This window comes from Lathyrus oleraceus, chromosome 7 (assembly GCF_024323335.1).
Source record: "Lathyrus oleraceus cultivar Zhongwan6 chromosome 7, CAAS_Psat_ZW6_1.0, whole genome shotgun sequence".
NCBI lineage: Eukaryota > Viridiplantae > Streptophyta > Magnoliopsida > Fabales > Fabaceae > Lathyrus > Lathyrus oleraceus.
In genome coordinates this window covers 275,692,257-275,764,345 of record NC_066585.1, presented here as the reverse complement: position 1 = coordinate 275,764,345, position 72,089 = coordinate 275,692,257, and the positions used below count along the sequence as shown (strand labels likewise).

The following is a 72,089-nucleotide window of genomic DNA, read 5'->3' as shown; positions in this document are numbered from 1 at the left end:
GTTTAAGTTTGCTTTTGATGCAAGTCTTGCTGTTGACTCCTATGAGCTTCTGTTTGCTATACCTTGACCTAATTTGTTCATGAAATGATGATAATGATTGATATGAATGTGAACCCAATTGGTTTTGTTTCTTGATTGTTTGAGCATGATTTTGGATACTTGCCCTTTGCTGTTTTGACTTTTTCATTCTCTTGTGACCCTAGGCTTGCCCTAGTGGTCCTGTTACTCACTTTTGAGCTTGTGTTTTCAGGTTGACCAACAAATGACCAATGAGACCATTTCTTTTTTGATTGAGCTTGCTTGATTATCATTGACTAACTTGTCTGTTTTGTAGGTGGCTTGGCTCACATGCCTTGAGCCTTGTGCCTTGCACATTCACTTGCTTGTGCTGACTGGTTGATATCTGTTTCATTTGATTTAACTTTGACTTGTATACTAACTGTGTTTGACTGGTTTCAGGTACTTTAGTTGCTTTTAGTTCCTTGTGAACTTTTGCTTTGCTTTGCTTTAAATAGCAACTTGCTTGAGGTATAATTCCTTTACTTCATGTAGTCTGGAAGACCTGGCCTGTTACTTGGCCAGGCAACTGTCTGAAGTCCTCCTTAAGAGGCAATGTTTGTGTATGTTTAATTTGTCCTTGTACATAGTCAAAGACCTCCTAAGTGAAGAGGCAATTGGCAGAACCAAGGGATAAGCAACCTATCCCCTGCTATTCTGTGTGTCATCTGCTTTGCTCACACCACTGTGTTGATGCATTGCAGATACAAACCCAAGATCTTGTACAATCGTACAGTTGAGTCAGTTTCAAATGTGTAGAAGGGTTCCCCCTTTCTGAACCCACACATTCTTGTCTTAAGCTCTCCCAGGCCAGGGATAAGAGCTGTGAAGTCTTATCTTCACTCACCTTTCATCTGCTTCACCTTAGCCCCTCAATGGCAAGGTTAAGAGCACATTCACCCAGTTCTAGAGGTTTGTTTGTTGAGGTTGATATGACCCCTCAACTAAAACCTAACCCTTGTTTGAGCCACTTGCTTGTGTATAGTGTGTGCTATCTGTGCTTGTATGTTTGTTTGACTTGCTTCCTGTGCAAGTTAGGGTTAGTTTAGACTTGCTCCCTGTGCAAGTTAGGTTTTGCTTGGCTTGCTTCCTGTGCAAGTTAAGTGTGTGTGTGGCTTGCTTCCTGTGCAAGTCATGTTTTGCTTGGCTTGCTTCCTGTGCAAGTTAAGTGTGTGTGTGGCTTGCTTCCTGTGCAAGTCATGATTAGGATAGGCTGGCTCCCTGTGCCAGTTAGCTAGAAACCTTAACTTAGGGATGATTTTGCATGATAACATCTAGGCTCGAGTCGTAGTCTCCCTAGTTGTGTCTCCCTCTGTTATCTGGTTAGGCTAGTCCTTTATCCCTCTGTAGGGGAACTACGTCGCCCTGATCCTCATACCAGATGAGGTACGTAGGCAGGAGATGAGCAGATCTCTCCGGGCGCCTGTGTCTTTGTTTTGTCTTGTTGTGTGCTTGGAAGCTGATGTAAGTCCATCAAGTGGCATTCGGGTTCCAGTGTGGGTGTGTTTTGGTTCGGATGCTGATGTAAGTCCAGTGATTGGCATTCAGGCTCCACGTTTGCCTTTGCCTGTGTTTGTTTGTGTGCGTGTCAGCCGAGCTACGAATGCTCTGATTCTTCTCTCGTCCGAGAAGATACGTATGCATAGGATGCGACATCCTAGCGAGCATGTGTCGTTTCCCCAGTCCGAACTACTTCGACTCTGATGTCTATGCCTGATAGACTAAGTAGGCCCAGGATACGATGTCCTGCCGAGTCAGTTTCAGTCAGTTTCTTTTGTCTCTTTCAGCCAGTGTGTGTGTGTTTGAGCAGTGTTTAGCAACCAATATTCCTTCCTTTTGTGCGTGGATCCCGTAGAGTACTACGGATGCGTAGGGGTGCTAATACCTTCCCTTCGCATAGCCGACTCCCGAACCCATTCTCTTTGGTCGCGAGACCATGTTCTTTCCTAGGTTTACTTCGAGCGTTTCCTTTCCCTCTTTTGGGATAAATAACGCACGGTGGCGGCTCTGTTGTTCTTGTTTTCCCGCCGGTTTTTCGCGTGATGCGACACTTCATAATGAATCTGAAGAAATAGTTGACACTAAAGGATCAACTAAAAGTAAGATGTTAGGTCTACCAAATCACAAGATAAAGCTAAAAGTTAGAACACACATTATGCTAATTCAAAATTTGGATCAGACATGAGGGTTATGCAATGGAACAAGATTAATAGTGACAAGATTGGCAAATCATGCGCTATAGGCTAAAATTATGTCCGGCAAGAAATTTGGAAACATAATTTATATTCCACGAATGTCTATGTCACCTTTTAAATCATCATGGCCATTCAAGTTTATTAGGAGACAATTGTTGATCAGTGTCTCATACGCAATGACAATAAATAAATTCCAAGGTTAATGCCTTGATAGTGTATGATTGTATTTGTCTACTCCTATTTGTAGTCATGGACAATTGTATGTAGCAATTTCAAGAGTGAAGAGCAATAATGGTTTGAAGATCCTAATACATGACAAAGAGAATGCACCGTGTCTGAATACTACCATTGTTGTGTTCAAGAAGGTCTTTCAATCACTATCTTAGATGGTAAACCATTATTATATTTCTTTTTTATGCTATAACTTTATTTGATTTTTTTTTGTTTTTTTCTACTATAACTCTAACTTTAGAAATTGAGTTCTAACTTATTTATTTATTCATGTTGTAGAACGAATAAATGACTTATCATTTTATGGATGTTCAGTTGAACTCGCAATTATCTTGATTGATGAGAGTATTTTGAGATGTTGACCAACACTTTCTTTTAGCTTTTATTATATAGTAATCCAAAGTTTAAAACATCATTAAACTTTAATTATTATTTTTTTATATATGCAAAATATTATAAAACTCTTTTTGACCATTTTACATAAATCATTTAAATATATTGTTTTGTTCAATACATAAATTGACTGGAAAATTTAAATTAAAGGTATTTTAACGAATTTGAGGAATGAATCAAATCTTTAAAAATAATAGTGATGAACATGTAATATAAATACAGACACGCTCGGATAAGTTACTAACTCACTATCTTATATAACTATCTTATTTAATATAGTGATTCTATCTTGCCAAATACAACCCAGTGTTTGAATGTTTCTTATTAAGTAAGTTGTTGGGGTTTAATTAGTTGACGAACTTCATTTAAAGACAAATAGATCGAGGGAATTATATTCAAATCTTTGCTAAATAATCTCTTAGCCATCAAAAGGTTAAATAAAAAACAAACAAAAAAACTAATTACTCATAATAACATGCAAAAATGGAGAAAAAATTATAATGTATTTCATTTTTGAAATAGAACAATTCTCAAGCACTGGCAATAGTTGGGCCATCCTGACTCAAACCGAGCGTAGAAAGCCCATTATCAACACTGGGCTGGGCTTGATTATTATTCACTTCAAACATCTTAACAAGCTCAGAATCAACATTCTCCACAGGCTCCCAAGTGGGCTCTTCCAAATCAACCCATTTAACCAAACACTCATACTTCCCATCATCCCCAAGTCTCCGACCAACCACCGCTTCCGCCACCGCATACTCAAGACCAGCCTCATAATCCTTCACCAAATCCTCCGCCACATACTTCGCTTTCACCCACTCGTTAGCACTTTCATCTTTCCAACGAACCAAATACTCCAAATTCTCACCCTTCCCTCTCTTTTCCATAATCTCCTCTACCTCAGAATACTCAAACACCGCTCCTTCCAAAACCTTAACCACACCTTCCAACCCCATTCTCCGCCCGAATTGCATCGGATTCCCCTTCGGCGTCGCTTTCAACAACTCTCTTGCTAGTTCCAACGCAGTTCTTCCGCGATCGTCGCTGATTTCAGGATCCGCATCGAGGTCCAGAAGCAGCTTCGCGACTCCAGGTCTTACGTATCCGGCTGCCATGTGAAGCGCGGATAAGCCGCCGCTGTTGTCTTGATGGTCGAGATTCGCGCCGGCTTCTGCTAGAAGCTTAACGCAAGGCTCCGAGCCGAGTCCCGCCACGAAGAGAAGCGCGGTTCTTCCGTCGGTGTCCACGGCGTTCACGTCACGGCCGTCGTCTGCCTCGAGAATTTTTTTGATTTCGGCTTCGTTGGCTTTTCTGGCTGCGTTCCACCAGGGAGTTTCGTATTCGGAGAGAACGTCTTTTGCTATGAAGTCGGCGGGAACCCAGGAGGGTTCATGTCCGTCTTTCCATTCGATGAGATACTCCATGCCGGTGGAGTCTTGGAGTGCTTTGCTTCCGATGATTTTTTTGACTTCGCCGTAGGATTCATCTTCGATGTTCTTGGGAGTTGTTTCCTGTTGTTGCTGGTTTTGAATTGCGGCGGTGACGGTGGGGAAGTAGGTAGGTTTGTGGCGGAAAGGGAGAGATTGGTGGTGGGAGAGAAATGGGTTTTTGGGAGGTAGAGAGTGTTTGGGTTTCAAGTGAGAAATTGGTTTGGTAACGAAGATAGCTTCCATAATTGTGTATTGTTCAACATGTGGCGTGAAAGAGAGAAAAGGGAGATGAGGTATTGACTAGATAAGAAATCATATCACATCCACTTCGTGTTTCAATTGGATAGGACGAAAAGGATAAACTGGATTTATTTTTGTTATTAATTTTCTCTTGTGGCGCGGATAAAGAAACACTAACCACGACTTGTAGGACTTTTTTCTCCAACAACTAGAGAAAGTTTTTGTCATTTAACTAGATGAAGAATTCTATTTCAATTTTGCATAATTTTTGGTCAAATGTTTTGTTAGGTTAATTTTAATAATTACATGAGTTTTATTTATTATAATATATTATCTATGTTCACAAGTATTGAAATATTTTGAGTTTTGTTTTTGTACATTTTAAAAATATATTGATAATGGTGGAACTAGGATCTTTGATGTGGTTGAACATATGAAATATTTTCGTAGACAACTCTTGATATAAAATTTCTGAGTGAAGGAATGTGAATTTGTAAACACTATAATGATCAAATCATCAAATATTATGAGTATGAAGTTTAGGATTAAAAATCATGTGTACCTAAGCTTAATCACAAATTAGACTATAATAAATGGATTAGGGTAATGTGATATACTCCCTTCTTTATTATAAGTCATTTTTTATTTTTTATATGTATTAAGAAATATAATAATTGTGGTATGAATAATTGTGGTATGAAATAGAGAAATTACAGACACGTCATTCATTAATGGTATTAGAAAGACAAATTAATGTAACATAATTGAAATGAGAGAGAATAATAAATATTTAAGGGTATAATAGGAAAAATAATATTAATGATTTATTGATATTATAAAATGACTTATATTGTGATATAAAATATTTTTTTAAAATGATTTATAATAAAAAATAGAGATAGGAGTTTTCAATGAGATATTTGACTCTTTAGAAAAGTGTGATTGCAAAGTATGACGATCAACATAGGCTATTAGACTATTATCCAATGTTGAATTTGGTGGGGGTCATACTAACTAGATGTTATAGTCGAGAATTTGAGATGTACGGTATAGTGTAAATATATGTTATATGATGTATGTTATTATAAGGGGTGTGGATTGTCTCCAGTGAAGTTTTCACCGGAGGAAGTGCAGTGACAATCTCACCAATTCAATTATTTAATTAATGACTTAATTAATAGACCAACACAAGAAACCAGTGACTTAGATTTCACTGAACTATTTTTTTATGGGAGAGGATCTATTCCCTATTATAAGAGTAAAATGTATTGGGTTTATGTTGAACCCTCTAATTATTTATAGGTGTTATATGGTTCGCTCTCATGCATGTAATAATTAAATATGACTAGTGATGTTTCCCTCATGGTGAATGAGAGCATGAAAGTGTGTTACCATTGGCTGAGCCTACGAGTCATGATGTAGATGTGAAGTTAGGTTCAAGAACTTTGATTTTTATACGACTCCACAGTCCCCGAAGCATGGGGCCCGAGAACTATGAAATGTTGAAGAGCATTATTCAGAGTTGGCTTGAGATGTGAGAAATGCGGCAGAGTTATTTCTAAATTCATGACTTGTGGGTGTTGCAACCTAAAAATTTGAGGGTTGTTCAAAATTGTTGAGAATGTAATTTATGGTGTCGAAACATGTTGATGTTGAAACACCTACGTGTCGAAGTATAGAAGTGTCGAAGTGTTGAGGAGTTAGCCTTAACATGAATTTTTACTTAGGTCCAATTTTGTAGTGTTAGCAGAATTAGGTAGTTTGGACTTTTCTTGAGGAGCAAACAAATCCAACTCTATAAATAGGGAGTAACCCTTATTAATTGTAATACGACACAACATAAGTGCAGTTGTACAATTGAATAAAATCTCAGCTTGAGAGTTGAAAGTTATTTTGCAGAATTTCTTCTTCATCTTCTTCCTTATTCGGAAAACCTTAATCTCTCTTTCTTCCCCAATTCAATTTTGTTTCTTTTCATTACCATTGTGAACCGAAATCTTGCAATCGAGGTTGGTTTATTCACTCGACTGAAGAGGGAAGAACAAGAAGAGTAATCAATCAGAAAGATTGATTCTTGTTCATCAAGATTCAGTTAGAAATTCTCCATAGGTTTTGGTGAATTTCTTAAAGGGAAATTGGTGAATTTTCAACATCTGGTATCTAAAGCACTGATTGAGCGATTCGTGGGAAGCAAAACAAGATGAGGATGAATCATCCGAACGGGCATTTTTCGACGAGTTTCCCAATTAAGAAGAATCAAAATTATGAGAATTGGTGCAAGCAGATAAAGGTTTTCTTTTTCTATCAAGATCTGTGGGATCTTGTGAAGGAGGGAGTGACGCCGCTTGCAGCAAACACGACGAATGAAGAAAAGGCTGCACACAAAGAATTGAAGAAGAAAGATTATAAAGCTCTATTTATAATTCATCAATGTGTTGATGCATACAATTTTGAAAATGCTAGTGATATTGAATCGACGAAAGAAGCATGGGAAATTCTAGAAAAATCGTTTGCAGGGGCAGAAAAGATGAAAGAAGTTAGGTTACAAACTCACAAAAGAACGTATAAATTATTTCAGATGGAAGACAATGAAAGTATAACTAATTTTTTCATTAGAGTTACAAAACTGATGAATCAAATCAAGGTATGTGGAGAAGTGTTGACATAAAGATCAGTTGTTTCAAAGACCTTAAGGTCATTGGCTCCAAAGTTTGACCACATGGTAGTGTCATACCCCAAAATTTGTCATTCTTTTTTCATTCTTCATCCAACCTTGGAATTAAGATTTATCTGTACTCATTCATGCCTCATTCCTGTTAATACTTTCTAACAAGCATCACAGATTCAAAGCTTGTGGTTAATTCAAACTAGGGTTTTGTTTGAGGATTAGAGAATTGCTCATCATATGGAATGCAAACCCTAATTTCATGCTCTCTTGGATCTTGATTCATGGAGTTCACATCATGACATTCATTTATGTATTCAAAGCCTAATTCTTGAGTTTGTTATTCATTGACCTCACGAGTTTTGATTTGATCACCATAACCTTAGTTCTTAACTTTGGGTATTCATTTTGCTTTGAGTAGTTATGAAACCCTAACTTCATGATCAGTTGTCTTGATCGGTTTGAAGAGCATTATTGTTTGGATCATGTGGCTTGCAATCCTAGTTTTCTTGGTTCATATCTTTGGTGATCCTTGGTTGTTTGTCTGATCAACCTTATCCATATAGTTTGGTTTGTGGCTTGGCCTAAGGTCATTTTTAAAGGTGTTGGCCTTTGGTAATCATGTTGATCTTGTGCTTAACCTTAATTCATGCATTAGCCCTTATGGTTTGATTCATCACTTGATTTTGGTTCATTTGGTACCTGGAATTGTTGCATTCATGTACTCATGTCATTCATGGTTCCATTTGATCTATAACCTTTCAATTTCCATTAGCACGCTTTAGTTAATTTGTTCATAGTACACATATTGAATTTCAATTTGGTTTTGGTGGGTAAAATGTTATTTGAAATTCAAAGTATTCTTTTCATTTGAAATAAAAAGAACCATTAATACAAATGTTCATTCAATTCTACGGTAGTCAATTTGCATCATTCACTCAATAACATGTTCATTTGCATTTGCATTGTATAGTCAATTGTGTTTTTGTCTAAGTTGATTTTTGGTCAATTGTTGACTTTTTGGATAATCAGTTGACCAAAGTCAACAAACCAAAATTTGATGTTTCTAAGTTTAGTCTATAGTCTACCACATTAATTCATGCCATTTTCTATATCATTCATGATCATTTGTCATTTGGACGCTATGTGCATTTTATATAACTTGCATTCATAACATTTGCATACAAGATTTGAAATGAAAAGAAAAACCAAATTTGATTAGGATGGGTACAAAGTTTTCATTACATTTGAACATTCCTACAAAGTCCATACAAAAATCCTACATCACTACATGATACATTAACATTGCTTTAAGATTGAAAAGAGATTATTCTTGTTGTCTTGAGCTTGTAACCACTCCTACTCAACTCAAATGCACCTTTTGAGACTTCACTTTCACCTGAAAATATCATCGCCATCAACCAATTGCAGTATGAGAATTAACATTGTTCAATTTTTGCTAACTGTCATGAATTTAAACACTTAACTTCTAACTGTAACACATACACATCCAATTCGAACTGTAACTTAGCATATCATGCCTTAACATTTTTAACAATCACCAACACCTTTGATAGCATAATCAATTAACTCCATATAACCAACTGAACTTAATCTCTTCCTCATTAAGTTTTTCTATAACTCACTTAAAATTAATTAACACAATCAACACTAACTATTAACTATTAACTAGTTCAGCTTGGATAACGGTTCCATTCGAATGCACATGCATAATAAATTAAACCATTCCAAAACAGGACAAGTGCACAAAAACTAAGAATCAAAAGACTTCAAATTGCAATGTAACTACCTTGTTGAATCAAGCTTGTTGTCCTTGCCTTCTATTGCTGCATCTTTCCACCTGATGTACATCCTTGAACTTCATCATTTAGTGAAAATTCGGGTCTGCTAGCGGGGCAGCTTCAGAAGTGTGCATCCTTGTGAAGTGGTGCACCTTATTAATTCGATTTCGGGTGGATCATTACTATGCCAAGGATTAGCTATTAATGGTAAACAATAATGTATATGTGCCAGGCATGAATCCCTAGCTTCATGACCTACAGTCAAAAATCAAACAGAGAAACCAATTCAGCATGTTTATTACCACCATGAATGGTGTTGAAGACGCGACGTTCTGTTGAAACGAGATGCCATTTTTCGAAGAAACGTGTTGCTGACGTTGAAGCTTCTCCCAAGCGTTCTTCGGTCTTCTTTCAGCTTTGTTGCTTGTTTTGTTAGGCCTTAGACCAAGATTAGGCCTAAGGCCCAAACGACTTTCCAGGCTCTTTTCTATTTCACCTCATCATCAAGCTCACACCCCCGTCTGGCATGATGAGCTTTGGGCCTTGCAATAGGGCCTACGACCCAATTGCTCAAACAGACCCTTTATGCTTGTTGTACCCCCTTCATTACTATTAATTATAGTTTAATTAGTTAAATCACAATTAATTGTTATTAATCAATTTCTGGATTATTGCTTAATATATTTAATCATGATTATTAGATTAATAGATTAATTATAATTTAGGCTAATCATGTTTTAATTAGTTAATTGTAAGGTTTAATTAATTAATCATGATTAGTAGAAATAATTGTGATCTTTCGAGTATTTGTAATCTTTAGAAATTCTAGGTTTAAGTAAGTAAACTTAGCTTATTTCTTTCATTTTGTATTCATGCATTGATTAACTGATTTTAATTAATTAATTTTAATTAGTCTTGATTATTAATTTCATTTGATTGATTTGTGTATATTGACCATTTTGTCCTCAGGTTTTAGGAATCCGGATTTTTGCATGATCCCTTAGCTTAGGGTTTGTATGGAGGTAATTGATTTAATTAACTTATTAATTCATTAGGTTGTACATAATTCAATTGATTTCCTTAAATCCCACTGATTAGTGTTGATCAAAGGTCACCTTGATCAACCAAATCCTTTGCATCGTGCTTAAATCCCTAAGTCTATTCAAGTGATCAAAAGACCTTTGATCACTTAATAGGGCAAGCCTAGTGTGCTCAAGATGTACTGGATCTCAGGATCTCAAGATTCAAGACCAAGATCAAGACTTCAAAGTCAATACCAATCAAGCATAGCTGACAAAGTGGACTACTTCTCAAAGCACGTCAAAGGTATCAACACTTGTCAATCTTGATTCAGGTTATGTGCCATGAATCTTAAGAAATAGAGAAGGAGAAAGAGTGAAGAATTCCTTAACTCATTATGAATATCTTTGGGTACAAGACAAATTATCCAATTGCTCATCGTATTCACTTATATTCATAGACTTTAGCACAATTCAAATAAAATGATTGTCAAGTCTTCTTCCATAACAAGTAATAATGTATTATAAGGATCAACAATCAGAATCTCCTATCGGCAACTTGTCAATCACGATTCAAGTTGTATGCCATGAGCCTTAAGTAACGAAGAATGATAAGAGCGGAGCATTCCTATCCTTGTCTAGAATATCTTTGGGTACAGGACGAATGAACTAGTTGCTCAAGATATTCACCTTTGTTCATAGACTTTAATGCAATTAAAATCAAGTAATTAACAAGGTCTTCTTCAAGTACATCAATCATTCTCTCCTCTTTGGATCACTAATCATACTCTCCTTGATATTCATATATCCTTTGGATTAATTCCCTTGTGGTCAAGTCTTTGAATCCTAATCAATCAACCAAATCATTGTTTGCCTTATCAATCTTCTTGTGCTTTGGCAAACCATATTATATCATTGTGAGCCTTATCAGACCTCTTGTTCTTGGGCCCACTCTAATCAATCATGGTTTGCCTTATCAGTCCTCTTGTGCTTTGGCAAACCCCTAATCATTGTTAGTCTTATAAGACCTCACGTGCTTAGGCGAATACTTGTTGCCTTGTAAACCCTCTCGTGTGTAGGCCAATCATCTGCTCTTTTGTCATTTTGGGCTAAATACCACTCGTTGGTTAATGCCACACTCTTTCTTTTTAAGCAGTTTTCTTTGCCTCTTGGCAATATACTAAAACATCATTTCTTTGTTTCCATGGTTCCACGAACTACAGAGCTCTGACTTTCTCATTACACAATAAGAATACGTTGGCACAAGGCTTCGAACCCTTGGAGAACATAATTTTTTCTTCTTCTTCCTTATGGCACCACTCATATCTTTCATGACCCGTCATCTACCTTCAATTATAATCTCTCACCCCAGTGACATATTGCCCTTTCTTTGAAACCAAATACAGTTTTCTTTGGAATTCCTTACATTCCCTTTTATGACGTTTAATCAGATTCCACCTTTGTATCGAGAGATGTTTTGCCTTGATGCCAGACACTTAATTCTTCTTATTTTTAGCTATACCTTGCAGTGGTTAATGCTTCGTCCATACCATAAATTAGTTAATGCTACCTTTACTTTATGGTATAAATTTCATTCCCTTTATGGATTCCAATATACCCATACCTTGGGGTTACACCCTTCATCCACTTTTACCAAATCTTTTAGTTTCTTTCTACAATAAGTATTTCACTTATCCTTCCATTCATTTCCATGATCCCCTATTCATTACATACATTCATACCTACTACCTTCATTCACTTCATGTGATATACCTCTTTCTTTAAGCCAAATATAATATTTATTTGAGCTTCATCCAATGTCTACTTTTGGACCGAGAGTTGTTTGTCTTGAGACCAAACACTTAATTCCTTTATTTTAGATCGTACCATATAATGGTTAATGCTTCAGGCTATACCACATATTGGTTAATGCCAGTTTTCCTCTTGGGTTCGGATTTCATCCCTTTTTGGAGTCAAACCATACAATCCTTTGGTTCAGACCATACTTGTTATCACTCTTCTCTCACCTCCCACCATTAGTTCTATGAACTACGGAGCTCTGAATTTCTTATTTCACTACAAGGATACATAGGCATGAGGGCCCTAATTCTCTCTGAAAACTCTATCTATTATTTTCCTTTTCCCTTATTCTTTTGCGAGTACAAGTAAAGAACAATCAAAACGGTTCCCATTGAGTACAACACATGTTAGGGGTGTTAATACCTTCCCCTTGCATGGCCTACTTCCTTACCTATTTTCTCTTTCCCCCGGGTTTTATCGATATTTCCCTTTCCTTCGAGAATAAATAAAGTTTGATGGCGACTTTGTTATATGTTCGAACGTGCAATATGTTCGGGTATATTTCCGCTAGCTTCAGGTAGTAGCCATAGAAGAGTCAAAATATTTATCAACATTTAAAAAGGAAGAGCTTCAAGGGACACTTGAATCTCATGAACAAAGAATGACTGAAAAGAGCTGCAGGTAAGTCGAATAGTGATGTGGCTTTGCAGGCATAATCATCAAGAAAAAATAAAGGTAAAGTGAAGTGGTTCGACAACAAAGATACATGAGGCTACAATAATTTGACTAGTCGAAATCAACAAGAAAGAGGCTGGTCAAATCAGAGAAATTCCTCATACCAAAGCACCCAAAGAGGTGGTGTTGCAGGTAGAGGAAGAGGTGGCGATCGAAAACTTGACAAAAGTCACATTCAGCGTTTTAATTGTCAGAAGTATGGTCACTACTCTAGTGATTGTCCTGGGAAAAAAAGAATCAAGATAATGATGCAAAGTTTGCAAAGTATGAAGAAGAAGAGACGTTGTTGATGGTCACAACAAGAGATGAAGAAAGATTTCAGGACCAATGCTACTTGGACTCAGGATGCTTATCACACATGACTGGTAGGAAATATTGGTTTGTCAACATGAAACCCTCAATGAAGAACATGGTAAAATTTTCAAATGACAATACTTTAGCAGCTGAAGGTATTTGTGATGTTCTGATTATGAGGAATTATGGCAAGAGGTCGAAAAGAACTGCAAAGTGTCGATTAAAGACAAGAAGATGAGAGTTCTCGACTCAGGTGGAAGGTTAATCTTGAAGACGCATATGTCTCAGAATAGAAATTCATGATTGAACTTAATATGATGGAGCACAAGTGCCTTGAAACTGCAGCTAGCATGGATGAATGAATATGACACTATGGACTTGGCCATCTCAACTTCAAAGATATCAGAGATCTGAAGAGAAGAAATATGGTTTCAGGGTTACTAGAAATTAACATTCCAAATGAAGTATGTGAGGAATGTGTGCAGGCGAAGTAGCACAAGAACAACTTCAGCAAGGATGCATGAAGCAAGTCGAAGGAAATCCTTGAAGTCATATACTCTAATGTATGTGGTCCTATCCAGGTGGATTCGATTGGAGGTAACATATACTTTGTCACACTCATAGATGATTTCAGTAGAAAATTATGGACTTACCTGATCAAGAAGAAAATTCAAGTGATTGAGGTATTTGCCAAGTTTAAATATATGGTCGAAAGAAAAAGTGGTAGAAAGCTCGAGATTCTAAGGACGGATGGTGGTGGAGAATATGTGTCAAAATATTTTGACATGTTATGTGAGAAAGAAGGGATTGTGCATGAGGTGGTTCCACCCTACACTCCACAGGAGAATGGAACTGCATAAAGAAAGAATATAACCATCATGAATATGGTGAGAAGTATGTTGAAAGGCAAGCATCTACCCAAAGAATTATGGGGAGAAGTTGTGTTGACTGCAACATGCATATTGAACAGATATTTGACGAAGAGGCTAGATAGAATCACGCCAGAAGAATGTTGGTCTGGTGTCAAGCCTAACTTGAGTCATCTGAAAGTATTTGGGTTTATAGCATATAGACATATGCTAAATCAGTTGAGAAGAAAACTTGATGATAAATCGAGTCAGATGATCCTAATAGGATATCATTCAACTGGAGATTACAAGTTGTTCGACCCTGTGAACAAGCAAGTAGTGATCAACAGGGACATGATCATAAATGAGCTTAAGGAATGGGATTAGACTAAAAATGTCAAGAAGGATTCAGTGAGAATCTTATGTGAAGAACCAACAAGTGAAGTTAGAAGAGAAGTTCGATACGAAGAAGTCATAGGTCATGCAAGCACAAGAAGACCTCAAAGGGCAAGATACATGCCTACAAGGTTGCAAGAATTTTTGATTACATCAGATGATATGGTCGATGATGGTGAGATGGTACATTATGCTTTCTATGCAGATGTCAAACCAGTTAATACAGTTAAAACATTGAAGGGTTCAAAATGGGTGAAAGAAATGAATGAGGAATTAGAGTTCATCAAAGTTAACAACACTTGGTCACTTATCGAATTGCCTCAGGGAAAGAAGGAAATCAATGTGAAGTGGGTATAAAAGGTGAAGTTGAATCCCAAGGGAGAAGTAACTCGACACAAGGATAAGGCTTGTGGCGAAAGGATTTCTTCAGAAGGAAGGAATCAACTTCGATTAAGTTTTTGCACCTGTTGTAATGATCGAAACAATCAGGTTGATTGTTGGTCTAGCAAACATGAACAACTAGGACATATGTCAGATGGATGTAAAATTTGAATTCCTAAATGGCCCCTTAGATGAAGAAGTGTATGTTGCAAAACCAGCTGGGTTTGTGAAACATGGCGAAGAAAGTAAGGTATACATGATGCATAAAGCCCTATATGGACTTAAGTAAGCTCCAAGATCCTGGAATAAGAAGATAGACAGTTTCCTAAGGGAGAAGGAATTTATGAAGTGCACAACTGAGCACAAATTATATGTAAGAAGAAGCAATAGTGAGTTGCTTATACTATGTCTCTATGTCGATGACCTGTTGATAACAGGAAATTGCAAGAAGGAGATCAAAGTTTTCAAACATGACCTAAGTGAGGAGTTTCAAATGTCAAACTTGGGAAATTTCTCATATTTCCTTGGCATCAAATTCTACAAGAGTAGTAGAGGCGTGATGATGCATCAAAGAAGACATGCATGCAAAATATTCAAGAGATTTGAGATGCAAGATTGTAACCTAACTTTGACTCCAGCTGAGCCTAGATTGAAACTACCGAAATACATAGATGAAGATGATGTCAATCCAATCCAGTACAGAAAACTCACTGGATCACTTTGATAAATTTGTCACACAAGTCTTGATCTAGCATACCGTGTAGGCATGGTGAGTACATTCATGTAGAAGCCAAACGTATCACACCTAGCAGCGACGGAGATGATACTAGGGTATATGAAAGGAACTATCGACTATGGCATTTTGTTTCCTGCCGTTGATGAAGGAAAAAAATGCAAGATAATGGGATACACCGACTAAAGTTGGTGTAGTGATACTGAGGATAGAAGATCCACAACTGGTTATGTGCTTATGATAGGTGGTTGTCATACCCCAAAATTTGCCCGTTGATATTACAAAGCATTTTCCAAGACCCTCTGACTTGATCTGCAAGGCACTGATATTAAATGGACAAAAGCCCAGCTCACAACAGGCCTAATCCAAAGTGGCCCAAAATAGCTTGCTCGCTAGGCGAGCAATTCCTTCGCCTAGCGAATATCTCAGCATGCCACTCGCCCAGCGAAGCATCAGGTCCAGAAAAAGCCCAGACCTAGCTTGCTCGCTAGGCGAGCAATTCCTTCGCCTAGCGAAGCTTGCGAAAATTTGAAGTTTTGGACCTCATTTTAAGCCCATTAGGTCACCACCACTACTACTATAAATACCAGCTCCTCTGCCACGAAAAAGGGCAGACACAGACGGACGAAGACGGACGGAAAAGGACGGAAACCCTAGCCCCGAAACCCTGCTGATCCAAAGAGTTCGGAAGGCGGAAACCCTGAAGGCCGCTCACCCGCTCCGAAGCTACCGCCGCCCAACTCAATCCGGATCGCCAATTCAAGGTTGCAATTCGATTGCAAACAGGTTTGCATCACTATTATCGCTTTATTTTCTTAATTTGCATGTGATATCGCTTTATGTTCTTATTTTGCATGTGGTACCTCTTTAGGTTCTTAATCTGCATGTGATATCGCTTTGTGTTCTCATTTGGCATGTGGTACCGCTTCATGTTCTTAACTTGTGGATGATATTATAAGTGAATTCATAAACATATTTGAAGTTTTGCATGTGAATTTAAGTGTGCCTGAATATTGTGAATGCTGAACCATGTAATTATGTGTTGGATGCCATAAGCCATGCCGCAGGTTGAGGTCATACTGTTCTCAAATTCCAAACCCGTGGTCGCTCGCTAGCTCATCGCTAGGCGAGCCTGCAGCGAGCCTTCGCTGAGCCTTCGCTAGGCGAAGCAGAGGCGAACGGGACAGTGGCTGTTTTGTCTCTTTGTTGTCCATTTTATGTTCATCTAATCATGATTCTGCATTATTTGGCTTAAATTTCTGACTGTTATATTTATTTTATGGGGCAATTTCCAATTGTATTTTGCCTCAATGCTCTAATCCGTGTGTTGCATGATGTAAAGGCTAGCATACTTCCAAAGAAATAACCGGCTAGGCATGCCGCTTTAGGTGTGGAAATTCTTGAGGAGATGGCTTTTGGATGACCTAAGTTTAATATGGAGATTCATCTTGAATCACCAAGCTTGATTTTTAATGTATTGATTTCATTGATTTCCTGTGGACCTAATTACCTAACCGATTACGGCTATTTAATTAATTGTTAAAATCCGGACTTTAAATAAATGATATCGGACCTCTCTTTATTACCCCACGATTACGTAATACGGTCATGTCCCGCGAATATGGGGATATCCTTAGCAAAGACCCTTCGGTTAAATCATCATAGTCCCTCGGATGTTGCCTTCGAAAATACGATTTTGTCCCTCGATGACCCTTCGGTGTAGCCTACGGTTAAATGATGATCGTCCCTCCGAATGCTAAGGTATCCTCACTACTGTTGCCTTCAATGACCTATCAATGACCCTACGATGACCCTTCTACATCCCAAGGATAAAACTACTTACTTCTCAATAGTCAGGACAGTTTTACCCTCATAAGGATAGGAAATGCCCGGAAAGACCTCGGACAGGTATAACCTTAATTGCTCATTCATAACAAAAAAATACTTTTCACACCTCACACCTTTCAAACATCTTTTGGAAAATCATCACTTAGCATACATCCGTACTAGGATCATTGCCGAGTTATATTTTTCTAAACTACTTTCAAAAACTATACGAGATAACCACTTTGTATACATTCATGCAAGAATCATTACAAAGTTAAATTCTCATTTTTCAAAACATTTTTCACACATTTCTCAACCACCTTTTTCAAACTAGAAAACATAAATGATTGAGCAATTAAGAGCCCATGGATAACCATGGATACAAAGGGTGCTAATACCTTCCCTTTGTATAAAGTACCTCCCGAACCTAAGAATTTAAAATTAAGGTCTTTCCTGTTCTTTTCCACCTTTCCTTATGGGATAAAAGAAAAGTCGGTGGCGACTCTTGCTAACCGCGACATTGCGATTAAAAATCCAATAAAGTCCAGTTCACCGTATGACAGAACTGGCGACTCTGCTGGGGATAAAGAGAGAGGTCCATCTTAAAAAAAAAAAAATCATTTATGTTTTAAATTGTTCCTTCGTTTAAGGGATTGTCTGAGTGAAAGATCCTACACCCGGATCTAGTGTACCTTAGGTAAGTAGCAATAGATCATCGCGACTATCCGGCGTATACTGGAATGGTTAAAATGATGGCTACGGTTAATGTGACACTTTGGTTGTCCTGATGTTCCTCATGTTACTTGAGGAAAAATTTGGCTTCCGCGTGGTGTCATCAAAGCATTAACCAGACCTTTAGAACCCTAATTGACTCATCCTAGCCATTAGAAAGTAGTGAGATAACTGGCTTCGGTTCCGACTGAGGTTGGTTGATACTCGATACTACACTCTTTGAGATTGGACTTTAGGGAAGCTTCGGTCAACCACTTGGCGTTGCACTGAAGTGGACTTAAAGAAAGGTCGATGATCTGAGATCCTTCTAGAACCCGGTTACTATTCTAGGACAGGTTACACCAACCAAACTTCAGTGGAGAGGGTATTCACCTATGGAACTCATGCAAGCCTTAAAACCTAGGAATAATTGTTGTGTGACATGCTTGCGCTTACATAACATCATAACATCATGACATCATACTAACCATTTCAAGGACTTAGGAATTTAGCTTTGCACAGGTGAGCAGGTTATGGCTTCCAGGAAGACTATCCGGATCAATCTTGTAGCAATCTCTCCTCAACTCAAGGATTTGGTGTCAGAACTCCCCGATCATGCTCAGTTCAACAAGAAACATGGTCATCTTCTCAACTTAGCTACCACTGGTTTCAAAGAAGATATGATGAGAGTCTTATTCCAGTTCTTCGATCCTAAACATCATTGCTTCACTTTCCCAGACTATCAGTTGGTACCCACATTAGAAGAATTCTCCCAGCTGCTTGGGATACCTATCCTTGATCAAATACCTTTCAGTGGTTTAGAAAAGGTTCCGAAGTCTAAAGAAGTTGCCGCAGCTTTACACATGACGAAGTCCGACATTGAAGCTAATTGGGTAACAGGGAGTGGAGTTAAGGGTTTACTTGCCAAATTCCTGACAAATAAGGCCCGAGAATTCTTAAAAGTTATGAATGTTCGTGCTTTCAAAGACATCCTGGCATTGCTAATCTATGGCTTGGTGTTATTCCCTAATCCAGACCAATTCATAGACATGAATGCTATTAAGATATTTCTCACTCATAACCCTGTACCTACCTTGCTGGGAGACATTTTGCATTCCCTCCACACTCGTACCATGAAGAGGCAAGGGACTCTCATGTGCTGCATACCTCTATTGTCTAGGTGGTTTATTTCGCACCTTCCTCAATCAGTTTTAAAGAATGATCAAAATCTGAAGTGGTCTCAAAGGATAATGGCACTCTCCCATTCAGACATCCGTTGGTGTTCTAACCTCAGAGAAAATGTTATCATCATCGACCGTTGTGGAGAATTCCCTAATGTACCACTCCTGGGGATAAGGGGAGGTATTACTTATAATCCTGCCTTAGCCCTACGTCAGTTCGGGCATGCTCGAAGAGATGGGCCACATGAAATGATCATCGAAGGCATTGTGTTCGACTATGACAACGATTCTCAAGGTCTCCGTCAAAGGTTTGTACGAGCTTGGGGCATGGTGAAAAGAAGCACTTTAGGACAGAAAAACTCTATTCCTATGGAACCTTATCTCAGATGGGTACGCGCCAGAGCTCGTGAACTTGTCATGCCATATCTTGCAATCGGACCTCAGATTGTCGAACCTGAAGCTGAAGGAGGTGCTCCTCAGATCATTCCTTATCCAGATATGCCTACCAACGTTGAGGAACTAAAGAGATCCTGGATCCAGTTGAGAGAAGAAAGGGATACTTTCGAGACTTAGTTCGTCGCAGAAAGGAAGAAAGTGTTAGAACTTACCAGTCAGCTCAATGAGGAACGAAGACTCAATGCATATCTTCGCCCAAAAAGAAGTCGCCCCTGGGAGACTTGAGCTTTCATTGTATTTTTATTATTTTTCTTTTTGTAATGAATATTGGTCAAAAAAAAATTAGCAATAAACATTTCTCCCTTGTTGGTGATTTACGCAAAGTTAAATTCCAAAAGTCCTTGAAAACATTTCATACATTGCATCGCATAGCATAACATTGCATAACAGGTGTTCTAAAGGACCATATTCTCACGGTCTGCCTCTTAAACAGAAAAATGGATCTCGAACAAACTGTCAAAGATCTCCAGACTCAGAATGCTCAGTTCAAGGAGATGATGCTAAGCTTATCCAAGGGGCAGGAGGAACTGAAGGCTCTTTTGGTTGAAAAGAAGAAAGACAAGAAAGCTGTGAGCTTCATTAACCCGGGCAGAAGGCGTAAAGGACAGGCTACGGGAATCAAATTTGGAATCCCGAATGGTCCAGAAGAGGGGGCGGAGAATGATTCAGAGGGGGAGAATGCTGATTTCTCTAACCCTGAGGATGATGATGAAGAGTATGAGAATGAGCAATACTCTCCAAGAGATGATAAGTATAAATTGCTAGAGGAACGCATGCTAGCCATGGAGGGTCAGAAGACACCTGGTCTGGATTTCGAAAGCTTGGGTCTGGTCTCCGATGTGACCATTCCTCGCAAATTCAAAATCCCCACTTTCACTAAGTACGACGGTGCGTCTTGTCCTCAGATGCATCTAAGGGCTTATGTGAGAAAGATCCAGCCGCATACCACTGATAAGAAACTGTGGATCCATTTTTTCCAAGAAAGTCTGTCTGGCACTCAGTTGGAATGGTATTATCAGCTCGAGAGCTCTGACATCCGCACCTGGACTGATTTAGCAACGGCTTTCTATAAGCAGTACCAGTACAATTCTGAATTAGCACCTACTCGGCTACAGTTGCAGAATATGGCTATGGGATCTAAAGAAAGCTTCAAAGAGTATGCTCAGAAATGGAGAGATTTGGCTGGCAGGGTCAAACCCCCTATGACTGACCGAGAATTAGTAGACATGTTCATGGGTACCCTGACTGACCCATTCTACAGCCACCTACTGGGGAGTTCTTCATCAGGTTTCACTGAACTTATACTGACAGGTGAACGGGTGGAGAGCGGCATCCGAAGTGGAAAGTTACCGGCAGCTACTTCTACAAGCAGTAAGAAGTCCTATCATGGGAAGAATGAATCGAACGCTGTGTATGGTCAAAAGAATCATAATAAGAAAAATGGTGACCATGCCATTGGAGCAGTGACGATCGCAGTCCCGCCAGCTCAAAACTTCCAACAAAGACAAGACAGACCAAGAAGGCAGTTTACCAAGCTCAATATGACTTTAGCACAAGCACTGCAAAGCATGCTGAAGGTAAATTTGATCACTCTCAGAGGTCCTCCTGCAAATGTCAACACTGCTTCGCCTCGTTACAATCCCAATGCCAGGTGTGCATATCACTCCGATAGCCCCGGGCATGATACAAACGATTGTTGGCTGTTAAAGAATAAAATTCAGGACATGATCGACGCTGGGGAAATTGAGTTCGAGCCTCCGGAGACTCCTAATGTCATCACTGCTCCTATGCCTAATCATGACAAGGCTGTTAATGCTCTCGATGACGATTCTCTCATTACTACTGTAGCGGACTTGACATCTCCTCTCCCGATCATAAAGAAGAATTTATTGCAAGCTGGTTTATTTCCAGGTTGTACTGAAGATTGCAACCTCTGCATACTCTGGCCCGAGGACTGTTTGAAATTGAAGAATGGTATTCAACGGCTGATGGACGATCGTACAATTCTCTTTGAAAGGGTTTCTAAGACGGAAAACCCTGTTGAAGAAATATCTGTGATTGGAAGGTCCAAAGTTCCAGTGAAGATTACTGCTATCAGAGTACCTGTGAAGATTATCGCCGAGCCCAGAGTAGCTCCCCTGATCATTACTGCACCTGGCCCGATCCCGTATTCCTCAAGCAAAGCTATTCCGTGGAATTATGGCGGTGATGTTTACATCCATGGCGTAAAGCAAGTTGGTGATTCTGCTAATCCTAATGACATTGTTGGGACTAGTAAAGTTACTCGAAGCGGAAGGATCTTCTCTCCAGAGATCTCACCTCCAGTTCCCGAAAACCGAGGAAAGGAACCGGTCAACCCTTCTCGGTCAGAGACACCGACCGAAGCTACCACTGAAGACGTTGCCAAACGAGAAATGGAAGAAGTGCTGAAGATCATTCGCAAGAGTGATTTTGATGTTGTAGAACAGTTGGGGCATACCCCTTCCAAAATCTCGATGTTATCCTTGTTGCTATCTTCTGAATCTCATGCCAATGCCTTGATAAAATTCCTGAAGACTGCCCATGTACCTCAGGAGATCTCCGTCGATCAGTTCGAAAACTATGTTGCTAACCTGACTGTTGACAACGGCCTAGGTTTTTCCAATGCTGACCTGACACCAGCAGGAAAGAACCACAACAAGGCTCTGCATATCTCCATTGAATGTAAGGGGATCACCTTGTCTCATGTGTTGATCGATAATGGCTCTTCGTTGAATGTGTTACCGAAAGCCGTGCTCGATAAACTTGACTACAAGAGCGTTGAATTGAAGCCTAGTGACATTGTGGTGCGTGCTTACGATGGTGCAAAGAGTGTTGTCCACGGTGAAGTTGTTCTCCCTATCAAGATAGGACCTCAAGTCTTCAACACTACCTTTCATGTAATGAACATTCGCCCCGCCTATTCCTGCTTGCTGGGACGCCCTTGGATTCATGGGGCAGGTGATGTAGCTTCGTCTCTCCATCAAAAGCTGAGATATCCAATAGAGGGAAAGATTGTCATTGTGTGTGGGGAAGAAGAATACATTGTCAGTAGTGTGCATACCTTCAGATATGTCGAGATGGATGGTGAATTCTTCGAGACTCCGTCTCAGTCGTTTGAAGTGGTTCCTCCGCCTAGTCCTGTCCGTAAGCCAACTCCCCTTGTTATTCGAGCTCCTTCTGCCATGGTTTCCCTGAAGGACGCTCAAGCTGTGGTTGAAGATGGTGGCTGTACTGGCTGGGGTCAACTGATCAGCATACCCTACAAGTCTGATAAATCTGGTCTGGGATTTAGCTCTGAGAAGGTGGTCAAAGATCAAATCAATGCTGTAGAAGATGCTGACAGTGATTGCGACCTGGATAGCTGGATCTTCCCAACAATTGGCGACGGACTCAATAATTGGAAGGCTGAAGACACTATCCCGATCTCCTTTAGTCAGGAGTAATTGTTATTGTCCATTTAGTATTGCAAATTTTAATTTTTCAATTGAACTTCTTAAAGCATTGTGTCTATGCCCGGGGCACAATAGCTAATTTGTTAAGGGTTTTGTCATTTCATAAGCATATTCATATTCAATAAATCAGTGGACCTTTTCGCATTCAAATATTGCGCTCTTTATTTTTCCTGTCGTCTTTCAAACAAGCTATGCTTTCTTACACACACTCACGTAACGAATTGCAGATCCGTATCCACTCTGGATCCTATTGATAATAATTCCGCTACTGTTCATTATGACTTTGAAAATCCAATCTACCAAGCCGAAGATGGAAGTGAGGAAGATTGTAAAGTCCCGGGAGAGCTTGCCAGACTATTACTGCAAGAGGAAAGGACTATACAGCCGCATGAAGAGTCACTCGAAGTCGTAAATCTAGGTACTGAAGTGGAAAGAAAAGAAGTCAGAATAGGAGCAGGATTGGAAAACAGTATCAAAGAAAGATTGATTCAGATGTTACGTGACTACGTAGATATTTTTGCTTGGTCCTATGAAGACATGCCCGGGCTGGATACTGACATAGTAGTGCATCGTCTGCCAATGAAGGAAGACTGTCGTCCTGTCAAGCAAAAGGTTCGCCGCATGCGTCCTGAAATGTCTGAGAAAATCAAAGCCGAGGTTATGAAACAATTCAATGCCGATTTTCTAGCCGTTACTTCTTATCCTCAATGGGTTGCTAATGTGGTGCCAGTGCCAAAGAAGGATGGTAAGGTGCGAATGTGCGTAGATTACCGAGACCTGAATAAAGCAAGTCCCAAAGACGACTTTCCCCTCCCACACATCGATGTTCTGGTAGACAATACCGCTCAACACAAAGTATTCTCCTTCAGGGATGGTTTCTCGGGTTATAACCAGATTAAGATGGCACCTGAGGACATGGAGAAAACTACGTTTGTGACGCAATGGGGCACCTTCTGTTACAAAGTAATGCCATTCGGTCTAAAGAACGCCGGGGCAACGTACCAGCGTGCTATGGTGGTTTTGTTCCATGATATGATTCATCATGAGATAGAAGTATATGTGGATGACATGATAGCTAGGTCTCATACTGAAGAAGAACATCTCGATCATTTATACAAACTGTTCGAGAGGTTGAAGAAGTACAAGTTGAGATTGAATCCAAACAAATGCACTTTTGGAGTAAGATCCGGTAAACTCTTGGGCTTTATTGTCAGCGGTAAAGGAATTGAGGTTGACCCGGCTAAAGTGAGAGCTATTCAAGAAATGCCAGTTCCCCGTACGGAGAAAGAAGTCAGAGGTTTCTTGGGACGCTTGAACTACATTGCTCGATTTATCTCCCACTTGACCGCTACTTGCAAACCCATCTTCAAGCTACTGAGGAAAAATCAAGAGATGATATGGAATGAGGAATGTCAAGAAGCTTTTGACAAAATCAAGAAATATCTCCAAGAACCTCCAATTCTGGTACCGCCCGTTGAAGGAAGACCTCTAATCATGTATTTAACCGTGTTAGAAAATTCAATGGGGTGTGTGTTGGGGCAACATGACGAGTCTGGTCGAAAAGAGCATGCCATATACTACCTGAGCAAAAAGTTCACCGACTGTGAAACAAGATACTCACTGCTCGAGAGAACTTGCTGTGCTTTGGCCTGGGCTGCTCGCCGACTAAGACAGTATATGTTGAATCATACCACTTTGTTGATTTCTAGGATGGATCCCATCAAATACATGTTCGAGAAGCCTGCCCTCTCCGGAAGAATAGCGAGATGGCAGATGATCTTAACAGAGTACGACATCCAGTATACTACCCAGAAAGCCATCAAAGGAAGTGTGCTCGCTGATCATTTGGCTTATCAAGCGGTGGATGATTATCAACCTATGAATTTTGAGTTCCCAGATGAGGATGTCATGCTTGTTACTGATGATGAAAAAACTGAACCGGATGAAGGACCCGGACTGGGATCCCGATGGACTATGGTCTTTGATGGATCTTCTAATGCATTGGGCCATGGTGTTGGGGTTGTACTTATTTCTCCCGGAGGTTACCATACACCTATCACTGCTAGACTATGTTTTCATTGTACCAATAATATGGCTGAGTATGAAGCATGTATTTTTGGACTCAAAGCTGCTATAGATTGGCGAATCAAGTTTTTGAGTGTGTACGGAGATTCGGCCTTGGTAATCAGTCAGATCAACGGAGAATGGGAGACTAAACATCCAAATCTCATCCCTTATCGAGAGCGGGTGATGACATTAATCCCATACTTTGAAGAGATTACATTTGAACATATTCCACGAGAGGAGAATCAATTGGCAGACGCATTAGCTACCATGTCATCTATGTTCAGAGTCAGATGGGACGGTGAAGCTCCCAGGATTACTATTGAACGATTAGATGAACCAGCACACTGTTATGAACTTCACACTGAAAAGGTACAAGGGAAACCTTGGTTCCACGACGTGAAAAGATATTTAGAAGCTCAGGAATACCCCGAAGGGGCATCCGTCAACGACAGAAAGTTCCTGAGGAAGTTCTCCGCTAAATTCTTTCTGAGTAATGGAGTGTTATACAAACGTAATCATGACTCGACTCTGCTTCGCTGTGTGGATAAAACGGAAGCGGAAAAGATTATGGAAGACATGCATGACGGTATTTTTGGGACTCATTCTAATGGACATACAATGGCTAAGAAGATTCTGAGATCAGGGTATTATTGGTCTACCATGGAAACTGATTGCCACCATCACTCCAGAACCTGTCACAAGTGCCAGATCTATGCGGACAAAGTACATATGCCTCCTGCTCCATTGAACGTGTTAACAGCTCATTGGCCCTTTGCAATGTGGGGCATCGATATGATTGGAGAGATTAAACCCACGACTTCTAATGGACATCGCTTCATTCTTGTCGCTATTGATTACTTTACGAAGTGGGTAGAGGCAGCCTCATTCGCTTCTGTCACCAAGAATGTGGTGGCACGGTTCGTCAAGAATAGCCTTATTTGTCGGTATGGCATCCCTGAAAGGATTATCACTGACAATGGTACTAATTTGAACAACAAGATGATTACTGAACTCTGCACGCAGTTCAAAATTAAGCACCATAACTCTTCTCCGTACCGGCCAAAGATGAATGGCGCCGTGGAGGCTGCTAATAAGAACATTAAGAAGATCATGCAAAAGATGACAGTAACGTACAAAGACTGGCACGAGATGTTACCATTTGCTCTCCATGGTTATCGCACTTCAGTACGCACTTCGACAGGGGCAACTCCTTTCTCTTTAGTCTACGGAACGGAAGCTGTTTTACCAGTGGAAGTCCAGATTCCCTCTCTAAGAATCATGAAAGAGGCGGGCTTAGATGAAGATGAATGGATTCAGACTCGACTCGATCAGATAAACTTGATTGACGAGAAGAGACTGGCGGCTGTTTGTCACGGGCAGATATATCAGAAGCGCATGACCCAGGCATTTAACAAAAGAGTCAAGAGACAGGTGTATCAAGTTGGCGACTTGGTGAGCAAGCGTATCATTCTACCACAAGGGGATCCCAGAGGCAAGTGGACTCCCACATACGAAGGGCCATTTGTGGTTAAGAAGGTATTCTCTGGTGGAGCCATGATACTTGCTACAATGGATGGCGAAGACTTCCCGCATCCTGTGAACGCGGACATAGTTAAAAAATACTACGCATAACAGAGACCCGCTAGGTCGACGTACCTAGGCAAAAGTAAGGGCATCCCGGCGAACCAAAAGGGTTCGGGCAAAAATTAGGGATAAACATATAAAAATGTACACCCGGCAAGTCGAAAACCTAAAAAAGGCGGCTTGGGCAAAAACGGGTATCCTGGTGGACTGAAAACCTGAAAAGGCGGTCCAGGCAAAAATTAGGGATTCAAGCGTATGACTATGTCCCGTTCTCTGTCAGCTTCAACCAAGTTCAAGGGACTGAACAAGCCAATCACCTCTATCCGACAGCAGAAGATGAGATGCTTGAAGACATGATGACAGTAGTGGAATTAAAATCAATAGGACTTTCTCTGCATAGCTTTCTCTTTGTGTTCTTGACAATTTCCTCTTACTAGGATTTCTGTCTCCTTGTACACAAATTGCCTGTTTATAGGCCCTCTTTCAAAATCAATACAACTTTATCTCCAAAAAAAGATGCTTTTGTTTTTACTTTTTCCGTTTTGATTGCATAAACGTCCATTGATTTAATTTGAATTGATATATGCATTTGAATATGATTAATGTTTATCAAAAATACATGCCTAAAATAGAAATAGCGATTACTACAAGACTTCAGGACCAAGGAGAAGGTCTAACCACGCTTTCCAATGAATCCGTTGCTAATTCGATTCCCCGGCAACGCCAATTATTCCCCAGAAGAGGTCGGCACCACCAGACAGACATGTCATCTCTTCCATCCCCAGCCAGGCTCTGTTGAGTGTTTTCATCGTCAGACAGAAATCAAGTATCCCCAGCTAAGAAAGGGTCATCGATACAAATATCTCCGGCCAGAAGACTGAGATTTATTCCCCAGTAGAGTCCCCTGGAAGAACGTTTCAGGCGCATAGTGCATTCATTACATCATTTCACATCACATACCTACATACAATTTTCATTCCGCATCATATACATTACATCATTTCGTAACATATACATGCATACAATGTTCACATTTATTTCAGACGCATAATTCATTCATTACATCATTTCGCATGCATACAACATTTGCATCTCATGCATCATGACATGGCATGAAGCTAACTTTATTTTTCAGGTCAATTATCCTCCTGACACAGTCAAAACAAAGGTCCATTCAGACGGGCATCTTTATCTATTACATTCAAGATTTAACAACAACTCAGATACGATCTAGCGTACGATCCATTCTGATCTTCAACTACTCCCAACACGGTCTAATGTACGACCCAGTTGGACCTTCACTTCTCAGGCTAATGTACGACCAAGTTAGACCTTCAAGTCAGATTCTGCAAATACAGTCTAATGTACGACCAAGTTAGACCGTCAAGTCCTCGGACAACTCAGATAAGGTTTAATGTACGACCAAGTTAGACCTTTATCTCCTCAGATGCTACCTTCGGACAGGTACATTTCTGAATGGTAGTCTGGTATACGGCTACTCCCTTGCTCAGGTGCTACCTTCGGACAGGTACATTCCTGAATGGTAGTCTGGTATACGGCTACTCCCTTGCTCAGGTGCTACCTTCGGACAGGTACATTCCTGAATGGTAGTCTGGTATACGGCTACTCCCTTGCTCAGGTGCTACCTTCGGACAGGTACATTCCTGAATGGTAGTCTGGTATACGGCTACTCCCTTGCTCAGGTGCTACCTTCGGACAGGTACATTCCTGAATGGTAGTCTGGTATACGACTACTCCCTTGCTCAGGTGCTACCTTCGGACAGGTACATTCCTGAATGGTAGTCTGGTATACGGCTATTCCCTTGCTCAGGTGCTACCTTCGGACAGGTACATTCCTGAATGGTAGTCTGGTATACGGCTACTCCCTTGCTCAAGTGCTACCTTCGGACAGGTACATTCCTGAATGGTAGTCTGGTATACGGCTACTCCCTTGCTCAGGTGCTACCTTCGGACAGGTACATTCCTGAATGGTAGTCTGGTATACGACTACTTCCTCTTCAAGCAGATTCAGCCTGATGGACGGCTCAGTCTGCTCAGATACGGTCTAATGTACGACCCAATTAGACCTTCGTCTCCTCAGATGCTACCTAGTGTACGGTACATTTCTGAAGTGTAGTCTAGTGTACGACTACCCCCTTTTATCAGCAGATTCAGCCTAACGGACGGTTCATTCTGCAATTCAGAACCGATCTAGCGTACGATCCGTTCTGATCTTTCATCCCCATCAAAGTCATCCGCCTAACGAACAGCTCACTCTGATACCCAGATATGGTCCAGTGTATGATCCATTCTGATCCATTATCCCCAGCAGCATATAACATACTCTGACTCCCCAGCGAAGTCAACAGCATGATGGATGATTCACTATACGGTCTAGCGCATGACCCGGTATGACGTCCATGTCTTCAGACATCGTCTAACGTACGACGCAATCGGACGCTCGTCATCAAACTTCCTGGATGGCATCTCTAAGCCCATCTCCCTCAAGACTAGCTCCTGATTGACAATCGCAAATTTTAGGGGCATTCTAGTGTTCAATAATCTTTCACCTCCAGATCACGAACGGCACATACCATTCTACTCTCTCGGTTCAAGAATATTGAACAGGGGCAGCTGTCATACCCCAAAATTTGCCCGTTGATATTACAAAGCATTTTCCAAGACCCTCTGACTTGATCTGCAAGGCACTGATATTAAATGGACAAAAGCCCAGCTCACAACAGGCCTAATCCAAAGTGGCCCAAAATAGCTTGCTCGCTAGGCGAGCAATTCCTTCGCCTAGCGAATATCTCAGCATGCCACTCGCCCAGCGAAGCATCAGGTCCAGAAAAAGCCCAGACCTAGCTTGCTCGCTAGGCGAGCAATTCCTTCGCCTAGCGAAGCTTGCGAAAATTTGAAGTTTTGGACCTCATTTTAAGCCCATTAGGTCACCACCACTACTACTATAAATACCAGCTCCTCTGCCACGAAAAAGGGCAGACACAGACGGACGAAGACGGACGGAAAAGGACGGAAACCCTAGCCCCGAAACCCTGCTGATCCAAAGAGTTCGGAAGGCGGAAACCCTGAAGGCCGCTCACCCGCTCCGAAGCTACCGCCGCCCAACTCAATCCGGATCGCCAATTCAAGGTTGCAATTCGATTGCAAACAGGTTTGCATCACTATTATCGCTTTATTTTCTTAATTTGCATGTGATATCGCTTTATGTTCTTATTTTGCATGTGGTACCTCTTTAGGTTCTTAATCTGCATGTGATATCGCTTTGTGTTCTCATTTGGCATGTGGTACCGCTTCATGTTCTTAACTTGTGGATGATATTATAAGTGAATTCATAAACATATTTGAAGTTTTGCATGTGAATTTAAGTGTGCCTGAATATTGTGAATGCTGAACCATGTAATTATGTGTTGGATGCCATAAGCCATGCCGCAGGTTGAGGTCATACTGTTCTCAAATTCCAAACCCGTGGTCGCTCGCTAGCTCATCGCTAGGCGAGCCTGCAGCGAGCCTTCGCTGAGCCTTCGCTAGGCGAAGCAGAGGCGAACGGGACAGTGGCTGTTTTGTCTCTTTGTTGTCCATTTTATGTTCATCTAATCATGATTCTGCATTATTTGGCTTAAATTTCTGACTGTTATATTTATTTTATGGGGCAATTTCCAATTGTATTTTGCCTCAATGCTCTAATCCGTGTGTTGCATGATGTAAAGGCTACCATACTTCCAAAGAAATAACCGGCTAGGCATGCCGCTTTAGGTGTGGACATTCTTGAGGAGATGGCTTTTGGATGACCTAAGTTTAATATGGAGATTCATCTTGAATCACCAAGCTTGATTTTTAATGTATTGATTTCATTGATTTCCTGTGGACCTAATTACCTAACCGATTACGGCTATTTAATTAATTGTTAAAATCCGGACTTTAAATAAATGATATCGGACCTCTCTTTATTACCCCACGATTACGTAATACGGTCATGTCCCGCGAATATGGGGATATCCTTAGCAAAGACCCTTCGGTTAAATCATCATAGTCCCTCGGATGTTGCCTTCGAAAATACGATTTTGTCCCTCGATGACCCTTCGGTGTAGCCTACGGTTAAATGATGATCGTCCCTCCGAATGCTAAGGTATCCTCACTACTGTTGCCTTCAATGACCTATCAATGACCCTACGATGACCCTTCTACATCCCAAGGATAAAACTACTTACTTCTCAATAGTCAGGACAGTTTTACCCTCATAAGGATAGGAAATGCCCGGAAAGACCTCGGACAGGTATAACCTTAATTGCTCATTCATAACAAAAAAATACTTTTCACACCTCACACCTTTCAAACATCTTTTGGAAAATCATCACTTAGCATACATCCGTACTAGGATCATTGCCGAGTTATATTTTTCTAAACTACTTTCAAAAACTATACGAGATAACCACTTTGTATACATTCATGCAAGAATCATTACAAAGTTAAATTCTCATTTTTCAAAATATTTTTCACACATTTCTCAACCACCTTTTTCAAACTAGAAAACATAAATGATTGAGCAATTAAGAGCCCATGGATAACCATGGATACAAAGGGTGCTAATACCTTCCCTTTGTATAAAGTACCTCCCGAACCTAAGAATTTAAAATTAAGGTCTTTCCTGTTCTTTTCCACCTTTCCTTATGGGATAAAAGAAAAGTCGGTGGCGACTCTTGCTAACCGCGACATTGCGATTAAAAATCCAATAAAGTCCAGTTCACCGTATGACAGTGGTGCACTAGTTTCTTGGAGTTCGAGAAAAGAACCAGTAGTGGAACTATCATCGTGTGAAGTAGAGTATATAAATGCTTCTGTTTATGCATGTCAAGCAACATAAATGGTAGATTCGGTCGAAGATATTACATGGAAGAATCATAGAGCGATTACCATGAAGATCGACAACATATTTGTTATGGCGAAGAATTTGATAGCGTATGGACGAAGTAAACACATAGAAATGAGGTTCCATTATCTTCGAGAGAAAGTAGCAGAAGGGAAGCTAAACTTGGAACACTGCAGTACTGAGAATCAGATTGCAAACATCATGACGAAAAGAGTGCATGTCGAAGTATTCAAGAAGTTAAGATCTATGATGAATATCGATAACTTAGACACAATGAATTAGGTGGTGTGTTGAGAATGTAATTCATGGTGTCGAATCATGTTGTTTTTGAAACACCTAAGTGTCGAAGTATAGAAGTGTCGAAGTGTTAAGGAGTTAGCCTCAACATGGATTTTACTTAGGCCCAATTTCGCAGTGTTAGGAGAATTAGGTATTTTGGGATTTTCTTGAGGAGCAAGCAAACCTAACTTTATAAATAGGGAGTAACCTTTATTGATTGTAATACGACACAACAGAAGTGAAGTTGCACATTTGAATAAAATCTCAGTTTGAGAGCAGAGAGTTATTTTGCAGAATTTCTTCTTCTTCTTCTTCCTTATTCAAAAAACCATAATCTCTCTTTCTTCCCCAATTCAATTTTATTTCTTTTTATTACCATTGTGAACAGAAATCTTGCAACCAAGGTAAGATGATTCACTCGACTGAAGAGTGAAGAACAAGAAGAGTAATCAATCATAAAAATTGATTCTTGTTCATCAAGATTCGGTTAGAAATTCTCCATAGATTTTGGTGAATTTCCAACAAAAATAAATGAATTTTCATCAAGTTTTATAAAAATGAGAAAATGTTGATAAAAGTCTTTGGAACAAAAAGTGGTTATTTAATCCAGATTTTAGATTCAGGATTCGATTATGCGTAAGAAATGTATTAGCATCCTACAACATCTATTACGATTACCTCTAATTAATTGTGCCAAATTTTGTTAATTTGAAATATTTACTTTTCTCCTTATGATTAAACGCAAAATAAAATTAAAGTTTTGAGTAAAATATTTTCAGTTTATTGTTTATTAATTTTAAAATGAAAATGTACTTGAAATCAAAGGAAAAGTATAAAGTTTTATTATTATTTTGCTTGACAAGAGTGATCTCTCGCTCCAACGTATCTTCTGGTGAGATAGAGAATTCAAAGTTACATGGTTATTGATAGAAAATATTTGTTTGTTGATTGATTTTAAAGAAAATGTATTTGTTATGACAAATGTGAATAAAATACATTGTTTATTTGATTGAAGAATATATTGAATATAACAAGTTTGTTTGATTATTGGTTGATTTTAAAGAAACAAGTTAAGTGTAATTAAAAATGATATTGTTGGTAAAATGAAAAAGGATCCTGACTGTGAAAAATATGACATGTTTGTTATTTTTTATTGATTTGCTTTAATTATTGTAAATAAAAGAGTTTTAGAACAAACAAGTTGGACAATTTATGTTATAACAATTTAATGATTTTAAACGTGTTTATCTATTTAATCCCTTTTAAAAATTATTTATTTATTTATTTATAAAAATGAGTTCATAACAAATAAGTTGTTCAACTTACAACGTAACTACTTGAGAATAAAAAAGATGTTCGTCTGATTAATCCTTTTAAAATAATTTAACTTTTGATTTATTTAAATTATTTATTGTAAAAAATGAGTTTTAAAACAATCAAGTTGTAAAACTTGTGTTCTTATAACTCAAAGATAACAAAGATGATTATCTAATTAATCTTTTTTAAAAAGATTTTATTTTTTAATTAATTGTGTTCCTGATAAACACTATTTGGTTAATCTTTCTGAGGCGATTTAGATGAGATCACAATCATATTGTATGTTAGGTTATATTTGTTGTTTGTCCCCTTTCTTCCTCGACGGGAAGCCTTTTATACCTGTCATACCTCCAAGGGTCCCTTCGAATCGCATGTTTAAATGGTGCTGATAACGTTCACCGCATCTTTTACTATCATGTAACGTCTTCTTCGTCATTTTATGTAACTCCTATGCAACCATGAAGCTACCTTGTAACCGTTACACATGACTTATGCATGTTGTATGGAAACAAGTCTCCCATATTCGTGCAAGCCAAAATCCGACTTTATCTTATATGCAACAACCCATCACTTGTTATTTCCATAGGTACTCGACATTACGACTTATCATGCTCGTCTCTAAGAATTATGGGATGTACATAAGCCCCCCCTGATCATGAGGCCTAACGGGTTGAAGTGTTCGGACAAAGAATCCTAGAATTATTAAATCTAACAGTCACCTTATGATCCACTAACTTGTGGAAGTGGGTTTTTAAATGTAATAACGATGATCGTCTTGTCATATACACACACTCTCTCTCCCTCTTTCTCGTCATGATGGTTTTTACGAGGAAGCCAATCATCATCATGACTCTAGTTTGATAGGAGTTTTTCTAATCATTTAAAATTTATTTCCATAAAATCCTAACTTTCTTTATTTCCTTGCTCATCACTCTCGTGCTTGTTCTCCTTTCTTCAAGACGGTTGATTAGATTTTCTACGTCTTCTTCCAGACATTCTGCAAGCACGAATCTCATGTATTTATTTCTTAGCCTTAATTATTCTTACTTAACTCTTTTGTAATGGTTATAATACAAGATTGTAACGATTCAGGGAATGTACTGATTCCCTTCACTGCCTGAGATAGAAGAAAACTTCGGGATGCATGCATGAAAGAATGTGAGGGTCATCTAGGACAAGCAGAATTTGATCATATCCTTAAGGAAGTTTATGCTGACATTCCTTGTAGTGAAACTGATTCAGATTCTTCGTCATCAGTTTCCGTGGGTGTTCTAATGGAGATGGCACAAAATGTTTTAAGCTACGATCACAGCATCATCGATGACAACGACATCTTAAAACTCTACTCTACTAAACAAATTTCTTCTATCGGGAATGAAGGGGATGTTGTGTTAGAACCTTATGTGGCTGGTGAGAGAGTTTGCATTACTCGACCAAAGGGAGTGTCAGACAAGTATTTTTATTTTTACTTAGGGGTAATCGTGGATTTTAAGATTTGTATCCTCTTTACTAATTTTGAATATGATCTCCTAAAAACCTTAAATATTGCCTATTCTCATTTATGACCAAATGGTTGGGGCTTCATTAAAGCTTTTGAACTTGTTTGCGAGTCAGTGAGCATAATTCCTACTTTAGGTTTGTTCTTTTCTTTCTTTGAGCTGAAAGGGATGGACAAAGGAGGTTAGGTTTCCCTTAATGGAATCCTAGGGAAACGTTTCCTCCAGACTTATACTATCAACTATAAAGGTTTGAAGGATAAGTTCCTTAGGGTAAAAAGTGGAAAAAGGTGCCCATAAGTTATGTATGCGTTGGACGGGGACTATTGCTTCCCGATTTATTGGACAGATAACCCGCTGACGGTGTCTGAATTTGACTATGACAAGATAAATTCTTTGGAGACCCGAGCTTTAGCTATTCTAGATGTCTTTCGAGTAATAAAAGTCAAGGAATTACTACACATGGCCGATGATCTGAAACAAATCCCTAAATTCTTGGGTAATTCTTATGTGTCACTTATTATTCTCTAGTGACCTCTTTATTTTATTTGTTTGAACTTATTTTTTCATTTCTTTTCAGCTGAAATGACGAGCCTTAAGCTAACAGAACAAAAAAATATAATGGCTGAAGTGAGGGCTAGGCGTGGAGAATAATCTGCCCTAAGAGCGATTTATATGGTATCCAAACTCAGGCTCTTAAAAGAAAGAAGGAAATGACCATCGGGAAAGGAGCCCCGGGCATTTTGGAGCCCCAAGGTTACTTCCTTCCTCCTCCTAGAGACTCAAAACATGGTTCACCTAAAAAGATGAATATTTTGATGGGTGATCCTGTAAGTCAGGCCAACTTGGCAGTCACTGCCTGTCACAGCGCGAAAAATACCCGAGCGTAAGGAACGTTTGAAATATAAACAAAACAGAGTCGCCACCAAACTTTATTTATTCCCGAAGGGGAAAGGAAAAATATCTATAAAACCCACAAAAGACAAAAAGAAATGGTCATCGCAACCAAATCAAGTTCGAGAGTCGGTTATGCAAGGGAAAGGTATTAACACCCCTCACATCTGTTGTACTCAATGAGACCCGTTTAGTTAGTTTCGTGTAAGAGTAATAGCGTGATATTATTTGTGATCTTCTATTTATCGAGTGAGAAAAGAGAAAAAAGAACATTATTTTATTTAAAGGGGTTCCTGACAAGATTTCTCAATCCTGCTCCTATGTATCTCCAGGTGCTATGGAGAACTCAAGGTTACGTAGTTCTTCTTAGAAAGAACTAATGAGTTTATTGATTTTAAGGAGTGATCCTTTAGACACATCGAGTGATTAAACCTTTACTTTCCGCTCGCAATGCCATCGCCTACTTGAAGCAATGCCTACGGTACCCTCTTTAAATTCTACTAATTCACCTGCCATTATGTCATCAAGACCATAAATACGAGCAATGCCATCGCCTACTTGAAGTACGGTACCTGTATTTACAATTTTTACTTCGGTATTATATTGCTCAATACGTTTACGGATAATTTGACTAATTTCATCTGCACGACTGGTTACCATGAATATTTCTAAATTTGATTCTTTTTCGAAGAAAAACAAAAATAAGTCTTCCCTATACTCTCTATTATAGTAGAACAACTAATCAGTTCTATAGTAGAACAACTAATCAGTTATTTTTTGCTTTCATCGACCCAAACATACCAATAGTAGCACCGATCGTACGTAAATGTAACTCGTTGTTTAAGCAACTATTAAGAGTTCCCAGAGCTCCTTGTAATGCTTGTTGTAAAACACTTTGTTGGACTTGATTAATCGCCCTTTGTTGTTCAAAATGAATGGTTTTATTTTTGTCATTTTCGAATTGTTCCAAACTTGTATAAATTGAATTAATTAAATTCAATTTTTCTCGTTCTATCTCGGCATAACCATTCACTCGAAACCGATCTGCTTCCATTTCTACTTTCCTTAAACGGGCCCGGCCTTTTTCCAGCTGTTCAATGGCTGTTTCCCGGAGTTCTTGTTTTGGTTCGACCTGTCATTTTATATGAAATATCGGACAGTAACAATTTTGTAAAACTTTTTCCCCAAGATCTATTCCAGGAAAAGGATAATCTGGAACTAAAAGTTGTCAATTATATTCTTTATGGAAATGGAAAATCCATTCGGGGAATTTCCGACACAAGGATTCAATTAGTTCGGACTTGTTTAGTCTTCAATTGGGATGACGGCAAAAACAGTTCTTCGATTGAGGAGGCCCCCGCTTCCTTTATTGAAGTACGTACAAATGGTTTGATTGAGTATTTTCTAAGAATTGACTTAGTAAAATCGAATACTTCATATATTAGAAAAAGAAATGAACCATCTGGTTTCGGATTGATTGGGGATAATAAATCGGATCGAATCAATCCATTTTTTTCTATTCATTCCAAGGGCAAAATTCAACAATCACTTAGCCAAAATCACGGAACTATTCGTATGTTGTTGAATAGAAATAAAGAATGCCGATCTTGGATAATTTTGTCATCATCTAATTGTTTTCAAATGAGACCATTCAACAATGAAAAATCTCACAATGGGATAAAAAAAGATCCTATAATTTCAATTAATAATAATGGCCCTTTAGGAATAGCCCTTCAAGTTGCGAATTTTTATTCACTTTATCATTTAATAACTCATAATCAGATCTCAATAATTAAAAATTTGCAACTTGACAAATTAACGGAAATTTTTCAAGTAATTAAATATTATTTAATGGACGAAAATGATAAAATTTGTAAACCCGATCTATACAGTAATATCATTTTGAATCCATTCCATTTGAATTGGTTTTTTCTCCATCATTTTTATTGTGAAAAAACGTTTACAAGAATAAGTCTTGGACAATTTATTTGTGAAAATATATGTATAGCTCAAATGAAAAATAGACCACACCTAAAACTAAAATCGGGTCAAGTTATAATAGTTCAAATGGATTCTGTAATAATAAGATCGGCTAATCCTTATTTGGCAACTCCAGGAGCAACCATTCACGGCCATTATGGGGAGATCCTTTCTCAAGGAGATATTTTAGTTACATTCATATATGAAAAATCGAGATCCGGTGATATAACACAAGGTCTTCCAAAAGTGGAACAGATATTAGAAATACGTTCGATTGATTCAATATCCATGAATCTAGAAAAAAGAATTGATGCTTGGAACGAGTGTATAACAAAAATTATCGGCATTCCTTGGGGATTCTTGATTGGTGCTGAGCTAACTATCGCGCAAAGTCGTATTTCTTTGGTTAATAAAATCCAAAAGGTTTATCGATCCCAGGGAGTACACATCCATAATAGACATATCGAGATTATTGTGCGTCAAATAACATCCAAAGTCTTGGTTTCAGAAGATGGAATGTCTAATATACTTTTACCTGGCGAACTAATTGGATTATTGCGAGCAGAACGAACGGGGCGTGCCTTGGAAGAAGCAATTTGTTACAGAGCTTTATTATTGGGAGTAACAAAAACATCTCTGAATACTCAAAGTTTCATATCCGAAGCGAGTTTTCAAGAAACTGCTAGAGTTTTAGCAAAAGCCGCTCTTCGGGGTCGTATTGATTGGTTGAAAGGTCTTAAAGAGAATGTTGTTTTAGGGGGAATGATACCCGTTGGTACCGGATTCAAAAGAATAATGCACCGTTCACGGTCAAGGCAACATAACAAGATTACCCGGAAAAAAAAATTATTCGAAGTAGAAATTAGAAATCTTTTGTTCCATCACAGAAAATTATTGGATTTTTCTAATTTCAAAGAATTTATGTGATACATTACAAATATAGGATTAAATGCTTCCTAAAAGCGCGACTCATCCCCTTAAATCTTTAAATGCAGTCATTTGATTTGGTAATTAAAGTATAATAAAAAATAATAATAAATAGAAATCAAAGAATGGCCTGATTCTATATTAACGGCCGATCGTCTATAAAAGAGAAGGTTCCATCGGAACAATTATTTATTGCTATTTCAGGATACTGGGTCTCTCTCTTTTTTTTTTTTAAACAAAGTGTGGGGATAAATGACTAAAAGATATTGGAACATAACTTTTGAAGAGATGATGGAAGCTGGGGTTCATTTTGGCCATGATACTAGGAAATGGAATCCTCGAATGGCACCTTTTATATCGGCAAAACGTAAAGGTATTCATATTACAAATCTTACTAAAACTGCTCGTTTTTTATCAGAAGCTTGTGATTTGGCTTTTGATGCAGCAAGCAAAGGAAAACAATTTTTAATTGTTGGTACAAAAAAAAAAGCAGCCGATTCAGTAACACGGGCTGCAATAAGAGCTCGATGTCATTATGTTAATAAAAAATGGCTCCGAGGTATGTTAACGAATTGGTATACTACAGAAACGAGACTTGGTAAGTTCAGGGACTTGAGAACGGAGCAAAAGAGGGGGAAACTGAACTCTCTTCCAAAAAGAGATGCGGCTATGTTGAAGAGACAATTATCTCATTTCGAAACATATCTAGGCGGTATCAAATATATGACAGGGTTACCTGATATTGTAATAATCGTTGATCAGCAAAAAGAATATACGGCTCTTCAAGAATGTATCACTTTAGGAATTCCAACGATTTGTTTAATCGATACAAATTGTGACCCAGATCTTGCAGATATGTCGATTCCGGCTAATGATGATGCTATAGCTTCCATCCGATTAATTCTTAACAAATTAGTTTTTGCAATTTGTGAGGGTCGTTCTAGCTCTATACGAAATTATTGATTAATAATAAGATAAATCCATTTTTAGATTTGGTTGGGCGGTCATAGATTTTTGGAATTGGGTATTATAGCATTACAAAATTGTGTAAAAAGAAATATTTTGTGATTAGTAGGTATTCAAAATAGAAAATCAAAGTAAAATAAGGAAATGGTTGAATCAAAATAATTCCCTTTCAAGTTATATTTTTTTATTTTAGAGGACAGGGCAATATGAATGTTCTATTATGTTACATCAACACATTAAACAGATTCTATGATATATCGGCTGTGGAAGTAGGTCAACATTTCTATTGGCAAATAGGGGATTTTCAAGTGCATGCTCAAGTACTTATTACCTCTTGGGTTGTAATTGCTATCTTATTAATTTCAACCATTCTAGTTGTTAGAAATCCGCAAACTATTCCCACGTCTGGTCAGAATTTCTTTGAATATGTCCTTGAATTCATACGAGACGTGAGCAAAACTCAGATTGGAGAAGAATATGGTCCATGGGTTCCGTTTATTGGAACTCTGTTTCTATTTATTTTTGTTTCGAATTGGTCAGGGGCCCTTTTGCCTTGGAAAATTATAAAGTTACCTCATGGAGAGTTAGCTGCACCCACAAATGATATAAATACTACTGTTGCATTAGCTTTACTTACGTCAGTAGCCTATTTCTATGCGGGTATTTCAAAAAAAGGATTGGCCTATTTTGGTAAATACATCCAACCAACGCCAATCCTTTTACCGATTAACATCTTAGAAGATTTCACAAAACCCTTATCACTTAGTTTTCGACTTTTCGGAAATATATTAGCGGATGAATTAGTAGTTGTTGTTCTTGTTTCGTTAGTACCTTTAGTAGTTCCTATCCCTGTTATGTTCCTTGGATTATTTACAAGCGGTATTCAAGCTCTTATTTTCGCTACTTTAGCTGCGGCGTATATAGGTGAATCCATGGAAGGGCATCATTGACTAGTTATGAAAATAGGATTTTAGACCGCGACAAAGTATGTATGGCTCGCGATAATCTACTTAAGGAACAGAAAGATAAAAATCCAAAGAAATTTGGAAAAGTTTTCATAACAATCAAAAAGTATAAATAAAATTAAAACAATTACCAGGGAATTAAACAAAAAATAGAGATTCAATTCAAAAAAGGGTGAGGGGGTCGAACTAGGCGTATATATAATCTAATCGTTATAAGACAGCTGGGGGATTTCCAAGAATGATTCTCGAATACGATTGAATCGAAGATACAACGAATTGGTTTACGGTATGGAACAAACACATGTATATGTCATAGTAGATATTCATTAGTTATAGATGACTATCTATCTAAATTTGTCCTGCTACTACTCTAAATTTAGGTAGGGATTCAAAAAAAAAGACCACTTCCATCTCTTGTAATTGTGAATTGAATATAAAATGAAATCAAAGAAAAAGGAAGGTTTAAAATAAATGTAAGATAAGACCAAAAATTGTCTGTATTCACAAAAAACTACAAGGGTAGAAACGAAAAAAGTAAATATCGAAATAATTGAGATAATTCAATCAAAATTATTCCGTTTGAAATTTTGAATTACACTTCGACTAGAGAAAGATAACTAGGAAGAATGAAATAATTAAGTCATATATTTTTTGTTGATTATATTATTAACTATTTCTTAATTTTATTTGGAATAGGAGAAACTTATCATGAATCCACTGATTGCTGCTGCTTCTGTTATCGCTGCTGGGTTGGCCGTCGGGCTTGCTTCTATTGGACCTGGAGTTGGTCAAGGCACAGCTGCAGGGCAAGCTGTAGAGGGGATTGCGAGACAACCAGAAGCAGAGGACAAAATACGGGGTACTTTATTACTTAGTTTGGCTTTTATGGAAGCTTTAACTATTTATGGGCTGGTTGTAGCATTAGCGCTTTTATTTGCCAATCCTTTTGTTTAATATTTATAAAAAAAATACATATTGTTTTTTTTTCCATGGATTTTCGTTGCTGCTCTTGCTAATTCGATTTCGATTTGACTCCTACAATTTTTTTTTCATTCGGATTAACATATGGATTTGCCTTCTTCCGTCCCTTTCTTTAGTCCAATGACCCCCTTTTTTATTTAGAAAGTGTTGAAAACAACTAAGTATTTACTTCTAAGAAGTATAATTCTTATAGGGAATCTTTCAATTGACTAACCAATTCAAAATATAGAATAGTCTTCTTAGTATATTTTTATTCTTACTACTATTCATTATTAGTAAGAATAAAAATAGAATAAGTCGATATATTCATATTCAATAATTCGATTATAGAATAAACTATCATATACAAAAACGAATAAAAAAAACTTGGAATCGTAGAAAGAAAATTAGTCTATCCATAAGAGGAGATGCGATCATATGCAAAATATAACCGACGGAAGTTTCGGGTTTGATACCGATATTTTAGCAACAAATCTAATAAATCTAAGTGCAGTGCTAGGTGTATTGATTTTTTTTGGAAAGGGAGTGTGTGCGAGTTGTTTATTTCAAAGAATAGATTGGATCCACCCAACTGCACTTTTTTTGTTATAACTAGAAAAATGTGCATGATCCGGCGAATGACTTCTTACTAAATAACGAAAAAAGTAGTTAAGAACCATAGCATTTCGCGATTCATTGGTAAATCTACTTTGATTCTCTATCAACCAAGAATTTTGGAACATTACTATGGTTAAAGCTAACGAGTTTGAAGTTTCGACGCAGTCTAGTATTCTTTCTACCACTATGTTAATAGGGAAATTAGAATTTTTTCGATATAGAACACTCATGTCGATAAAATGACTTGAATTCTCTTTATGATGAAAAATAGGAAAAAAGGTGTTTTGTTTAACGCCTCCGTTTCTACTTTTCTACAATGCGGAATTGATGACCTACGTATAAATTAATAAGCATTCTTTGGATTTCAAGAAAAAAAACAACTTTGCTGACAATTATTTGTTTGGTCAGAAGAGTCCTCCCAATATTTGGGTCTTGTATTGATAATCATTTTCAATATTTTTAGAAATAGAGAAAAGAGGATAGGCTCATTCCATAATAAATATGGGGAAATTTCCTATAAGGAATTGAGTGTGAGAGCCAAATGAATTGAAAGATTCATGTTTGGTTCGGGAAGTGATCCAAATTCAAAGAAAGTCTTTGTTTGTTTCACGTAGATATGGATAAAGCATACTCATTTTTGAAAATCTTTTCAAAGTTGCGCAAGGGCAGAAAACAAGTTTGATTGGTGAAGTTGCTTTTATCATGAAGATTTGTTCTTTGGGGAAGGTGAGTAAACATTTGAGCTGAGGTGTGAACCAAGCATGCATTTACTCGGGATTTACATGGATGTGTTCCCATTGTCCACTTATTCTAAGTTTGTTTAATGTGTTTTTAATTTGAAATACTAATAATTGTTTTGCATTTGGTGTTGTCGCTACAGAGAAAATGGAGCAAACCAACTGACAGATGTCAAAAAGAAAATGACACATAGTCACCACCAAATTTTATTTATTCCCAAAAAGGGAAAGGGAAAATAGTCGATAAAACACTTATAAATAAAAGAATACACAAAAGAGTGTATATGGATGAGGATTGGTCTCGCAACCAAATAATGGATTCAGAAGTCTTTTACGCAAGGGGAAGGTATTAACACCCCTCACATCCATGGTACTCCATAGGAACGATTTAAGTTGTCAGCATGCGTGGCTATTTATCTATAACTTTATCTTTATTTTCAAAAGAGTGTGAAATAATGAAATTTTTGGGTTTTTCATTATTGTGCTCACGAAGGATTGGGGCACTTGGGCCTACATATCATTCACCGGGGGATGAAGAATCAGAGCTTTTTAGTTCGGAGTAGAACATGTTTGTGGGTTGGTTGATTTTACCTTTGAGAAAAAGGTTTTTGGTGAGAGGCCCTAAGGCGCAAAAATGAGTTTGATGGGTTGTGTTGTTTCTACCTTGAAGAAGGGTTTATGGAAAAAAGATGTTTGTGATTAGATTGAACTAAAGTCTATGGGCGGAGGCGGATATTCTAGACAAACAAGACAAGTGTCTCGTGTACAAAATAATCAGAGTAAGGATATGAAAGCTCCATCCTTGCTTATTACCCACCGCTTAAGGCTCGTGGCACATAATTATAATTGTATTTTTATAGTGTTTTTGAGTTTAATTAAGAAAATGCCACTTGATGTTGGATCAAGGGTTTATTGATTTGATTATGAAATTGGTGACGTACAATGAATATACAAAGTAACCAAGCATGAGAAGTAAAAGGTCTCATTGTAATGTAGTCCAAGAAAAAGCCTTGTGTGTGCAAAAGTGACCCAAGAGAAAGTCTTGTGTATGCAAAAGTGATCTAAGCTAAGGTAGCCCAAGATAATGGTGTTACAGTCATGTGTCCCTAGGGTAGTGCCATGATGCCATTCTTACAATAGGTATGTAAGTTACATATGAAATATAAGTTTAAGGCAAAGGTTCAAAATATTAAGGACAAGGTTTCCAAGCAAGGGTCCTAAGTGAAATCCTCTAAGTCCAATGGTTGATTACAAGTGAAATGCATCTTTTGGTCTTATGATTTTATCATGTTTTTGTTGTTTTTGATTGTATGATGATAATAAGTAAATAATAATAATAAACATGCATGAGGAGTATATACAATGATGATGATAATGGGTACTTGAATGTAAATTACAATGCAATGACATAAAAGTGAATCACAAGGTAATAATAACAACAAGATCACAACAACAATGGTTAGTGATGAACAAAGTTAGTGAAGTAAAGTTAGTGGTTAGAGAAATGTACAAAGGTAAACATTTGAGGATTATCTATCCATAGGTCAAAAGACTCAAAATATGGTGCATTAAGGGATAACTTATCATTTATGCAAAGTATTGAATATGATCCAATGATCATCTAACAATAGATTTGAACCAAATAAAGTTATACAACCTAAGTCCATCTATCAATAATTTGACAAATGGAAGATTGTACCACTCAATTATTACAAATTAACAAGTTGATTAATATACAAGTTAAGGATTGATTAAGTTATGTACAAGTTATATACAAGTTAAATATGAGAGCACAAGTATGAGAGGGTTAGTAATCAATGGAATCAAAACAAGCAAATGGATTAGCAAATTAGTATACACAAACATGGCTTCATCTATCTATCAAATGACTCAAGTTTGGTTAAAATAAAGGCAACCTATCAATGCCTCAAAGTAACATGAATGACTCATTGATCATTCATTGATAACTTTGAAGCATTGAAGGTTTTATCAACCCTAAGTAACCATGGTCATGACCTAATAGATTTCATCAACCAATATAAATATAACAATGGGTAAACAGTAAATAGAAAATGATAACAATAATATAGTTTGATTCAAAATGATAAATAAAGAGTAGTAAGAGCAAAAATCCCGAAAAAAAATGTGTAAACCAAACAAAACCATTTGTCTCAAACTCGACTCAAATCTCTCTTAAAATTACAACCCATGAATACCCAACCATTTTCAACACAAAAACAGAACCAAAATGCTAATGAGTTTGAGCTATAATCATTACCAAATGTGTGATGTGAAAAACTAAGTTGCTATGGTGTTAAGTTTGAGTATGAAGCAAGAGGTTTGGAATAGAAGTGATTATGATTGAAACTTAATGAAGGGGATGAGTTATGAATGTTAGAGAATGGAAGGTTTAGAAGAAAAAAATGAAATGAGGAAAAAGTTGTGGGTGGTAATTTGAGAGGGAATGATTTATATGAGTTTTTAGGTTTAGGTTTAAGGAGAGGGTTTGAGTGACTTTGACAGAATTTCTAGGGGCTGCTAGCTTGTGAAAATGAGGGGGAAATAATATGCTATTTATAGGGAAAACATATGGGTAGGTGTGTGAAAAAAGGAATCATTTTGTGTAAAAAAATAAAGTTATTGGTGTTGTCTGCGTAGGTGTAGCCGGCTACCAGGATTTGGGTAATTGGTTACACAAACCAAAAATGGTCTAGGGAGCCTATGTAACGCATGTGTAATCAATTATCATAATTTAGGTAACCGGTTACACATACTGAAATTGCCCATGGACGCCTGTTTAAAAGAGGCTGTAACTGGTTACCATAATTTGGGTAACCGGTTACACAGACAAAAAAATTGGAATTTTTGCTATATTACACATTTTTCTTTGAAGCTTTATCCGGAAAACCCTAAATTTTTCTCAGGTGTAAACACCATGCATTGAGTCCGTGTAATATGCCTTTGATTATGACTGTTAATTTAAATATGGTGATGAAATGATGAATGCATGTATGTGCAGTAGGGCCAGGAACCAGATGAAAGTTGTAAAGGGTAGGATAAATTTTGGGGTATGGCAGATGCCCCTATTTAATGTTCTCGGACCTAAATGTATGGATATGAATGGCTTCCAAGCTTTTAAGGTAGGATAGGAATAAATACAAAAAATATCCAGAAATTTGCCCTACTGAGAATGAATGAATGTGATATGAAGTGATGGGTATTTGTGAAGGTTATTCATGGGATAGCGAATAACTTTGGTATGAAGTCATATGCTTGGGATTGTATATGGTATTCTGTGGGGAGAACATGGTGTCGCAACCTGAAAAATACAGTGTGCGAAAAAAACAACCGGCGAAAGAGAATGACAGAAGAGTCGCCACCGTGCGTTATTCATCCCAAGGGAGGGAAAGGAAACGCTCGAAGTAAACCTGAAAAAGGAAAGGACAAGACGGGGTCTCGCAACCAAATCTTGGGTTCGGGAGTCGGTTATGCGAAGGGAAGGTATTAGCACCCCTACGCATCCATAGTACTCTACGGGATCCACTTTTGTAGTTTTTGTCTAAAGGGTGTGGGTTTACCTAACGTGTTTATTTACTAAAAAGGTTAAGAGAAATGACTCGCGCGGATGTCGCATCCACTGCATACGTATCTCATCTGAATATGAGAATCAGAGTCTTCGTAGCTCGGCTGACCTATGAGTTGGGGGGATGTGTGCTCGCTAAGACATCGCGTCTTATGCCTACGTATCTCATCTGGAATGAGAATCAGAGCAAGCCGTAGTTCGGCTAACTACGGGGTTATGGATTGGGTTTTGGACGAACAACGTTACTACGCAATCTACCGGATGCTCGACCTTTGGAGACTTACTCGCCTGTAGTAGAAGGAGTAAACGTGTTGCTTTGGGTTTTAGGGTTTGGGATGCTCGAGGGCAAAAAGACAGTCCTTGACGAAGGAACCGCGCTACCTGCAGGGATATGAATACAAAACACAAAACATGTATCTCAAAGTAAAATCCCACCAAGGGGCTCAAACATTGCCTCCTATCGAGGTCTTCCAGCTAAGAAAGCGATAAAGTATGAGAAAGGGAAAAATTACCACACGGATAAAGATCCGAAGCTATAGCAGTTAAAGGGGCAAGAAACCCTGAAATGTCTCCAGCTGGACCGTCAAAGGAAATCAGTCAACACGAATAATCAGAATAAAACTCCAGGGGGTATCCCACAAATAAAGTGGGAAACCACGCGAGTGTCCCTGCGAAAGCCATGTGAGCCCTCACAAAACTCGACAAAGGGTTAGAGTAGTAGGATGAAATCAAGAGAAAACAATGCCATGGAAACACAAGACAGGTTAGAATAAACAAAATAGGGTAACCCAGAGTTGCCCCTAAATCAAAATGTAACCACATGAATAATTCCATCAAAATTCACAAAAGGCTCACAAAAAGGTATCAAATTCACCCATAATACCTCATACATTTAGAGCATTCAAATAAAAGGCATAAAGATGATGGATATAGGGCAAACCTGATTGGAGAGCTTGATTGAGTTGCGCCCGTGAGGTTTACAAGTTGAGTTCCTTTCAGGGTTTGGAGGTTGCTCTGAACTCTGTTGGCTTTTCTCTCACTATCTTTTCCTCAGGGTTTTGCTTCTCTTCCTTCTTTCTCCAGTGAATTTCCCAGTGTAACTCCAAGTGTAACTCCAAGTGTGTTTTCCTCTACTAAAACTTCAGTATTTATAGACTGATTTTCGTGGGTAATGGGCTCAAATGAGGGAGACCCAAGTCCAAAATAATTTGTTATATTTTATTTATTTATTTTATTTAATTAATTAATTAATTAATTAATTAATTAATTAATTAAATTAATTTATTTATTTTTCGTTTTTTTTTTCTTCGTTTTTTTTCGTTTTTTTTTTTTTTTTCCGGGAAAAATGAAGGGTAAATTTTGGGGTATTACAGCTGCCCCTATTCAATCAACTGGAGACCCGGAAAGAAGATGGCAGCTGCTTTCGTACTTTCGAGGTATCAAGGGATTGAATACAATAAAAGCCCAAAAATTTGCACTGAAGTGAAGTGAAGTAACAATGTCTGTCAGAATCAGCAAAGAGGTGGTCTTGAAAGAAGAATTCGTCTGGTACGGTGAGAGTCAGTTTGAATATCGAAAAAGAATGTTAAACTGGATACCAAAATAAATGGTAACACAGAAATAACCATGGCTTGAATGCCGCTCATCAGTCTGAATACTGGAAAGGATTTCGATCTGAACATCGGAAAATGGGCCTGAATGCCACAAGTCGCATCGACCTGAACGTCGGAACCTTCTTCGATCTGAACATCGGAAAATTGGCCTGAATGCCACTTCGATCTGAATATCGGAAAATTGGCCTGAATGCCACTTCGATCTGAATACCGGAAAACTGGCCTGAATGCCACAAGTTGCATCGACCTGAACGTCGGAAACTTCTTCGATCTGAACATCGGAAAATTGGCCTAAATGCCACTTCGATCTGAATATCGGAAAATTGGCCTGAATGCCACTTCGATCTGAATACCGGAAAACTGGCCTGAATGCCACAAGTTGCATCGACCTGAACGTCGGAAACTTCTTCGATCTGAACATCGGAAAACTTCATGCCTGTCAGCATTGGCAGAAATAGGGAATGATAATAGAGGCGGCGCATGGGCCAATGACACTTGCTGGGGATAACAAAGGTAAGTCATGAACAATCTTCAGTCTGAGTACTGGAAACAACTTCTAGCTTATCACTTGGGATACCGAGAATGTTTTATGCTTACATGCGTATATTTGAATTTTTCAATGGCGTAATGCTCCATGAAAATGGAAATGCTACGCGATTTGGAAGGACGCAATGCAATATGATTCTACATGCAGGGATGCGAAATGCTGGGTAGAATGCCAAGCTGAGGCAAGGGATCTGCTGGAGAAATGATCACCATCTTCTGGACCCTGGCAAGGCTGTTGGAGATGCACAGCGAAAAGAACTCTGTGGGGAGATGACTAGCCATGCGGTGTTCTTGCCATACCGAGACTCTGATCGGGAAAAGAATGGCATTGGAAGCCTGCTGCTGAGGAAAGCTACAATGGTTCTGGCAACCACGATTTGCGAGAGATGACTCAGTAGGGGGAGCAAACACTGATACGGTACCGAGGTTCTGCTTCAAGGAAAGAAACCATGGATCTGGCATTGGGATTATCGATCTGGCATCGAACTCTAAGGAGCAACCACTTCTGCTGGGAAGATACAGTCTGGCACTGTCAACCCCGTTGGGGATATGTAGTCTAGTACTATCAACTCTATTGGGGAGTGTATGTCCTGAAACAACCGCTTGGGGAAGTACGGTGGTGAGAAACTGCTGGGGATTGAAGAATCCAACACTCTGATCAGCTCTGCAGGGATAAGACACCAGATTCGTCTGTTGGCGACTTCACTGGGGAAGATATTCACGATCATCTGCAGGGAATTTTAAGGAAATGCCCCGAGGGTATCTGTTCTGAATAGACGATCCAAAGCACTTAAAATTTACAGCAATTTTAAATGTTTATTAAGCATGTACCTGTAAAGCCCTTATGTGTCATGATGCAATGTTTATCAAAAATTCGGACGTCATTTTTGCAAACAAAACAGTAAAATGAAAATGAAAACAGAGATATACTGAATAACATCATTTTATTGATTGAATGGCCTCTGAATAGGCATTTACATTAAGAAGCAATCCTTGGAAAGAGGTAATCGCACAATAGATAAAAACAGAAATTAATCTAATGGCAATGTGAAATGGATTTCTATTGGGTTCCAATTCTGCTATGACTTGCCCGTCTTCAAGATCCTCCAGATGATCAGCTTTCTGAAAGAGTGATTGGATTGTTTCCTATCCTTCAAAAATTTCCAGTCATTGGCACGAGATGAGATTCAGAACTACTCAGAACACAGTCATTCGCTTAATCCCTAACTTTTGCCTGGATCGCCCTTTTCGGGTTTTCAATCCACCGGGATACCCATTTTTGCCTAAGTTGCCTTTTCAGGTTTTCAACTTACCGGGTGTACAATCTTTTTTATTTTTGTCCCTAATTTTTGCCCGAACCTTTTCATTTTCTTGGTTCGCCGGGATGCCCATTTTTTGCCTGGACTATTCTTTTTACTGTCCAGCGGGTCTATTTTATGCGAAGTATTTTTTAACTGCGTCTGAGTTCACAGGGGAAGTGAAGTTTTCACCATCCATAGTTGCAAGCATTAAAGCCCCACCATCAAAAACCTTGGTGACGATATACGGTCCATCATAGTTAGGAGTCCACTTGCCCCTGCGATCTGTCTGAGGAGGAAGGATCCTTTTCAAAACTAAATCTCCGACTTGGAAACAACGAGGACGCACCTTCTGATCAAAGGCTCTCTCTTCATCCGACTCTGATACAACTGCCCATGACAAATGGCTGCCATTCGCTTCTCTTCGATAAGACTCAACTCATTGAACCTTGTCCGAATCCATTCAGCTTCGTCTAGCTTGATATCCAACAAGACTCTTAGAGAAGGGATCTCCACTTCAACAGGTAGGACTGCTTCCATACCATACACAAGGGAGTAAGGGGTTGCCCCGGTCGATGTACGTACTGAAGTATGGTACCCATGCAAGGCGAAGGGTAGCATCTCATGCCAATCTCTGTACGTGACGACCATCTTCTGCACAATCTTCTTTATGTTCTTATTTGCCGCCTCAACAGCGCCGTTCATCTTAGGGCGGTAAGGGGAAGAGTTGTGATGCTGAATGTTGAAGTTCTGACACAACTCCTTCATCATTTTGTTGTTGAGATTAGAACCATTATCAGTAATGATTCTTTCGGGAATCCCATAGCGACAAATGATTTCTTTCTTGATAAAACGGGCAACCACATGTCTGGTGACATTCGCGAACGACGCTGCCTCGACCCACTTGGTGAAATAGTCGATGGCAACAAGGATGAAGCGATGCCCATTGGAAGCAGTCGGCTCAATCTTTCCAATCATGTCAATGCCCCACATGGCAAACGGCCACGGCGAAGACATCACATTCAGAGGATTCGGCGGTACATGCACCTTATCAGCATAAATCTGGCATTTATGACACTTCCGAGCATACTTGAAACAATCTGATTCCATGGTCATCCAATAATAACCCGTTCTCAACAATTTCTTAGCCATTGCATGTCCACCGGCATGAGTACCGAAGGAACCTTCATGAACTTCCTGCATTAACATGTCCGCCTCGTGTCTGTCCAAGCATCTGAGCAAAACCATGTCGAAGTTCCTCTTATACAGCACATCGTCTTTGTTCAAGAAGAAACTGCCTGCCAATCTTCTCAAAGTCTTTCTGTCATTGTTGGATGCCTCTGCAGGGTACTCTTGATTCTTCAGAAAGCACTTGATATCATGATACCAGGGCTTGTCATCGACTACCAGTTCAGCAGCAAACACATACGCGGCCCTGTCAAGGCGCATCACATCGATCCTGGGAGCATGGTTCCAACGAATTACCTTGATCATGGAGGATAGAGTAGCAAGTGCGTCTGCCATCTGGTTCTCATCACGAGGTATATGATACAATTTTACCGTTGTGAAGAAAGTCAAAAGTCTTCTCGTGTAATCTCTGTAGGGGACCAGAGTGGGCTGGAGAGTATTCCAATCACCATTCACTTGATTGATCACCAGAGCTGAATCTCCGAAGATGTCCAGAGTCTTGATTCTCAGATCAATGGCTTGCTCAATACCCAAGATACAGGCCTCGTACTCAGCTTCATTATTTGTGCACTCAAAAGTCAAACGAGCGGTGAAAGGCATGTGGGCACCTTTCGGAGTTGTAATGACAGCACCAATTCCACTTCCTCTAGCATTGACAGCCCCATCAAACAACAAAGTCCACTTTTCGTTTGGATCAGGTCCTTCCTCAACAACTGGCTCTTCACAGTCTTTCATCTTGAGGAACATGATGTCTTCATCAGGGAATTCAAACTTCATTGGCTCATAATCATCAATCGGTTGCTCGGCAAGGTAGTCTGACAGAATACTACCTTTGATGGCCTTCTGTGACGTGTACTGAATATCATACTCTGTTAAAATCATTTGCCAACGAGCGACCCTTCCGGTGAGAGCTGGCTTCTCGAATATGTATTTCACTGGATCCATCTTAGAAATCAACAAGGTAGTATGGTTCAACATATACTGTCTCAGTCGGCGAGCAGCCCAGGCCAAAGCACAGCAAGTTTTCTCAGGCTGCGAACATTTGATTTCACAGTCGGTAAACTTTTTGCTAAGGTAGTATATGGCATGCTCTTTTCGACCAGACTCGTCATGCTGTCCCAATACACACCCCATCGAGTTCTCGGTCACTGATAGGTACATTATCAGAGGTCTCCCAGGAACTGGAGGTATAAGGATCGGAGGTTTCTGTAGATACTTTTTTATCTTCTCGAAAGCCCTTTGACAATCTTCATTCCACCTGATAGCCTGATCCTTCCTCAGCAATTTGAAAATTGGCTCACACGTGGTTGTTAGGTGAGAGATGAACCTTGCAATGTAGTTCAACCTCCCTAAGAAACTACGGACTTGCTTCTCTGTTCTTGGCTCAGACATTTCCTGTATTGCTTTTACTTTGTCAGGATCCACCTCAATCCCTTTTCCGCTAACAATAAAACCCAACAATTTTCCCGATCTCACCCCGAAAGTGCACTTATTCGGATTAAGTCTCAGTTTGAATTTCCTCAAACGCTCAAACAGTTTCTGCAAATTCAACAAATGTTCTTCTTCTGTCTGAGATTTGGCAATCATATCGTCCACATAAACCTCGATTTCATGATGAATCATATCATGGAACAGAGTCACCATTGCTCGCTGATATGTTGCTCCGGCATTTTTCAGACCAAAGGGCATCACCTTGTAGCAGAAGGTGCCCCATGGGGTTATGAAAGTTGTCTTTTCCATGTCTTCTGGTGCCATCTTGATTTGGTTATAGCCAGAAAAGCCATCCATGAAGGAGAATACCGAGAACTGAGCTGTATTATCCACCAAAACGTCGATGTGAGGTAATGGGAAATCATCTTTAGGGCTAGCTCTGTTCAGATCCCGGTAGTCGACACACACCCGTACCTTTCCGTCCTTCTTAGGTACTGGGACGATGTTTGCAACCCATGGCGGATAACTGGTGACTGCTAGAAACCCTGCATCCAACTGCTTTTGCACTTCTTCCTTTATCTTGACAGCCATCTCTAGTCTTGTTCTTCTGAGCTTCTGCTTGACCGGAGGACAACCTTCTTTGAGAGGCAAGCGGTGTACCACGATGTCTGTGTCCAGCCCAGGCATGTCCTGATAAGACCAGGCGAAGATGTCAACGTATTCTTGCAGCAATTCAATCAGCCCTTTCTTCACATTGTCTTCTAAAGCAACCCCTATCTTGATTTCTCTCTTGGCGTCCTCGGTGCCGAGATTAATCACTTCAACAGACTCTTGATGCGGTTGAATAACCCTTTCCTCTGGTTTTAATAACCTGGTAAGCTCTTCAGGGAGTTCACAGTCTTCATCACCCTCTTCTTCAGCTTGAAAGATTGGATTTTCAAAGTCGAAACGAGCCATAGCAGAACCGTTATCAATAGGATCCGGTGTTGTGCATCTGCATGAGTGATGGTATGTGCTTATGAGTGTGAACAAGAAGTGAAAACTAAACAAAACATTGCCATTTTTTTATTTTGAAAAACTGCAAAAATAGAAAGACAGGGAACGAAATATTTGAATGCAAAAAGACGTCCTTTATTTATGATAAAAAATGCAAGTGTCACATAGATGGGCCCTACAATGAGTCATTACGCCCTGGGCGGAACGTAAGACTTGGATATGCATGAATAAACAAAGAAAATTACTCTTCAAGAAGAGTGACTTGGATAATCTCCTCAGAAGACCAATTATTGATGACTTCACCCGGGATCCTCGGACGCACCCAGTTGTCGATGTCACAATCATTATCCCCATCTTCTTCGTTGACTGCAGAGACTTGACCATACTGAATGATGCCAGCACTGGAGAAAGTGATCGGCCCCTGATGAGTCTGAAGTGTTGAAGTTGTAGAAGTTAGAGCTGGCTGATACCCAATCCCGAACTTATCTTCTTTCACTGGTAATTCCAACAGACGCCCCCAACCGGGAGCAACACCTGAATCCACCACGGCCCGTGCCTGCTTAAAGGATGAGATAGAGGCACCCGCTTTAACCTCTTTCACAGACTCTTGGACAGACAAATCTTCAACCCGGAGGATACCTTTGTCGAGCAAGGCCTGGATACCCTGCTGTAACTTCAAACAACCTCCGCCCTGAGTAGCACAATCCAAACAACCCTTCCCACAACCGGGGAAGACATCGGCCTTCAGCAAGCATCCTTTGATATCCAACAATGGAGTCTTCAACTTCAACACATCCTTAATGGGCTTGGCTTTTCCCTCTATCATATTAACGTTCGCACCACCATGCTGGGGCATGGGATTGTTGACGACATTCGGAGCTGGTGCAAGGTCGATGGCCTTTGAATCTATGAGATCCTGAACTACGTGCTTAAAAGCTTTGCAGTTCTCAATATTGTGGCCAGGTGCCCCAGAGTGGAAGCTACACCTAGCGTTGGCGTCGTAACCCACCGGAAGTCTACCAACAGGAGGAGCCAGAGTGCGCAGTTGCACAAGCTGTAGTTGTTGAAGACTAGAAAGCATCTGAGCGTACGACATTGGAAGGGTGTCGAAACGCCGGTCCATCATCCTTTGCCTCTGTTGATAAGCGGGTCTGTTACCCGGTTGTTGCTGCTGTTGATACTGAGCTGGTTGACGTTGTGATTGTTGTTGTTGTAGTGGTGCTGCAGCTGGAATGGTCACAGCCGCAACATACGGTTGCTGATGATAATTCTGAAAATTATTCCTCCGGTTATCCCTGTTCTGATAAGAAGATATGGCATTTGCATCCCCTTCTCTCCTCTTCTGTCCCTGAATGAACGGCTTCTTCACCCCTGATGAGGATCCAACTCCATTTTGGCTCTTATAGGTCTTTAGGTAATTTTCCACCCTTTCTCCGGTAGAGACCACATCAGCAAAGTTGGAAGCATTGCACCCCACCAGACGCTCCAGATAAGGTCCAGGCAGCGTATTCATGAACATGTTGGCCATTTCCTTTTCCAACATAGGAGGCTGAACACGGGAAGCTGTATCCCTCCAGCGTTGAGCGTATTCCCTGAAGCACTCATTGCTTTTAAGAGACAGATTCTGAAGTTGAGTTCTGTCCGGAGCCATGTCTGCATTATACTGATACTGCTTCACGAAAGCCTCCGCCAAATCCCTCCAGCAACGGATGTGGGCTCTGTCCAGCCTCATATACCATTCCAAGGATCCCCCAGCCAGGCTGTCCTGGAAGAAGTACATAAGTAGCTTCTCGTCGTCAGAGTATGCAACCATTTTACGGAAATAGGCTTGCACGTGAGTTTTGGGGCAAGAGCTGCCATTGTATTTGTCGAATATCGGGACCTTGAATTTCGGTGGCACTTGCACACCTGGGACCAGCCCCAAGTCAGCAACATCTACTCCCAGAAGATTCTGTCCTTCCACTGCTTTCAACCTCTCTTCCAATCTTTTAAACATGGGGTCCATGCCAAAGTCTTCCTGAAGCAAAGGGAACTGATCATCCTGACCATCCTGAATGGGTTGTTGATCTAGGTTGATACGCGAGATCGGGATAGGCCCTGGTCCATTGGGACCATTAGCCTCTCCAGCTGGAGGATCAGCCAACGTCTCCGGTTGAGTAATAGGGGGATCCCTCTGTACCAACAATCTAAGCTCCTGCTGTCCTTGAGACACCCCTTGAACCAAATCCATGAATTGATTCATGCGAATCTTCATCTCGGCGAGCTCTGCTTGTAGGCTCTCCATTGCTCTCTGTTGATTCCTTCGGGTACCGTATCGATGAATGCCTGAGTCAGCTATCCTGCTAGTGGGACACCAAACAAACTGAGAACACTGTGGCGGTACCTGTTATGCAAGACATGCGGATGACTATGCAAATGCAATGACATGTTTATCAATTCCAAAAGGTATTCTACCTCCTTGATTCCAGTCTCACATTTGATAAACAGCGTAAGAAGAAAACCCCGACTAGAATCAAGAAGAAGATTTAAACCCCCTTGAAAAGGATAAACATGTGTTAAATGATATGAATGCAAATGATGTGATGATGTGAATGCAATGCAGTGGTATGTCAATCAGGATTGCTATATCTGCTTGAACATCTGTCAGGTTGCACTGTCTGGAGAGAAATTAAGAGCACACCAAACAAAGGTCATGGGATGGATCATGTTATCCTTAATATCAACCACCCATTTTGGCGGATTATGGTTTACACCTTATCAACACCCGAGTTTCATTGATATTAAGGATACCTGATCGGATCAACCATGAATCAAGGGTTTGTCGCAAGTCACGAGCATGGAGTTTAGGTTAAGAACCACCCAAAAGGAGTGTACTAAGGTTTAAACCTGCCAAACATGTTCTACAAAAAGGTTCCCATAGTCATAATCCCATCTTTCGGATATTATTAGAGGAACGACTACTCGTATTCCAACAATATTCTCAAGAGAGACTCTTATGAGTGTAGTATCGCGTAACAATCGTATCAAATCTTACATTTGAACGACTTTCGCACTACGTCCTACGAATAGGCCAAGATGGGTTAGGTAAACTAAGGTCCTTGGCTTCTTAGGTCTATATTGGAACAAGTAATGTCTAACCACAACTTACTTATGTGACATTATTGATCTCAACATGACCTCCACCAAGTGAATGGGCTTGCAAGTCAACTCGCTAAGGAATACTCCACACAAGTTGACAGGACTATGCCATTCTCCTATCTTAAGTGCACTCGAGTTCGGGTATAGAACTCATCTCACAAAGATCACCAAGCAGCCATAGCCAGCCAACAGATACAACAATGATATGTACACAGTGCAATAAGGTAAAGCAGGTAAATAAATAACTGTACAAAAGCATGAACACCCAATAAACAAACAAACTACAAAAGCTAGGAGGGACTCGCTTAGGGAAGATGGACCAGCAAGAGGTCAACTTCTTAAAGTCCCCAGCAGAGTCGCCAGCTGTCGCAACCTGAAAAATACAGTGTGCGAAAAAAACAACCGGCGAAAGAGAATGACAGAAGAGTCGCCACCGTGCATTATTCATCCCAAGGGAGGGAAAGGAAACGCTCGAAGTAAACCTGAAAAAGGAAAGGACAAGACGGGGTCTCGCAACCAAATCTTGGGTTCGGGAGTCGGTTATGCGAAGGGAAGGTATTAGCACCCCTACGCATCCATAGTACTCTACGGGATCCACTTTTGTAGTTTTTGTCTAAAGGGTGTGGGTTTACCTAACGTGTTTATTTACTAAAAAGGTTAAGAGAAATGACTCGCGCGGATGTCGCATCCACTGCATACGTATCTCATCTGAATATGAGAATCAGAGTCTTCGTAGCTCGGCTGACCTATGAGTTGGGGGGATGTGTGCTCGCTAAGACATCGCGTCTTATGCCTACGTATCTCATCTGGAATGAGAATCAGAGCAAGCCGTAGTTCGGCTAACTACGGGGTTATGGATTGGGTTTTGGACGAACAACGTTACTACGCAATCTACCGGATGCTCGACCTTTGGAGACTTACTCGCCTGTAGTAGAAGGAGTAAACGTGTTGCTTTGGGTTTTAGGGTTTGGGATGCTCGAGGGCAAAAAGGCAGTCCTTGACGAAGGAACCGCGCTACCTGCAGGGATATGAATACAAAACACAAAACATGTATCTCAAAGTAAAATGCCACCAAGGGGCTCAAACATTGCCTCCTATCGAGGTCTTCCAGCTAAGAAAGCGATAAAGTATGAGAAAGGGAAAAATTACCACACGGATAAAGATCCGAAGCTATAGCAGTTAAAGGGGCAAGAAACCCTGAAATGTCTCCAGCTGGACCGTCAAAGGAAATCAGTCAACACGAATAATCAGAATAAAACTCCAGGGGGTATCCCACAAATAAAGTGGGAAACCACGCGAGTGTCCCTGCGAAAGCCATGTGAGCCCTCACAAAACTCGACAAAGGGTTAGAGTAGTAGGATGAAATCAAGAGAAAACAATGCCATGGAAACACAAGACAGGTTAGAATAAACAAAATAGGGTAACCCAGAGTTGCCCCTAAATCAAAATGTAACCACATGAATAATTCCATCAAAATTCACAAAAGGCTCACAAAAAGGTATCAAATTCACCCATAATACCTCATACATTTAGAGCATTCAAATAAAAGGCATAAAGATGATGGATATAGGGCAAACCTGATTGGAGAGCTTGATTGAGTTGCGCCCGTGAGGTTTACAAGTTGAGTTCCTTTCAGGGTTTGGAGGTTGCTCTGAACTCTGTTGGCTTTTCTCTCACTATCTTTTCCTCAGGGTTTTGCTTCTCTTCCTTCTTTCTCCAGTGAGTTTCCCAGTGTAACTCCAAGTGTGTTTTCCTCTACTGAAACTTCAGTATTTATAGACTGATTTTCGTGGGTAATGGGCTCAAATGAGGGAGACCCAAGTCCAAAATAATTTGTTATATTTTATTTATTTATTTTATTTATTTAATTAATTAAATTAATTTTTTTTTTTTCGTTTTTTTTTCGTTTTTTCGTTTTTTTTTTTTTTCGGGAAAAATGAAGGGTAAATTTTGGGGTATTACACATGGGTCCGCTGTATGATGGTTAAGTCATGATGTGTATGATATACAATGCATGTTATGATGTGAAACATAAGTATCTCTTCAAATGAAAAACAAAGCGAAAAGCTCTATTATAAAAAGTCAAGAAGAAAGGTGAGGGGGAAAATGACTTCGCCGGGGATGAGTTTCTTATTCAAAAGATGATGAAAATCCCTAGTAACGGCTGGGAATATTTTAGTTAAGTGGAGATTCCTGACAACGGCTAGAATACCTGAAATATAAAGAAGTCAATCCCTAACAATTGGTAGGAAGGTTTTAGTTCAGTGACGCTTCTTAGCATCGGCTGGAAATACCTGAATTCTAAAGATGCCAATCCCTAGCAGCGGATGGGAAGGTTTTAGTTCAGTGGTGTTCCCTAGAAACGATTGGGAATACCTGAAATCTAAAGAAGTCAATCCCTAGCAACGACTGGGAAGGTTTTAGTTCAGTGACATTTCCTAGCAACGACTAGGAATACCTAAAATCTAAAGAAGTCAATCCCTAGTGATGACTGGGAAGGTTTTAGTCCAGTGACGATTCCTAGCAACAACTGGGAATACCTGAAATCTAAAGAAGTCAATCCCTAGCAATGGCTGGGAAGGTTTTAGTTTAGTGACGATTCCTAGCAACGGCTGGGAATACCTAAATTCTATAGAAGTCAATCCCTAGCAACAACTGGGAAGGTTTTAGTTCAATGATGATTCCTAGAAACAATTGAGAATACCTGAATTCTACAAAAGTCATTCCCTAGCAACGATTGGGAAGGTTTGAAATTTGAAAATGTCAATCCCTAGCAACGACTGAGAAGGTTTGAATTTTGAAAATGTCAATCCCTAGCAACTGCTAGGAAGGTTTGAATTTTGAAAATGCCAATCCCTAGAAATGGCTGGAAAGGTTTGAATTTTGAAATTGTCAATCCCTAGTAACGGCTGGGAAGCTTTGAAATGCAGTTTCTCATGTAAAAGGCAAAGAGTACTTACAAGAGGCAGGTGTAAAGATGACTTGATGATCCTCGCACCAAAGATGGAGGGAACTTTGCAGTAGGTGCGAAAACCTCATTATATCCCCCAGGCACAACGGTAAGGATGGAGTTTCTAAAATATGGCTACCACTCGGGACTCGCCAAACCTACGTCAGGTGTTAAAACAAGCGATAAGAGGATAGGTCAATCATCCAATATCTTATTTTGTGCTTAATATGCAAAGTTTTGACAAGGGTAACTCCTCTCATTTAAAAGGCACCGAGGAGACTTGCAAAAGGCAAAATGGTTTTCCCATGCAAAGAGCATAGGGGACTTATGAAAGGTAAAGTACTGACAAAGGGCCAACATCATTTGCAAAAGGAAAATTAAAAGGAGATGCTTTAGGGAATCCTGTTGGGGTTGTTCACGGGGATCCTTGCACTTTCGAGAAATGCTTGAATCCAGCTTATACTAAACATGAATGCCCCGTTTTGAAAAGTATACTATGATGCAATATTATGTATGCAAAATGCCAATGTATGCAGAATGTTGATGTATGCTCGGGCTGTTGGGGAGTATGAAAGTGCAAGGTTTGAAAATTACGCCAAGTATGATTAGGCTTTGCGGGGGATAATTTGTTGGGAGTGCCACTAATGATTGGACTTTGAGTTTGCTTGGGATGAGCGAGGACTGACTTCCCGACATAGAAATCTGGATCCTTTGATGTCCAAGTTACATCTAATGCAATTGCTGGGGATTTTTGATTGGGCCAAGTCCTTGGGAATGTGTGGCTTTGCGATGTTGGGTCATACCAAGCATGTTGGACTATGATTACCCTTGGATGCTTTGAAAGAAAAGTAACTTCGATGTTTTTCCTTTAAATTTTTTTTTAGTAAAAGTTATTTACCTAAAAATTTCGAATGCAATTTTAATTAAGGAAAGTCACACTTCACAAACAAAGCAGGAAAAATAGAAGTATTGAGCACATTTGATGGAAACACTTTTATTGATAAAAATGATCCCATAAGTGGGTAACTTATACAAGGAAGCAATTCCTGAAAGAGGTGTTTGCAAGAAGAAACTTAAAAACTATAATGGCAATAAGAATAATCCAGATTTCCACCAAGTTTCGATTCTGTTATAGTCCTTATGTCCTTGATGATCCTCGGATCTTTCTTCGGAAGAAAGTGATTGGATTATGTGCGGAATGCAGCCTCTCGCTTTTCATGAATCCCTAATTTTTTCCTAGACTTTCCTTTCAGGTTTTCAGTCTACCAAAATACCTCATTTTTACATAAGCCGTCCTTTCGGGTTTTCAACTTATCGGGTTCTCTCTTCTTCTTTTTTAAGCGTAGTATTTTTTTACTGCATCCTCATTCACAAAGGATGGAAGATTTTCGTCATCCATAGTTGCGAGTATTAAGGCTCCTCCCGAGAAAACCTTTCTTACAATGTATATGCCTTCATAGTTCAACGTCCATTTTCCCCTCGGGTCAATATGAATCGGTAGAATATTTCTCAACATAAGGTCTCCGGCCTTGAGGTTACGAGGAAAGACCTTCTTGTCATGTTCCATCTTGATACGCTTTTGGTACAGCTGGCCATGATATATGGCTTCATAGCGCTTCTCATCAATGAAGTTCAATTGGTCAAATCTGGCTTGTACTCATTCGGTTTCATCGAGCTTGATGTCAGTCAAAATCCTTAAGGAAGTAATCTGTAATTTAACAGGCAGGACTATATCCATGCCATATACAAGAGAGAAGGGGTTTGCCCTAGTGGAGCTACGTACGGAGGTACGTTAGCCATGTAATGAAAATAGGAGCATCTCATGCCAATCCTTATAGGTTTCCACCATTTTTTGCACGACTTTCTTGATGTTTTTGTTGACTACCTTGACATTGTAAGAACAAAAATTGTTCTACAACAGATTCCATGATTTTGATGATAACAAAGGATGAAACCAAAAATGGCACCCTAACGAAAAGTTTCTAAGTGTGCAGGGTTCTAAAGAAAGAAGGAAGAGATCTGATGATGTCATCAGATACAAATTATCAGAAGATAAGAAGCATTTGAAGTAGAAACACGTTCAAGAAAGTCTAACTCTGAGCAAAACAGCAAAATATCAGAAGCATCTGAACAAGAAATACGCTCTAGAAGTTCTGATTGTGAACAACAGTATGTCAAACTTCAGAAGCTCTTGGCGCTATCTGAAGAAATCATCAGAACTCAAAAGATCAACATCAGGAGCTAGATAGAAGACTCCAAGATTCTCAGATACACGTAGACTCTGATCATGGAAATACTAATGATGAAAGAGTAACGTTAAAGTCAAGTAAAGGATTGCAAATGGATTTCCTAATACAGAAAGAGACGTTAATCTCCAATTTCAATAAAGAAGGTACTATATGTGGTAAGTAGTCATTTCAAGGAGAGAAAGTTATCCTGGCAGAAGCTATTTATGTTATGGCGTAAATCCATTTTATTACTCATCAGTTTCAACTACTACCTCACTGATATATAAAATGGGCTGCAATCAACATTGAAGATACACAAGCAAAAAATATACTGAAACATCAACGCTCAAGAAAACACTCTTGCTCTCTATATCTTCACGAAGCTTTTGCTTATAACGTGAATCACCTTGTTCTTACTATTGTAATATTTGCTTTCTTAGAAGCACTCTAGATTACATAAATCTTTTATCTATTGTTTGTTTATTTCCTCAAGTGACTCTGTGTAGTCTGTATACTTGAGAGGACTAAGAGATCTTTCTCTTAGACGTTGTTTGTAATCAATCTTTCAAGATTAGTGGATTAAGTCCTTGTTGAAGGCGAAATCACCTTGGCCGGGTGGACTGGAGTAGCTTTGTGTTATAAGCGAACCAGTATAAAATTCCTTGTGTGATTTTCATTTTGAAAAAGCGCTTATTTTCCAAAACAATTCAAACCCCCCTTTCTTGTTTTTCTCACCTTCAATTGGTATCAGAGCTCCGACTCTGTTATTGATTTTCTAATCAAACACTTAACAGTGTAGAGAGATCCAGAAAGAGAAAAACTATGGCCCACACAAATGAAAAGGATAGTTACAATGCTAAGCCTCCTGTCTTTGATGGAGAGAAATTCGATTACTGGAAAGATAGAATTGAAAGTTTCTTTCTAGGCTATGATGCTGATCTCTGGGACATTGTCACAGATGGATACAAACCTCCTGTCACAGAGGATGGAGCTGAAGTTCCCAGAAGTAAGATGTCAGATGATCAGAAACGAGTTTTCAAGAATCATCACAAGGCCAGAACCATACTCCTAAATGCTATATCTTACAACGAGTATGAAAAGATCACCAACAGAGAAACAGCCAAAGACATACTTGACTCTCTAAGGATGACTCATGAAGGAAACTCTCAAGTCAAAGAGACAAAGGCTCTGGCGCTTATCCAGAAATATGAAGCCTTCAAAATGGAGGATGATGAAGCCATAGAGGCAATGTTCTCTAGATTCCAAACTCTGATTGCAGGTCTCAAGGTTCTAGACAAAGGATACACAACTGCAGACCATGTCAAAAAGATAGTCAGAAGTCTGCCAAAGAAATGGAGACCCATGGTTACTGCTCTGAAGCTGTCAAAGGATCTGAACAATATAAGTCTTGAAGAACTTGCCAGTTCCCTCAGAAGCCATGAGATAGAACTAGAGGAAGATGAGCCTCAGAAAAGGAACAAGTCCGTAGCATTAAAGTCCAGATATGAAAGACGCAAACCTGACAGAACCAAAGCTCTCCAGGCAGAAACTGAAGATACTGATGACTCTGAACCAGAAGATTCTGATGATGAAGAAGAATTGTCCCTCCTGACCAGAAGAGTTAAACAACTCTGGAAAAAGAGAAACAACAACTTCAGAAGATCAAGACCCAGAGGGGATCGATCAGAATCAACCTTCAAAGGTAAAACTAACAAAGATATTACTTGTTATGAATGTAAAGAAACAGGTCACTACAGGAATGAATGCCCCAAGCTAAAGAAAGACAATCCTAGAAAAGAAAGTTTCAAGAAAAATACCTTCAGGACAAAGAAAGGATTAATGGCTACCTGGGATGATAGTGAATCTGGGTCATCAGAATCTGACTCTGATGAAAAGGCCAACGTGGCACTTATGGCTACCACATCCAGGAGCAGCTCAGATGAAGAATCTGAAGAGGTATTCTCTGAACTCTCTCGATCTGATCTAGAATCATGCTTGTCAGAAACTCTTAGCTCATATCAGAAATTAAAACAAAAGCTTAAAAACATAAAAGGCTGTCTTAAAGCAAAATTTGAAGAATGTGGCAAGCTTGAGATGACAATTCTAGCACGAGAAGATACAATCAGATCTTTAACATTAGAAAGAGATGGAGCAAAAAGAAAAAGCTTAGAATTAGAAGAAGCGTTGTCTCAAGCACCACAAACTTCAAATAAAATAATTCTTGAATACGAAGAAGCCTTTCAAGAATTTCTGAAAAATGGAATAGGTAGGAGTATTATGGCATCCATGATTTATGGAGTCAGTCAGAACAATAAAAAGGGAATTGGGTATGATCCTAAGGAAGTTAGAACTTCTTCTAGTGACCAACTTAAATCTCCATTTTCATATCACTATACACACACACAAGAACAAAAATTTGAAAATGCTAGAAAACCCAAAGTTATAAGAAACTCTGGGAAGACTAATCAAAAAGGACCCAAGAGATTCTGGGTACCAAAGGATAAGATTGTCTATGTTGCAGATATCCTATGCAGCAAAGTTCAGACACCAGTCATGGTACCTGGACTCTGGATGCTCGCGACACATGACGGGAAGAAAGTCTATGTTCCAAAGTCTGGAACTTAAAGACGCTGGATTTGTAGGTTTTGGAGGAGATCAGAAAGAAGGATCAGAGGCTCCGGAACTATTGGTAATGGTACTCTTCCCTCTATATCTGATGTTCTTTACGTAGAAGGATTGATGCATAACTTGTTATCCATAAGTCAATTAAGTGATAACGGTTATGATGTAATCTTTAATCAAAAAACATGTAAAGCCATTAATCAGAATGATGGCTCTGTCCTTTTCACAGGCAAGAGGAAAAACAACATTTATAAAATTAATCTTTCTGATTTAAAAGAACAAAATGTTAAATGTCTGATGTCTGTTCACAAAGAGCAATGGATATGGCATAGACGCTTGGGCCACATTAGCATGAGGAAACTTTCTCAGCTAAATAAACTCGAGTTAGTTAGAGGCCTACCTAAACTGAAGTTTTCTTCAGATGCTCTGTGTGAAGCATGTCAGAAAGGAAAATTTTCAAAAACATCCTTTAAAAAGAAAAATGTTGTTTCTACCTCTAAGCCTCTGGAACTTCTCCACATTGACTTATTTGGTCCTGTGAAAACAACATCAGTCAATGGAAAGAAGTATGGACTAGTCATTGTTGATGATTACAGTCGCTGGACATGGGTGAAATTCCTAAAGCACAAGAGTGAGTCTCACTCTGTATTCACTAGTTTCTGCTCCAAAGTGCAAAAAGAATTTGATGCTAAAATTGTTAGAGTCAGAAGTGATCATGGTGGAGAATTTGAAAACAAAGATTTTGAAGAATTATTTGACTCTAATGGAATATCCCATGATTTCTCCTGCCCTAGAACTCCACAACAAAATGGAGTTGTAGAGAGGAAGAATAGGACACTCCAAGAGATGGCCAGAACCATGATCAATGAAACTAATATGGCAAAGCACTTTTGGGCAGTAGCTGTAAATACAGCATGTTACATTCAGAATAGAATCTCTATAAGACCTATTCTGGAAAAGACTCCCTATGAGCTGTGTAAAGGAAGAAAACCAAACATTTCATATTTTCATCCTTTTGGATGCTCTTGCTTTATCTTAAACACTAAAGAACATCTGAACAAGTTTGATTCCAAAGCACAGAAAGGTATTATGTTAGGATACTCAGAACGCTCTAAAGGCTACAGAGTATACAACACAGAAACCAAAATTGTGGAAGAATCAATTCATGTCAGATTTGATGATAAGCTTGACCCTGAAAAGTCAAAGCTAGTTGAAGATTTTGCAGATTTAGAAATCACTCTTGCAGGTTCTGATAAATCCCCAGAAGCAACTGTCACTCAGAACTCTGAAGAAATTAAATCCCCAGAAATCCCAAAGAAAGTCAAAAGTCGTATCAACATATCTGAAGATTTGATTCTGGGAAACAAGGACGAACCTGTCAGAACCAGATCTACCTTCAGGACCTCTGAAGATACTCCTCTGGGACTAGTGTCTCTGATTGAGCCTATGTCCTGTGATGAAGCACTTCTAGATAACGACTGGGTTTCAGCCATGCAAGAAGAATTAGATCAATTCACAAAGAATGATGTCTGGGATCTTGTTCCAAAGCCCAGAGGCACTCACGTCATTGGAACCAGATGGGTATTCAGAAACAAGCTGAATGAGAAAGGAGAAGTCGTCAGAAACAAAGCTCGACTGGTAGCTCAAGGTTATAGTCAACAAGAAGGTATTGATTATAATGAAACTTTTGCTCCAGTCGCAAGGTTAGAATCTATTCGTCTTCTTGTATCTTTTGCTATTAACCATTCTATTAAATTATATCAAATGGATGTCAAGAGTGCATTCCTTAATGGTTATATATTAGAAGAAGTGTATGTCAACCAACCTCCAGGTTTTGAAAATCCAAACTTTCCAGAACATGTTTTTAAACTTAAAAAATCTTTATATGGACTTAAACAAGCTCCCAGAGCTTGGTATGAACGTTTAAGCAATTTTCTTCTGGAACACAATTTTATCAGAGGGAAAGTTGACTCCACACTTTTCTGTAAGAACCTTAACAATGATCTCATGATATGCCAGATATACGTTGATGACATTATTTTTGGTTCAGTTAACGCCTCTGTTTGTCAAGAATTCTCTAAGTTAATGCAGGCAGAATTTGAAATGAGCTTAATGCAAGAACTAAAATTCTTTCTGGGAATTCAAATTAACCAAACCTCAGAAGTTACATATGTTCATCAAAGCAAATATATTAAAGATGTTCTGAAGAAATTTGACATGGCTGACTGCAACTCTGCAAAAACTCCAATGCATCCAACATGCATTCTTGAAAAAGAAGAAGTAAGCGCAAAGGTTTGTCAGAAGCTCTATCGAGGTATGATAGACTCTCTTCTCTATCTGACTGCTACTCGTCCTGATATTCTCTTTAGTGTCTGTCTCTGTGCCAGATTCCAATCAGATCCTAGAGAATCTCATTTAACAGCAGTTAAGAGAATTCTCAAGTATCTGAAAGGAACTCCTAACCTGGGCCTGATGTATGAGAAAACATCAGAGTATAGACTTTCTGGTTACTGTGATGCAGATTATGCAGGAGATAGACTAGAACGAAAAAGCACATCTGGAAATTGCCAGCTTCTGGGAAACAATCTAATTTCCTGGGCTAGCAAAAGACAGTCAACTATCGCTCTATCAACTGCAGAAGCAGAATATATCTCAGCATCACTGTGCACAACTCAGATGCTCTGGATGAAGCATCAGTTAGAAGATCTGCAAATTTTTGAGAGTAACATTCCTATCTTCTGTGATAATACTGCTGCCATTTGTCTAAGTAAGAATCTCATTCTACATTCCAGAGCCAAACACATTGAAATAAAACATCATTTTATCAGAGACTATGTTCAGAAAGGGATAGTAACATTGAAGTTCATTGATACAGATCATCAATGGGCAGATATCTTTACTAAGCCTCTAGCTGAAAATAGATTTCTTTTTATCTTAAAAAATCTGAACATTCAAAATTGTCCTGAATAAATTGTGCCTCTGAGAATGTAAAATGAGACTCTGATGTAAACAAATGTACTTCTGCCTCTGACTCTGATACTTCTACCAAGTTAAGAAGATATCTGAGTTAGAAATCTTCAGGAACCAATCCTTTGGTATTCCTAAAGATCAGATACATCAAAACACGTGGAGCACTTAGCGTCTAACCCTAGAACTTCTAGACAGCTGTCCAGAAGAAGATCAAAGGTGAAACGTTTGAGATCTCCTCGAGCAGTGTGCGTACTGTTGGGATTAGACATTCATTAATTAGCCTTAATCATTTCTCCCCCAAGCGTGCTAACTTGAAATTTGTGCTAACGCTGAATGATGTGTCGTTTTGCATGTGTTTTAACTTAGGGTATTTAAACACTTTTCTCACATTTCACACACTTATCACTCTCACTCACTCTAAAACCCTAAACTCTCTCTAAAGCGTCTCTCAATTCCTCATCTTCATCTCCTTCTTCTTCAACTATGGATGCTCAACAACAAGAAGTCTTCAACTTTTCTCAACAAATGGAATCCAACGCCACCGCTCAAAGCTCAAGCTTTCCAACTCCAGCTGTTACAGGAGTCTCCATCACCCCAGTTTACAAGGAACCCCATATCCTTGATCGTCTACCTCACATTAACCTAGCAACTCCCTTTGAGGGCTTGGATGTGTTATGTGAAACACTGGTGGATTTCGACAACATGAGAAGAAATGGAGTAGATCTTACTGAAGAACTCCGTATACAAGGGTGGGAAAACTACTTCCAAAGGCTTTATGGTCCTGTTTACCCACTTCTCATCAAGGAGTTCTGGAGATTTGCAGACGCTGATGACCATTTCATCGTCTCTCATGTTTTGGGGGTAAAGATAGTAATTACTGAAAAGTCAATTGCTTCTTTACTGAACATGGAGAGAGATGGAGGTAAAAGGATTTACAACATCAACCCTAGGTCAAGGCGCATTGCTGAAGTGATCAATCCAACCATCTTCAAGCATAACACTGAAGGAAATCCTTCAAAGAACAAAGAGCTTCATCAGAACCTCAGAGTGTGGCTTAAGATCATTTTGGGAACTATTCACCACCGCCCAGCATCAAACTCCTCTGACTACATCAATGCAGATCAGAAGTGCATTCTGTATTGCATTCACAAGGGTGTGAAGATCTGCCTTCCTGCACTACTCTTCAGATACCTCAGAGACTCTGTTAGGGAGACCAGAAACAACATGAAACCCAGAACCTACATCCCTCTGGGAAGATTGTTATCTGATGTCTTCATCGAGAATGGGCTGGTAGATCATCTGGAGAAGGCCAAACTGATGGAGGATCTGGCAATAGATACTGGGAAGCCTCTAAACGCCAGAAATCTCAAGAGTATGGGAATTCTGAAGAAAATTCAAGTCAGACCCACTATGGATACCTCCTGGGATGCCTTGAAAGATCAGAGGAAGCTGCCCCATGGTCTTGCAAGGTTCTTCAAGAATGAACCTGTAGATGCAATCCTCCACTACTTGCAACGGCTGATGGATGAAGGAGTTGACACATCTGACTTCAGATTGGACGATTGTCTAGATTCAGAAGAAGACTTCGTCAGGTACAAGAGAGGTCTCTCTGAGAAAAAGATAGCATCACAGGCAAAGAAGGCAAGAATTGGAGAAACTTCTGGAAGCAGATCTCCAGCGCCTCTGCAAGAAACTACTGGTATGTCTGCTCCCTCTATTCCCTCTGAACACATTTTGGCTTCTTCATCTAATCCTCTCTCAACACCACCAATATATACAACCTCTGACACCCCACCTTCTATAACCAGAACTTCACAACCTCCACCAAATGTTAATCTTTCTCACACTACCACTTCCTCTTCATCATCTTCAGCCCCAGAATCACCCCCATACCTTCAAATCTCCTCTGACCAAGAATACTCTGACCCTGACTCCCCAACCTTAGCCCAAATTCAGGCTCAAAACCTTGCTTCACAACAACCAACACAAACACATTCTGAAGCAACTTCACCTCCACCAGAACAAACAACCAACATTACTTCTGAAGACCAACCCTCTGAAACTCAACCCTCTGACCTCTACACCTCTGATATCACCCCTCCAAACACCTCCATTGAACCTGAGCCTGAAGCTGAAACTGAACCTTTAGACTTAAACCCTCTTTACGCTTCACCCCAAAGATCTGAACCTCAACCTGAAGCAGAATCTGAACCTCTCACATTAAATCTCAGCCCTCCAATTTTTCACCTCAAACCTCTGAACCAAACCTTTCTGTACCTACCCTTGAGGAAGCCATAATGCTGGTTGATGTGAAAATAGCAAGTGTACTATTTTTCTCACTGTAGTAATAAAAGGGAAATTCCCCGTTTGTCGATCTCAAGGACTGCTTGACGATACAGAGTTTATAGATTGTTTCAATTAGACAAAAGCCTTTGGTTTTTTTGTGTTGTGGTGTAATTATACTACCAATTGCAAATAAATAAAACAAGTAAAAAGGTTGAACGAGATACAAATGAGAGAAGATTGCTAGGGTTCGGTGAATGAAACTTCTTGTAACAGATATAATTTATGAAGGCGTAGAGCTATTCCTGTCAAATTAATTCCGGTCCTCAAGGGTATCTATTCTTAAGTCCTTAGTAATAGACCTTTGATTATGTAACCTAATTACTATGTCCATAAACAATTAGGTTCATACTCAAGCATTCATATATCAAGAATTACCGGTCAGATAGAAAATCCCTAGTCCTAGGTTATTTTTACTATCCAAAGTTCTTATCCAGGTCAATGAATAATTGTTGTCCCGCTTACACTATTCATAAGAATCATCATTCGTTGGTCCGACAAATAACGCATAAAGAACGGTGATAAGAACAAATTAATGGAAAAGAAGAAATAAGCAATACTTTCATAAACATCAATACTGTCACATTCAGAATCAGGGTCACCCCCCTAGCAATGGGGGGGTTTAGCTACTCATAATAAAAGTAAAAACAAAGATTAATATTGTTGTCATTACAGAATTTCGTGAGGAATCAATCTTCAATAGTCGGAAAACTCTTGAACATATGAATCCCGTGATCTTCCTTGAGTCTCCAGCTCTCAAAACGCGTATCTTTTCTCTCCAAAAATGTCCAACCCCCGGAAAATCGTGGTCTGGCTTCTTAATAGCTATTCAGTTGGATTTTCCCTGAATTTGTGCTCCATACGCGTACTGCGCTGTCCCATACGCGTACTGCCTAGTAGGAAACGCGTATTGGACGTAACACAGCATCTGGTACGCGTATTGCCCAAGTTGTTACGCGTATTGCCCAGGCTGGTACGCGTATCACCAGAAGCTTGTATTTTGGCTGAATTTTCCTTCCCTCTGGTCATTCACGTATGGTACGCGTACTTGGAAGGTCCATACGCGTATCATGTAAGGTCATACGCGTATGGACAGCAGGTTCTCCAAAAAATGACTTTTTCTTCCGTTTTCTTGCTCGGGCTCGATTTCTCATCTGACGTTTGATCCCCTGAGCTTCCAAACTAGCTTTTTACCTGCTGACATACCAAAAAGTGTAAAATATCCTCAAGAAACTCATCAGTAACAACACACTTAATATCATGGAATTGAGCTTATTTCTAACGAAAAATGCTTCAGTTTACACAGTTTACCTGATTTATTTACGGTTAAATAGTGGAATGTCTAGCATAAATGGTGACTGATCACAACCCCAAACTTAGCTTGTTGCTTGTCCTCAAGTAACATCTTATTAGCTTCAAAAATCATGTCACCCCAAACTTACTGTAAAACAGTTCTTACCACAATACTGCTGAAATCTTTCGCACTGGACCTCTTGATGTTTTTCAGGTTTTCTGATTCTTCCACATAGCCAACGAGCTAGAAACTCTTTCCCTCAGAGATATGACTTCACCTGTCAGCTTATCTCACACTCTCACCAAGTCTCTCTGGGTTAAAGTTTTATCACTCTCAAATCACAATATGCAATATCAAATCAACAGTTTGAATAAATTCTCTCATCCTATCAACATGTACAATCACACACACTTTTTGAGGTCTTTTAGGGTTGTAACGGGGCTTGGGTTTAGGTAGGCTATGAAGGTGGAACCTAAGGTTTATGTTTATTATATTATTTTTTTTTTTTTTTTGGTTCAGAGTACATGAAATCATTCTCTTACTACGTTTCTTTGTTATTACTGTAGGGTTATGCAATCCTCTTTTCCTTTTATTTCTAGTGAATGTAGCATCTTTCAAAAGCTGTTCTTCGCTTTTCTCTTTCTTTCTTTTGGTTATTATTACTTTTTTTTTTCTTTTTCTTTCTTCTTTTTTTTTTTTTTTCTCTTTTTTTTTTTCCTACGACATTCACTTATTATTCATTGACTGCAAAGCTACCCCAAACTTAAAGGTTGCTATACCAACAGCAACCCCAAACTTAGATAGAAACGTAGATATGAAATCACTTCTCACATACTCTGAACAGGGTAAGATAGGTCCAGGGTCATGGGTTTAGAAAAAAAACGGGTATATCAACAATAAATGATTAAAGGCTCAACGGGGTAAAACAATGGATAATAATGATAATAATGGGATGGCTAGAAAGGCTCTAGGTGATAACAAAAAACATGCCTCAGTGTGTGTATTCGTACAGCTAATAATAACAAAAGAACATACGCAAACCAAGATTGATAAAGACATACCTGATATCGCTCATATGATAATAAGTGTTTGGCTTTTTATGAACTCACCAGGACGGGTTAAGCTGACTTGTTCTATCATACCTCTGAATTCAAAGCTCATGCTCGTGGTTCTGATGTTAATCTTAACCAGTGCGTCCAATCATAAACAACAGTATCTACCGTCAGGGGACTGAAAGGGAGGATGCCCAAGTAGTTGGTGTAAGTGATCGCGAAACCAATAGCCAGACATAGTCACGTATCTAAGGAAATAAACAGGAAAATTGAGATAAACCAAATCACA

The 72,089-nt window shown here is 39.3% G+C and overlaps 4 protein-coding genes and 1 long non-coding RNA gene across 5 annotated transcripts; 3 read left to right on the top strand and 2 right to left on the bottom strand.

Annotated features, from left to right (window-relative positions):
* Window positions 1-3,360: 3,360 nt before the first annotated feature.
* On the bottom strand, window positions 3,361-4,884 carry LOC127108295 (signal recognition particle 43 kDa protein, chloroplastic). Its single transcript, XM_051045748.1, has one exon. It carries the CDS (start codon window positions 4,550-4,552, stop codon window positions 3,407-3,409), a length of 1,146 nt encoding a protein of 381 aa, XP_050901705.1. The 5' UTR covers window positions 4,553-4,884; the 3' UTR covers window positions 3,361-3,406.
* A 3,477-nt stretch (window positions 4,885-8,361) lies between these two features.
* LOC127108294 (uncharacterized) lies at window positions 8,362-9,662 on the bottom strand. Its single transcript, XR_007795995.1, has 2 exons — window positions 9,025-9,662; window positions 8,362-8,613 (listed from the first exon to the last, which is right to left on the bottom strand). It is a non-coding gene; the product is annotated as an uncharacterized LOC127108294 (long non-coding RNA).
* A 26,893-nt stretch (window positions 9,663-36,555) lies between these two features.
* On the top strand, window positions 36,556-39,265 carry LOC127108293 (DNA-directed RNA polymerase subunit beta''-like). The gene is made up of 2 exons (XM_051045747.1): window positions 36,556-38,177; window positions 38,589-39,265. Exons 1-2 carry the CDS (start codon window positions 36,971-36,973, stop codon window positions 39,263-39,265), a joined length of 1,884 nt encoding a protein of 627 aa, XP_050901704.1. The 5' UTR covers window positions 36,556-36,970.
* A 209-nt stretch (window positions 39,266-39,474) lies between these two features.
* Window positions 39,475-40,935, top strand: LOC127108292 (ATP synthase subunit a, chloroplastic). The gene has a single exon (XM_051045746.1). The coding sequence runs from the start codon at window positions 39,475-39,477 to the stop codon at window positions 40,216-40,218; it is 744 nt and encodes a 247-aa protein (XP_050901703.1). The 3' UTR covers window positions 40,219-40,935.
* LOC127103411 (ATP synthase subunit c, chloroplastic) lies at window positions 40,260-41,187 on the top strand. Its single transcript, XM_051040674.1, has 2 exons — window positions 40,260-40,319; window positions 40,930-41,187. Exons 1-2 carry the CDS (start codon window positions 40,260-40,262, stop codon window positions 41,185-41,187), a joined length of 318 nt encoding a protein of 105 aa, XP_050896631.1.
* Window positions 41,188-72,089: the final 30,902 nt, after the last annotated feature.

Excerpts from the sequence above, each read along its gene's own strand:
- LOC127108295 (XM_051045748.1), bottom strand. The coding sequence starts at position 4,552 with ATGGAAGCTATCTTCGTTACCAAACCAATTTCTCACTTGAAACCCAAA.
- LOC127108293 (XM_051045747.1), top strand. The coding sequence starts at position 36,971 with ATGTTGTTGAATAGAAATAAAGAATGCCGATCTTGGATAATTTTGTCA. Across the intron at positions 38,178-38,588 it reads ATTCAAAAGAATAATGCACC|AGATGATGGAAGCTGGGGTT; the intron begins GTTCACGGTCAA and ends TAACTTTTGAAG.
- LOC127108292 (XM_051045746.1), top strand. The coding sequence starts at position 39,475 with ATGAATGTTCTATTATGTTACATCAACACATTAAACAGATTCTATGAT.
- LOC127103411 (XM_051040674.1), top strand. The coding sequence starts at position 40,260 with ATGGCTCGCGATAATCTACTTAAGGAACAGAAAGATAAAAATCCAAAG. Across the intron at positions 40,320-40,929 it reads ATCCAAAGAAATTTGGAAAA|GAGAAACTTATCATGAATCC; the intron begins GTTTTCATAACA and ends TATTTGGAATAG.